Raw genomic sequence first — 72,089 nt, forward strand, 5'->3', positions numbered from 1 at the left:
AATGTTCCATGATTCCTCCAAACTGTTGCTGTTCTAAACTTTAGGGTTTGCTCCTTCTCCCTCAAGTGACATGCATCAAATTCTGTGAAGTCATAAGAGAACGGCATACCTGCTTTTCTGTTGGTCTTCCTCTTGTTCTAAATAATTGACTCATGTGACCCTTCAAAACTGGACTTTTGATTTCAGTCACTGTATCTGAATATTAATTTTATATTATTTTGGGGCCACTTTGGCTAAAGCTGATTTTAAATGGGGTTCTAAAGTTGTCTAATTTTAAGAACCAACACGTTTCACTGTTTCCTAAAAGTGTCTGTATTCTAACTTTTTGAAAAATTGGTAAATTTGCTCTGAGTGTATGCAGAACTTTCCGACATCTTAAGAACTGACGATGCCCGTCAGGCCGTTTTATAAAACTTTCAGAGTCCAAATGAAAGAAGTGTAGGAGATGAGTCTAGGGATAGGGAATGAGTGATGGAAAAAAGAAAAAAAGGAAAAAAAAAACAAGGTGAGCACAGAGGGGATAAAGCGAAGTGAAGTCAGGAACTTTTTTCACACCAGGTTTCTAATCTTTATTCTACAGAATGCGTGGAAGTGTGAGAAATTTATTGTCTTCTGACACTTGGCTTATTTTTGGCCTCAAGGTTCACTGTGGTTTTGAGAAGGAAGAATGCACTGTCCAATGATCATTTTATTGACCTAGTCAGCATGTGTAGGAGTAGTTTTCCTCCCAGAGGTGATGGATTTGCTGTGATCCGGCCATAACTTGTTAGTCGGTCCCAGTACTGGCAAGTTTCACCAATTTAAAAATAAGATGAGTCAACTAGGAATCCAGCCTGCAGTTAAGTGGAACAAGAGTCAGAAGGCTTCATTTGGCTTCAGATGTACGTCTGTCTTGCTTATTCTCTAGATACCCTGGATGAGTGCACACAAATGCAAATGTAAGAGATGAGCTATTTTAAATAATGTCACTGAGCCCATCAATATCCATCACGGCACAAAACATACATGCTGGCTGAAGTACGATTCAAATCAGCCTGGAAAAATGGCCCAAGGGAATCAAGCAGTTTATGACCTCACCTGTCACTAGATATTTAATTCTTTCAGAGCATCCTTTGTAACTGGAATGATAGGAGATTTTACAGTGATTCCAGAGATCTTGATAGATGCACCCAGAGCAAAGGAGGGACAGCTTTTCAGCCTCACTTCATTCTTGTCTGGCTTTCGTCAGAGAGCCAGAGCAATTGGAGAGTGATCCATTGAGTCTGTGGAGAAGAACCAGTCAGGGAAGCTTCAGAGGTTACCCTGGCCTGACGCTGGCATTTCATCGTATCGTTTCTGTGCTATGTGTACAATGTAATTGCCGACGTCACCTGTAACTAGGATTTCTACACTCATTCTTTTGGACACGGTGGAACTATGAAAATAAAAACACACTGAAACAAATATATTCTACCCTTAATATCCATCAAAGGACAACACTGGTTAAAAACAAAAGGAAAAGCAAAACATACTTGGTCTAATAAGTTACTCTGTGTGAAAAGGGAAGATTATCCAAGACATATAAATCATGGTAACTTCTTTCTGCAGTAAGCACTTTTTTCCCCTCAGAATTATCATTTTGTAATCGGAAAAGCCCTAGAGTTTCAAGTATGCCTCGTACAAATGTCACTTCCAAGCTTCAGTGCTAATCCAGAGGAAATATTATCCTAGTGGTCTCCAAGGCCCAATGTCTAGGTGTTGGATACATGATAAACTTACGTGGAGCTTTCTTAGTGAGATATAGTCCTCCAGAGGATTGAATTTTTCAAGGCTTAGTACAACCCAACCCTTTAAATAAGATTTAAACTTCCCTTGTCAGGTTCTTTTAAGAGCTTTTTAAATTTTTTTTATTTGCTGCTTTGACCAGGTTCTAATCCCTGGTCCCCAGTGACAACTTTTGGCCATCTCAGCCACTTCATGTCTGGTTTCCCAGGGCCTGGTGTAGTTTGCACAATTGAAGATTTTTTTTTTCTTCTCCCACAGAAGAGCTTCGTTGAAATAATTTGAGATGGAAAATGGCAACAATAAGACTTTCTTGCTACTTTACTGAGAATAGGACAGATTTCTTCTCTTCTTCTTTTTTTTTTTTTTTTACCATTTCCCCTCATTTTATAAGCAGCTCTCTTGAATAATGATTAAATAATGACAGAATAGTAGTTATTGGGCATAAAGAATGGTTCTACCCATTTGTACCTTAATCTTGGACTTCCAGCCCCTAGAACTGTGAGAAATAAATGTCTAGGTTTAAGCTACCTAGTCAATGGTATTTTGTTATAGCAGCCTGAGCTAAGACAACAATTAAAAATTTCAAATACTTTCTTGTGTTTAAAAATGACGTGGAAATTTCTAGGCACTGGAAACAAAAAGGGAACTCAAAGCCAGAATGAAAAGTTGGCGCTGATACCATGGCATCCCGTGGGATTAGCTGATTAACATATAGATCCTAATATCAGAGGGATGGACTTTTAATGCCCTGATGCCTGCAGGCAATGACTCCCTAGGCCTGTGTGGTATGGTGCAAGGGCTGAGAGAATGCGCTTGAGCTCGGCTACCTGGGTTCAAACTCTCAGCTCTACACCTCATCTGCTCTGTGATCTTGGGCAAGTTATACAATCCCTCTATGCTTCAATTTCCTTATCTATAGAATGGAAATTTTTAAAAAAGATGCTTCTCAAAGAGGTACATAGAACAGTGCCTGAAATAATTTAAGTGCCATATAAATGTTTACTTAGTATTGTCAGTGAAATGCCCATAAAAACAGATCAGCAAAACTTAAGAAGTACCATAAGTTTTACAAAGAATATGGAGGAATTATAAGTCTCACACTGTAGGCAGATAAATTTGTGCATCCACATTGGAAAGCAACTTTGCAGTGTGTAGGAAAGTTAAAGAAGTATCTGGTCTACAACCCACCCCTTCTGGGTATACTCTTTAGAGCAACTCTCACACATGTGCACCAGGAGACTTTTAGAAGGATGTTGGTAAAGTAAAAGATTGGAAGCAACCTAAATATTTATCAACAGGGGAAGATAAAAAGTGGTACAGTTATGTAATGGAATACTATATTGTAGTTAAAATGAACGAAGGTGTGTGTGTGTGGGGGGACTCACCCTCTCCCCATTATGCACTGAGTATGTAGCATCATGGATAAAATATCAAGAACTTATAGTTGACTGAGTAAAGTGAATTGAAGAGTACCAACCTGTATATATTTAGAAATTAACAAGACAATTTATAGATAAGTACTTATATACTGAAAATAAAAATGCCTTGATAGGAAGGATACATACCTCAAACTGGCATGTGTTTTCTGAGAAAAACAGTAGAGCAATGAGGGCAAGGAGGCGTTCCCAACTATATTTGTGTAACTGTTTAATTCTTCAAAAGACAAACAAATCTGAAGCTTATACAGCATAATATAACATCTGTTAACATTGGATGCTAACACAAATGCTTGTTTTGTAGCTCTCTATGTGTCTGAATTATTTCATAATTTTCAAAACCTAGTTAGAAAATAAAAAACATAACTGTGGTAGAGAAGAAAGCCTCTTTTTTCCAGCTTTTAGTTGGAACAAATAAACACCCCAGAAGTTTTTGATGCTCATTGTGTGAGGTTCACACTTTGAAGAACACTGTTCTCAATGCTGTGTTATCCCAAGGACATTGAGAGTCCCTGTTTCTAGCCTTGGGGTGGGTGGGGGTGGCGGGGGGTTGGGAGGATAGAGAGAGAGGGGAAGGGAGAAGAGGGAATTTTATTTTGTATTACATATTGTGGATTGAACAGCATATTCTTTTCAGTACTTTGGGCTTTTAAACTTTATATCTGCTACTAATACATGTTCAGTTTCAGCTGAAATCAGGGGTTAGTTTAAAAAGAATACTTACCCAAAAGTAGTTTGCTAGGTACACAATGGGATAATTATGGAGGCTAGTATACTTACTTATATATTTAAAAAATTTTGTTTAGGGGGAGGTAATTAGGTTTATTTATTTATCTTTTTAATGAAGGTACTGGGGATTGAACTCAGGAACTCATGCAGGCTAAGTGTACACTCTGCCACTGAGCTATTCCCTCTCAGGGCTCGTATACTTATGAAAACATTGCTGAGTAAAAAGCCAAGGGCAAGTTGAATAAGAGCCAGGGCACCAGGTAAAGAAGTACGATAAAGGGAAGGGACAGGAGCAGAACGTGGTTTTCAAGTGAAAGTCTCTGCAGAATTCTTGTATATAAAAATTAAAACCTGTTCCTCTGGCCCATGTGAGGGTGGGAAGGCCAGAGCCCACCTGCTTCTCTGCCTCATCATGCGCGCCTCTCTACACAGACCTAGTAGGACTGACAAGGCATATTCTCCTTACATTGCAGCTCACATATGTACTTCTTCCCTCAACTTGCCTTCCTACTAAAATGGAAAATAAGGGTTGATCCACTGAAGGAAAAGCTGAAATATTAGGACATCAACCTGAGACTTCGTGGTTTTTAATCCTTGAAGGAAGATGAAGAAACAAAAGCCTAATTTGATTTTCTTTTATTAGTAATTTGTCTAATATATTTTGGTTAGGGGGAAATGGGCAAAGGTTAATTGGCCTAGATAGGGCTCTATGCAACTTTACCTATCCAAAATCATACTGAAAAATTAAATTTTGGAGATTATATTAAACCAAGCATTATTATATTTTAAAGGAGAATTTAAAGTGAAGTTGAATGTTTTATAATTTCTTGGATTAACAACAATAAGGGAAATGAGGAAAGTACACACACACCCCAAACAGGTGTTTTAGGCAGGGACACACTCCCCTTATTAGAGATGTGAATGTATTTTTTTTTTTTTTTAATCTAAATGCTTGGGGAATAAAACCCCTAATTACAACTAAGTAGCCAGTTGAATTCTCTCCTCCTCAGTAAGACAGCAAGGAGCTCTTTAAGGGCCACTCCAGCCTTTCTGTCTGTTAAATTGAATGACTTAACCTGAAAATTATGGGTTTAAATATTTCTTCAGCTGCAAAGGGTCATTTACCTCAAGCCCCATTCTCATTTAATAAGGACTGTTAAGCTGAAACCTGATGGCTGACCTTGACTCTAATTGGTTCATACACCCAATGGACAGCCTTCCTGCAGTATGTGAAACCCTGCAGTGGATGAAAATAGTCATCCAAACTTCCTCTTGTACCATATATTCCAAACACATATAGGGTAATAAGCTTCGTTAATGACTTCCAAGTTATAATTAGGGGTAATCTTGGTTGGGTGCCTGTTTCTTAAACAAAACAGGATAAAGGAAGAGGCAAACACTGCACATGAGGTTATACCGGAATAGGGTGAAATGAGGCCTGGCGGTCTGTTTTTAAGATTTGCTCGTCAAAACCTATTTGCACTATTTTTTGTACTGCTGTCTCATTCTAAGCTTAAAGTCTACTTAAATGCCCATCTTAGTACAAAGACACACTGAGTTTATCAAGCAATAATTACTTATCCATTAATTTTCACTAAAATCCTGTATATAATAAAACACATTGATTGTATCCTAAATTTAATTTAGCTGATTTGGGCTATTTTAACCTTCTAGATCTACCTCCCTAGATTGGAATTGGGGATCTTCAGAATCTTGATTCAGGTACTTTAATTTCAGTCTTATTTAGCCACTAATTCTATATACTTTTTAAAAAATTGAAATATGGTTGATTTGCAATATTAGTTTCAGGTATATAGCAAAGTGATTCAGAAATATATATATTAATATTCTTTTCTATTATGGGTTATTGTAAGATATTGAATATAGTTCCCTGTGCTATATAGTAAGTCCTTGTTGTTTATCTATTTTATGTCTAGTAGTTTGTATCTGTTAATTTCATACTCCTAATTTATCCCTCCCCACCCCCTTTCCCCTTTGGTAACTATAAATTTGTTTTCTATGTCTCTATATACTTTTTATTCTCCAATTTTCTATAGGATTGTTTGTATTGTTATTTATTTGTAGGAACTATTTCTATATTCAGTACACAAAGTTTTTATTGATTATCGGTGCTCCAAATATTTATCTTTTCTCAATTGAGTTTTGACTTTCTTTATCATTTCTTTTGATGGCCAGAATTTCATTATTCAAATATTAATTCAGTCAAATTAATTGACTTTTTCTTTACAGTTTTTGTTTTTGGCATCTTAAAAAATATCCTTTTTCAATCTGGTATCATAAGTATGTTTTCCTATAACTTGTTCAAAGAGTTTAAGAATTGTGCTTCCCACATTTAAGTCTTCAATCTACCTGGAGTTGGTTAGTGTAGGATGTGAGGTAGGGATCTTATTGGAAGTATCCTTTTTCTACTGTAGTGTTATCTCTGTCTTATATCAACTTAATATATGTGAACAGATTTGTTTGGGGGCTCTGTATTCTGTTTTAGTAATCTTTTAACCTATTTTTGTGCTAATAGCACCCTATCTTAATTTCCTTCTTCCTGAAGTAGATTTCTTTAGTTATCCTTCCAGTGAGCATCTATGAATGATCAGTTCTATCTTTGTCTGAAAATATCTTTATCTTCTCTGTTGAATTTTTAGTTTAAAGTATTACAGAATTTCAATTTGATAGGCATTTTATATTGAGTGGATTTGTCTCAAATATTTAGTTTATCATACTACCAAATGAGTATGCTTCCTATGTTTTCCTTTTCTTTCTTTATCTTTCTTACTTTTCAGTCTCTCTCCAAGCTAATTTATTGTTTAACAGTGGTCTCCTTTTCACCAAGGGATCCACTGTGAGAAGGCAAACCAACCTAGATAAATTCAGAGTTTCCACAGTCTCTTGCTATAGTCGTATTTCTTTCCTCTACATTTATTGTTTTCCTTTCCTGCCTGGAAACTGGATGCCTGTGGTGGACTAGAGAGCTATATCATAACTTCACTCACTCAGTATGAATGTGGTCAAGAGTGGTATGAGGTAATAGCAAATAGAGCATTTCAGCTGTGAGAGAAAAATTATTTGCATAAGGAAATAAATGCAATGAACCAGAAACTGGTGCAAGCTATACCAGTGTGAGAAATAGTCACAAAATCTAATGTGACTCACAGAGATAAACAAAAGCTGACAAAGGCATTTTGTATAAGCTAATCTGTCTTTCATTCCCACACAGGAATTATAGGTCTGATATATAGAGATCTTAGAACACTTAATAATCCTTCTCTAAACATAATTAACATCCATTTTACAATAAAGGAAAATCAAGTTTTTTAAAAACTGAGAAACTTGCTAATATCAATTGCTGAGTAAAGAAGACTGAATAGCTGGAGTTAGTGATTGCCAGTCTCTCTCCTAGGACTATACACCCTAACCTTTTCAGCGTACGAAAGGTTATCAAAACGTTACTGAGATGTCAGGGTTAAGAACCTGCCTCCTGTTAGATGTATTGACAAATCAAGTAACAAAAGAAGATCCCTTAGTTTTCTTCTTTGGTGGCTTAGTTTTCCCTTCAGCAAGAGAAAATTCTGAAAGATAGACACATGAGCTCCAGTAGCATATTTCACTTGGGTTTCATTTCTTTTCAAATCTTAAATGCATAGAGTGCAAATAATCTCCTGGATAGATGGTGAAATTTCATGGTAAGAGACAATGTCACATTGACTATAACCCCCAAAGGGGCAGATAGACAGAAAATACTTTTAGAGCCTATAACTTATAAAATTTCTACCAAAGACTATAATTATAATAACATCTATCATGGTTAGATTCCAAATCTTTTAAAAATTCCACTGACGAAGTGTGAATTAGCTGCATTGTAACAAATTATTCCCAAATTTAGCTGCTTCAAAAAAAGAAACATTTCTGTAGGTCAGCTTAGCTGGTTCAGGGTCTTTTATCAGGTTGGCAGGGGAAAGATCTTCCAAGCTCACTTATGGTTGTTTGCTTTTTCTGGGCTGTTGCATGGAGGTGGTTTCTTGCCATGTGAACCTCCCCTTAGGGCAGGTCACCGCAGGCAGCTGGCTCCCCTCAGAGCAAGCAAGGACAAGAGCAAAGGAAAAGGTCCAAGACAGTCTTTTTATAACCTCACCTTGGGAGTGACATCCTATCACTTCTGCCATATTTTGTTCTTCAGAAGTGAGTCACTAAGTCTAGCCCATTCTCAGAAAAGAGCATTAAACAGAGGTGTGGCACTATCAGGCAGGAGATGGGGATCTAGAGGGGTCATTTTAGAAGCTGCCTACAGTGTGTGCATTTGTGTGGATGTGTATTGTGGTGGGCAGTGAGTGATCAGTGGTTGCACTTGGTATGGGGCCAATAGAGTATTGAGTTCTTATGGATTTTCTTGTTAAGAATATTAGAGGGTTAAAAATGGTAGTTGTGGTCCCTACAGGAAACAGATAGCATTCACAAATTGAGAATTTGAGCCAGTTTAATAAAAGGACTATTTACAAAGTTGTGATAAGTGTAGATAAATTGCAAGAAATAGTGCATTCCTCCAGGGTTTGTGACAGCCTGATGCATCATGACACTGAGGCCTGAAGCAGCAAGAGGAGGGAGCAGTTTCCAGAACTAGGAGAGAATATTTGTACAAGAAGACCTCCAGACAGGAGCTATGACTCTACACCAAAGGAAGCACTTGGCCTATGGCATCTCCACAGGGAAGGTGCCAGGGGAGGTTGACTCACCTTCCTCCAGCCTCCTGCTGGCTCTACCCATTGGCAGAACTCAACCAGAAGCCAGAAGGCAAGGAAGTCCACTGATGTTGTCAATACAGTCCAGCCTCCAGTCGCACATAGTCATGTAGGAGGAGTGGAGAGTGGACCTGGAGGGACAGGCAGAAGATACCCAGTACAGAAACCAAATGAGTACTTACAAGGAAAATCACATCCCCAATAGGCAGAGAGGAAGAAACGGGCCTACACAACTAGGTATTGTTTGGTTGCTAGATGGAAGAATTTGCTGACAGAGAAGGGCATTTCACATCAAGACAGGCTTTCATATAATTGTGTTTCTTGAAGATCCTTGAAAATGGGAAACACACATTCATCTCTATGAAATCATTTGGACAAAACTGTACTGATGAAAGAAGTGTGGGTGGCTAAGATGACTTTGAAGGGTCCTTGAAACTTGAGGATTCAGGGTTCCAGGAGGAGTGATGGAAATCAGGGAACAAGATCTCCTGCAAAATATTCACAACTCTTTGAAATGGAAATTAGGCTATTCCAATTTCGGAATCAAATTAAAGCAAATATTCAGAGTGTTAGCCGGTTGTGCTCCTGCCTGTTTGAAGCGGCAGCTAAAGGAGGGAGGCCTGCTTTTTCCTGGATGAAGCGGGATCTCACTCAGCCTGTTTTCATCTTTACTTAGCACCTGCTGTCTTGGAGTGGTGTCGTCCAAGCAATCAGACGGTAGTAGTGCCAAGAGTCTGACCTCCCGTGTCTGCCCACCCCTCCCCCCACACCCCATGACACCTCTCCTGATATAGATGGACAGGGGCTGGTTTAAAATGACAGTCTCAAGTTCGTGGAGGAAGAGAAGCCTAATTCAAAGAAACAGCCAGGCAGGCTTCCTTTCTCTGCAGGAATAATTATTATCCCCTTTCACCATGGCCCACCTGGGAGCCCACTTTGCCTTCAGATCCCGCTGGCAGAAGACCGACGATGAACTCTGTCGACATAGCATGTCCTTTATTCTTCACAAGGCCATTTGCAATGACTTCTTTCAGAGTTACCTCTACTTGCTGGAGAATATTCCCCTGGGTAAGTGAGTCAGTGCTAGAAGGTAAGGGACAAGAAAGGACCGGAGGGACTGTGTGAGCTTGGGGGGCTTTTGCAAGAGGAGTTAGAACAAGGACACTTTTCAGATAAAAAGAAGCCACAACCGATGTCAGAGGGCTTAAATGTTTCAATGGCATTCTTTCATGGAGAGTGCAGAGATCAAATGCTCCCTGGCAGGTCGAGCATCTATTTTGGGACTTCATACACCCTCAGACACGGGGAACTTGCTTCCCTGGGTGTTGGCTGCCTGAGTATCAGGCTTATAGAAATTAATTTCCTAAGTTTGGAAGGGTATTTTTTTTGTAATATTTGCAAAAATTTAGAGGTGGGCAAATTAGGCAACTCAAAGATGAGAGTATTAATATAATCCAGTAGTATATCAACTAAGAATTAAAAAGAGACTAAACAATAATCGATCAAGGTTGTTGGTGTGTGTGAGTGTGTGTGTGTGTGTGTGTGTGCATGAGAACACACTCCACATAACCCTTTCTGGCCTTCCTGAGTCACAGTAATAGTCTGAGAGCTTAAAAGGAGCAGATTTTTGTTTGGTCTTTGAATATTAAGAAAAACTGGGGCAGTAGTCTGTCTCCATTTTAGTTATTTCTTCTAGTTTTCAGGGAATTGGACAATAGGGCAATAAAAAGCTTATCTGGTTTCTCTACACCCCTCTTCTCCATCTCTGTGAAATGGTTACTTCAGGGCACACTTACCAGCCTGAAGAGGAAGTAAAGAGTGAAGTATCCCCCTTTGATTTGTATTTTCCCCCAATGAAAGCAGGAAGAGCATGTATCAGCCCCAGTCTGTTTTCTCAAGGTTGCTGAAAAGACCCACTGTGCATTTGATGTGGCCAGGCTTTCCAGACGTGGAAGGAGCTATATAATTCTTTGCACTGCATTCAAAACGATATGTTAGCAGCCTACCAAAGTCAGTCTCTGTAAGTCCATTTCTGAGGGGAATCCTTAATTCTAGACATACAAATACTTTCGTGTCATATTTACATATATTTCTTAAAAAAAATTCTCATTTATGACTTTATTTGGTCCTCCCAGCCACACTATGAGATAGATAGGGTAAATGTCATTATTTTTTTCCACCCACCTTCTCAATCTTGCTCCCTAGCTTATTTTTTCAAGTGAAGGGAAGAAAATTCAGAGATACTAAATTCATTTAGATCCCAAAGCAAGAACCTAAAAGCGGAACTCTTCCTGGTAGATCACACTACTTATAGGTAATTCTTTCAGGAAATATTATACCTCTCATTTGTATCCAAATGAAAAAATTGCAACAGTCTATTTGGCAGATGATAGGTTCTGGCCGCTCCATGCATTGTCAGAGTGTAGCTTTTCTGCAGACACTCTTTGGGCCACATCTCAGTAAGGTAGCTTGTTGGCCCAAGCTGCATTAGTCTGGAGAAAGGTATCAATTACAGTAACTTACAAGAGACTCACTAAGTGGGGGTGGGTATGGCTCAGTGGTACAGCTCATGCTTAGCATGCATGAGGTCCTGGGTTCAACCCCAGTACCTTCATTTAAAAAATAGAGAAATAAATTTTAAAATATATAAATATACAAGCCCAACTGAAAACAACAAAACAAAGAGAGACTCACTAAGGGGCAGAAGACTGCCAAATTAAAAAAAAAAAAAATCATTAGAGAGAAAAGAAAATCATCTTGGAAAGTAGCTAAAGATGAATTAAAAAGAACTCAATAAATATCTATTAGACAAATTAAATGGCCCCTTACTTATAATTAATTGCAAGTTACCAACATCCAGAGTTCCAATTCTGGCACTGCTCCTGATAGAGAAATGACGTCTGCAAGTTTCTAAAGTCTCTGAGCATCATTTCCCTCAAAGCTGTGGGGCTGTTGGAAGGATTAAACGCAATTATATATGTGAAAGCAGTCAATGCTCAGTAAGCATTAGTTTTTTATTTTCCTTCCTTAGAGCCAGGCCTCTTTGGAAGTCACCACGTAGCCTTCCTTAGAACAGGCATTACCAGCGACGAAATCTTAATTCAGTATATGGGAGTTTTCAGGCTGCAGGGGATGTTAACCTTTTCAGTGTGGAAATAAAACTCAGCCAGTGGAAGTGTTCCTTCGCCATCCCACTGAGGTGTTTTAGAGTTGGCTTCCCCTCCTCTTGATGATTTCAAGACTTCATAGAAATGAAAATAAAGCCTTTCTTTTAAAAGGTTGGGGAACCCTACTGCAGAGTGTGCACAGAGAGTTTGTTGTTTGGGGGTAATTATGGCAAGAACAGTGGCTAGCCAGACTCTTTGATTCCTTCTTTCCTTCCTCCCTCCCTTCAACTGCCAGCATTAGGCAGCCAGCCTCACACTGACACACCGGGCAGTGACATTCAGTCATGGGGACATTTGCTGAAATATCCCCGACTAGCTTCAGTGATTCATGGTGAAGCAAGTACACGCCTACTAAAAATCCCCAGTGGAAAACTTAGCTATGCCGTTGAATACAACAGATCTCCACAAAGAAATGGGAACAATATATAAAACAGATGAACGACAAGGTCCTACTATACAGCACAGGGAACTATATTCAGTACCTTGTAATAGCCTATAATGAAAAAGAATATAAGAAGGAATAAATATATATGTATAAATGAATTACTATGCTCTATATCAGAAATTAACATAATGTTATAAATCGACTATACTTCAATTTAAAAAAAAAAGAAATGGGAACAAGCCTATTACTTTTCTCAGTATATATTTGCTCATATTTTTTATCTCATTTAATTCTCACAGCATCCCTATGAGGTGGTGGTATTATTTCCCCTACCTTATATCCTAGGAACTGTTGCATAGAGGAGGGAAGTAACTTGCCAAAAATCACGTGGTGGTGAGTGGTGGCAGGATGACAAGCCAGGTAGTCTATCTCCAGAGTGTGTCTTTTTATTTTATTTTATTTTTAATTTTTTAATAGACTTTATTCTTTTAGAGCAGTTTCAGGTTCACAACAGAATTGAACAGAAAATACAGAATTCCCACACAGCCCTCCCTACCCACACATATATTCTCCGCTACCCTCAACATCCCTCATCAGTGTGGCATATTTGGTACAATCAATGAACCAACGTGGGCACATTATTATCAACCAAAGGCTATAGTTTACATTAGGGTTCACTCTTAATATGGTACATTCTATGGGTTTTGACAAATGCATAATGACATGTAGCCACTATAGTATCATATAGAATAATTTCATTGCCCTAAAAATCCCTTGTGCTCCATCTGTTCATTCCTCCCTCCCTCCATCTCCCCAAACCCCTGGAAACGACGATCTTTTTATTGTTTCTGTAGCTGTGCCTTTTCCAGAACGTCATTTGGTTGGAATCATACAGTTTGTAGCCTTTTCAGACTGGCTTCTTTCATTTCGTAATGTGTCTTTTAAGTTTCTTCTATGTCTTTCATGGCTTGATAGATCATTTTTTTTAATAGCACATATATTTTTTTAATTTACATATATGTACTGTTCATTGTTTCTGAGAACGTTTAGAGCTTTAGCTTTTTAAACTTACATAGTTATCAAAGGAATAAAGCCAACCACAAAATAGCAGTGTCTGTCTTTTTAAACTGCAAAATCATGCTGCCTACCAATGTCAATGGCAACTTGACTAATGCAGGGAGCAATATAAATTGGGCCAAAAATTTTTAATTGACAGGAATATAAAACATTGTCTATGAGGAGCACTAGCTTTCTATTGAGATATTTAACATGAGGGATGGGCCAGTGAATAGGTTCAAGTTCATTTGGAGGCTTGGAGTGAATGAATTTTCCAAAGGTGGCTGTTTGTGAGCAATAGGAAGTAAAATAAGAAAGCAATTTATATAAATCTCCAATTTGTGTATCTGTGCTCACAAGGGCCCAGATACGGCCCAACTGGAGATGTTCACATAAATTAAGTCCGGTAATTTTCTAGCACTATCCATAGCATACTTCCGAGTACGGAGAAGTCCATGAATATTCATTAATTACATATTATGCAAGAATCTATTACTCCTGGACATCATTAAAGGCTTAGACTCATGTCATGTTTCGAACAACAGTGCCATGTGGTTTAGCAGAGGGAACAAAGGCTTTTGCATTTAAATAGGTCTGGGTTAGGTCCCAGCTGTGACACTTCATTGCTGTGCAATATTGAGTAAGTTACTAAATCTTTCTGATTCTCTCATTACTTACCTGTAAAATGATGATGATCATGCCAGTTTTGCTGTGTCATGTGAGGATTAAAAGAGCTAATGTGAAGAGATGATATGAAAGTGCCTAGCATGATGCCTGGCACATAGGAGGTCCCCACTAATGGTTAGTAACCCCTTTGACTTACCCCTTTTTAGAAGAATTAGGCTCTGAGGAGGAAATTGAGAACAATGGCCGGGGCTTTGCCATCACAATTAAAAAACTAGAGTTAATAAAATCCATTTCCTATAATACACTTGGAACTCCCAAATGAAACTGAGCATACAACTATTGGCACTTTTCAAATCAATTTCATCCCAATGGCAGGCATTGCTTTACAAATTATTGTACAGTGACACCTTTTTCAAATGTGTCTTCTTACCTTTGCAATGCAAATGCTGCAAGATCATTTTTATATGAGCAGATTTTGAGATACACAGTGTTAGAGGGATGACATATGGGTTTCTGGTTGAAACAGACCTAGGTTTAAATCCCAGGTGTGTCACTCTCTAGTGGGCAATTTAGTTAACCTCTTGACATCTTGTTTTCTTCTGTAGATAATCACCTCTATCTTACATATCCAGTTAGCATTTGGAGAACATATATACATGTTTGATCAATGACAGTTATTCTTTTTTAATTATTTGGGCATGCCTAATTAGGAGAAGAAATATATCCTCCTATAGTTTTTCACAAACTACAGAAAGTGTTGCTTATGTGTGATTATGTCAGCTTTTCCCTATAGACATTCACCACTTTGTTGAACCGGTAAGTATTCAAAGAACAAAAAGCTAGACAACGTTCATTTATTCTGTGAGCATTCAGAGGAGGCCTACTGTGTGTTAAGCATAATGTTAAGTCCTGGGGTTACAAGGAAGATAAGGTAGAGCTTTATCCTGAAGGGTTTAGTGTAGGAGAGAGACACCCATGGATTATTTTTGTGGACTGTGGGGACAGGGATAGAGACTACCACGGGATGCTGCAGAGATACAGAGGAGGCATGGTGACTGCTGAATCAGCTTCGAACTCTTCTGGTGCAAAATCTCACCATGAAAAATCTGTCCCCGGTATCTTTGCCTGAATTCTGACCTTTTCAAATTTGACAGTGGGTCAGGTAGAAGACCCAAGTAAGAATAGAGAGTTAGGAAATGCTCAGCCCTGTGGGCAGGAGATGTGCCGTGTGGTCTGAGCGTGGCTACATCCTTGCAGAGGTGGGGAAAGGGTATTTTCCCTCCCTTCACATCTTTGGTTACCTTATTTGTGTTGAAGGCTCAGAAGAATTTAGGAAACATTGAAATAGCCCACAGCTGAAAAGGAAAAAGCCTACTAAAACTTTCAGAGCAGGCTGTCTACTATTTTAGAGGCAAGAAACACCAGACAACTAAAGCATGCAGGGAACAAATAAAACCTGGAGGGCCTCTCTGTGTAATTCTAAGACTTGTTAATGACAACTTTCTAGCATTCTGGCACACCCAGACTTTTGGATTCTACCAGAAACATTGATAAAATCCCACTTCCCACCCTTTCCTGTTAGTGAAAAAAATAGATACGACTTTGATTTTTTTTAAGATTCTGCATATAAGTGAGATCATATAGTATTTATCTTTCTTTGATTTATCTTACTTAGTATAATGTCCTCAAGGTTCACTCATTTTTCAAATGGCAGGATTTTCTTCCTTGGCTGAGCAATATTCCACTGTGCCTAGATACTTCTTCCTTCCCACCTCCCTTCCGTCTTTCTTTCCTTTCTTTCTTCCATTTTTACCATTATGTCTTTAATGGCTAAACTGAGAAGTGATCATCTACAAATCTCTTTTATGGAAGATCTTATACTTCATAAGGGCATCTCCTAGTGGGTTTTCTTTTCTTTATAAATAAAAGACTAACTTGATCCAATATACTGTCTCAATCATTTCAAACTTACTATTTAAATCTAGCCTACAGTCCTCTGAAGACTCTCAGGTCAATTTTCAGTTGACAAACAGTTCTAACATCTAGAATGGAGTCTGAAACAATTCTATCCAACTATTTAAAAGACAAAAAGAAAGAAAAAAGATACTCAGCAAACATAAACACTTAGCTCTCAACAAATTTTTCTTAGAGAGTTCACAAGATCTTTGTTCTTCTTCAGGGCAAATTAACTTGTACTCTGTTTTTCTTTTTGTAACAAGTAAGCCATTGGAAGTTCTTTGGGGGTTGAGCTCATAATGTAGGTCAAGAAATAAGTACCATATTATATCAAGAACTAATAGAGTGTCTAGCCTTTGTCTTAGACTACCCCACGTTTCACAACCCTACAACAATAAGCCACTAGAAGTATTTCTGCAATAAAAAAGCACAGGCTGATTGATGACTGATTGCCTTATCTGAATCAACTGGCACCATTGTGGGAGCTATCAGGAGGGGAGAACCTGGGGCTGGCCATTACACCTCATATATCTTTTTAGTGAAATGTTCCTGTCAATTAGGTGAAAATGAGAACTCAAGCTCATAACCATAAAAACGTACCTATTGAGTCTGACCCCTGCTGAGCTTGGCATTCGCTTGTGGTCTAAATGTTGCTGGCATAATGGGCCATTCCCATTTCCAGATTAAGGGTTTTAATAAACTCCACCAACTAGTTGACTTAAGCAGGTGATGATGAGTGTGGCTGCTTTGCTGCTTTGGTTGGATCAAGGAGGGCTCTGGGCTGTGGCTTTTGCCTGTGATCCCAAGAAGCATTCAACTGTGGGAGGACTCTGTGAGCTGTGATTTCCTAGACTGGTTTTCTGAGACATACAGAAGAATTTGGAACAGTCATGTTTTTGGCATGGTCATGCTTGATTTTTGTCATCCCTGTTGAATTTATAAGCATTTACTGAGTTACCTGTTTACACAACACTTTACCAAGTGCTAAAGAAGGAGACTGGTGTAGGTCAGTGGTTCCCAATGTTTTTGAACATGAGGACTCTCCTTTTAATGTTGTATTTTCTCAATCAGTAGCTAAGTTGTGTATAAAATGTCAAAAAAGCATCTATATATTTATTAATATTTTAAAAGGTTTGTATTGTTAAAATAACAATCTATGTACTAGTCAATATATATGGTAGACATAGTATATAATATTGTTAGTTTCTAGAAAAAAAAGTCCATGGGAACTGAGTCCTGTATTCCTTTAGCAAATTCATGATTATTCAAGGGTCCAAATATTGGCTCCAGTGTCTTCAAGTTAGGAAATACTGATGTAACTCCACAGGTGAAACATACTACAATGCATAGTAATGGTGTTTATTGGATTTTTGACTTTTAGAAACAAAATTTGGGACTATGTAACTATTGTTCAATTCAGAGCCAAGTAGTACACTAGTCTAATGTCACAATCTTGGTGTTACTGGAAGAAAAATGTTCCTGGTTAAAAGTTAAATAGCTTCTCTTTTCTTATATGCCTTTCACATAAAATTATGTCATATTTTGGTTTGCTTCATATCTTGATCATAACATTTTTATACTGTTGTATATTTTGCTTAGGCCTTTCATGTCTTTTATTATTGTTGATTGAGGTTAAAAATATGTCTTTTTTAGAAAATCACTAATGTCTCCTTGCTTTCTACCTACTTCTGTCTATTGCCCAGAATCTAGTTCATTCTTCTTCCTGAAGATAATTTTTTTTTGAAGTCTGTGTTTTCTGTTGTAATGTAAACTGATTTCTTCCTGGGTCTGATAATATCTGTCATTTGGGGATTTCTTTTCATTGAATTCCTGGCTTAATTTCATTGTCTTTCATCACAATGTCTTTCTTTTGATTTTAACTCTCATTAGGCTGGAATATAGCTTCAAGAAACTTCTGAAGAATGAAAACATATGGGGGTAAATATTCTTTCACAGCTTGAATAGGTAACAAATTTTAGCCTCAAAATTATTTTGCCTCAAGATATTGATGGCACTACTTCATTGTTTTCCAGTGTTTCTGATGAGGTCTGTGTTATAAGGGTTGCCGGATAAAATACAAGGTGCCAGAAAAAATTAAATTTAAGATAATCAACAGTTTTTTAGTGTATGTCCCATGCAATGTGATATTTCAAGCATATTTATACTAATAAATTATCCATTGATTATCTGAAATTCAAAACTAATTGCATACCCTATATTTTTATTTGTTAAATCTGTCAACCCTACTTGAAGGTCAACAAAATTTTTTCCACTAAATAACTTAATGATATTCTCATTACTCTTTGTGTTTTGAAATTTCCTAAAGATATGTATAAAAGTGACTTCAACTATTGGTATTTTTGAATCCATGTTGTTCAGTACTTTTGGACTTTATAATCTCTTTCAGCTCTGGGAAATTTTCTTCTATTATTTCTCTAACTATTTTCTTCCTTCCATTTTCTGTTTTTATATGAATCCTAATTAGCTTGATGTTTGGCCTTCTGAATCATAGCTCTAATCTTTTTACTTCTATTTTCCATATCTATCTTTTCCTTTATGTCCTGAAAAGTTTACTCAATGTTATATTCCAAAGTTCTCAATAATCAAAGTTTTCATTTCTAAGAATTCTTTATTATTCTTTAAATTATTATTTTCTTGGCATCTTACCTTTGATTTGTGGATGCACCAGTTCTCACATCTCTTCAAGGATATGGGCTTTTTATTTAGGTTTGGATTAAATTCTCATTCATTTCCTGGATTACTTTTATTTCCTTTGGGGTCAGTTCTGATTATCTCTAACTTTGTCTTTCAGACTGCCATTTTACCCCATTGTGTTTGGAAATTATTATTTATCCATAGTTAGGAATGAAGGACAGGGCAACGGAGATTTCCTTGGTCATATACTTCTCCACTGAATAGAAAGGATGACAAGAAGCACTACATGTGCAGATAGATCTTACCAGACTCTGATGAGTGTGAGCAGATGAGGCACTTGGAATCCTCTATATGCCAGAATGAGTAGAGTTATAGATCCCAATACTAACTGATACAGTTCTCCTAAAGCAATTAATTATTTTGTTTAAGAGAAGAGACATACTTACCTCCCTAGGATTATAGCTGTGCTTCTTGTTTCTTTTGGGAGGGTGCATTGGTCACCTCATCAGTTGACCTGTACACAAATTTTTTTTTTTTTATTAACTCTTACTTCCTTTTGCAACAGTCCTGAGCTGCAAATTCTTTAGCTTTGTTCCATCTGCTTTTTGTCTTGCAGAAATATGTCAAAATCATGAATCCATTGGCGGCTCCTTCTCATTTTTTTCACTGTTATGGGTTGAGTTTATTAAATCAATTATTGGGGAGTATTGGGGAGGAGGGAGGACAAATGCATGTATTCAGCTTGCAGTCTTGAACTGGAAGTTTCTCCCTTTCGTCTCACTTTCTATCAATTCCTCCTAAATGTCCTCTAATGAAAATATTTTGTATCTTCAAGGGTGCCTTTTGGTTTACAAAACACAGTTAAATGCATACTCACCCCTCAGAAGTGAGAACACATGTTTTTCTAAAAATAAATGCCTTAAAATAATACCTCACATCTTTTATGAAATAATGAAATGACATAGTATATATGAATGTCCCTGGTACACTACCTGCATCAGAATAGTTGCTCAATAAGTATTATATCTCTTTTTATTATTTTATTTTCAGAAGATAGGGCTCAAGCACATTTTCTGTAATGTTGGTACAAAGAGATATACGGATAGGCATTGCTTTAAAAAGGGAATCCATAACCTAAAATAATCATCCCTAACTTAACCTGTGATTAGAAATAAAGATTAATGATTAAATTCTCATAAAATATTTGGAGCTCAAAGAAAAAATTTACTATGAAACTTGTGACATTCTTTATTCTACTGAAGCAAGCACTGTTCGAATTTTTAAAAATACAGTGTCAAGCTATTCTTTAATTAAACTCTAGGGTTATTAACTCATGAAAATGCCACATGATTGTGATTTATACATGAGATATTTGAAGATCATAGAGGTTAGGATGTTAACCCAAGGTTACATAACAAGTAGGTCACTAAGCCAGAACTCAAACCCAGATATTCTGACTTCAAACTAGTACCTTTCCCTCCACAGCACAAATTTTCAGGCTTCTAAGAGAAAATTAAATGCATGATAAGATCGTATTTATTCTGTCATTTAAATGTTACTAATTATTAATAATATTTCATTTGCAGTGAAATTGTATGCTTTAACAAGTCAAGTCATCAATGGTGAGATGCAGTTCTATGCCAGAGCCAAACTTTTCTACCAAGAAGTACCAGCCACAGAAGAGGGCATGATGGGAAATTTCATTGAACTCTCCAACCCAGATATCCAGGCCTCTCGGGAATTTCTTAGGAGATTTGTTGGGGTGAGTTATCTAACTGCAATTTGAGGAGGAGGCTAAGTCTTTGCAAATATTGAGCTCACATGCTTCTCTGTTGTCACTTAAGTCATATTAAAGCCATATGGCTCAGCCAAGAGTTTAGCGTGAAAGCCTGTTTTAAGATGTTCTGAAAGGATGGGTCACATCAAATGACTGGTTTCTCCCACTTGGCATTTCATCCTCCTAGCACCGGCTAATTTCTCATGCTTCAGGAAAGGTGAGCTAGCAGTGTTAATGTTACAATTTGGGGATTAAGAAGACATTTCTTTCAGAGCCTCAAAGACAGTTGACACCCAGATGATTGATGAGATCATGCCATTTGGGATCTTGGGGTGATTTATTGATTCCTTGTATTAAAAATTCAGTGTAGTAAAAATGTAGGCTTATGTTTGGTTTAAAAATGGTAAATGTAGTAGAATCTCTTTATATTATTTTATATATAGTTCAGACATTGCCTTGAGAGTATGATCTCTTTGTAGACTTCTTGTTTGGGTCCACCTCCTTACTTCCAGATCATATGGAGATAGTATAGTGTAGGGGCTAAAATTTTGAGCTCAGGGTTCATATGGTTCTTCTACTTACTGTATAAGCAACCTTGGGCTTATTTCTTAAATGCTTTAAGCCTCACTTTTCTTACCTGTGACTAAGGCATAGCCCCAGAACCTACCTCATAGGATAATGTGAAGCTCAAATGAGATAATATGTGTCATTGCTTACATTAGTGCACATAATTATTACCCAATAAATCTAACTTATTGCTATTTCTAGTAATAACAGGCTTTCATAAAGTGCATTCGTTGTACGTTAAGGTACTTCATTTAATTGTTAGAATAGACAACCCACATAATAAAGCTGCTGTTGGTGCTACTGAAGACAAAGTCCTGACTAGCAAACAGGTTTTGTTCCAATTCATTATGAAGTTGTCTTTTTTTTTTTTTGAAATTTGGAGCCCATTTATTCTAATAAAGGAAACATTATAAATATTATAAATATTTGGGGTCAAGACATCAACCTACTTAGAAGTATATTAAGAATACCCCTAGTGTTTGAGGTAAGGCTCACTTCACATCCAGTCTCCCTGGAGCACCCAGTGCTGGAGTACAGAAAATAGGATCAGAGGGGAGCATGCCTTGGGGCCAAAGTGTCTGGATATCAGCTGCAGTCATACGGGACTGTGGAGCTGGGGATAATGACTGGGGCTGTTTATGGGTCAGGTTAACCCGGAATATTTTTAAATCAGTATTGCTGACTGATTTCACTGAACACTTTTTCTGAGCTAGTCAGTCACTCTCATAAGCACTTTAGAAGCACCGTCTCGTTTACGCTTCATAATAATTCTGGGAGGTAAGTACTATTACTATCCTTGTTTTCACAGTTGTGGAAACTGAGGCTTGGAGAGGTTAAGTAAGTTGTCAGGGTTACACAGCTGGTACGAGACAAAGCCGGGACTTAAGCCCAGCCAGGTCTGTCTGACACTAAACTCCCTGCTCTTAACCACGACATGTTTTTTCCATTTGCCTCATGAAACAGAAAAAAAAATCCCTCTTCTTTTTTTTTTCTGTGGACCACAGACATCAACTCTCCTCCAATCTGGCCGAGAGCAACCCCTCCTGCTTGCCTGGTGGTGAGGCTGACTTTGATCCCAATGCATTTCAGAAGCTTAGTTAGTAATCCAGCTGTCTTGTCACTCCGTGTGGAATGCCAAGCTGACCACAGGGATGCTGGTCAGACGGAGCCCATACACACGCCCACGGACCTGGGAAACAGCCTTGTGCTTGCATATTTATGTTGGAAAAGAGCAGCCTGCTCTTTTCAAACAAATATAACGAGTCCTTCTTAGTAGACAAGGCTCATTGTGAAGCTGTGACCTCTAACTAAGTCCAAACATGGTCTTTTTAAAGAAATGATATTTTGGTACTCTGACCTTAATAATATCCCAAATTGGTATCCAGGTCAAGAGACGAGGAGTTAGGGAATACGAGTATCTGACGTGATTTATCCTTATGTCAACTGGCAAAAAGGCAGACTGTTTAATTTAAAGTTTTGTTTTCCTTTCAACACTTAGGGACATGGGACAGTGGGAAAAAGTATTTAAACTTGTTGCAAATGGGTTTACTTTAGCAAATAAACAAATGATACCACAATGATGTCAATGGCCTAGCTGATAACTCATTCAGTTTTAGCTTCCTATTGGGGAAAGTAACCATTTATAAAAAGTAATCAGTATCTGATGGCATTGATCTTTCGACATTGTTCAGAGGTTGGATGACTGAAATATGTAGGTCTCATTTGTTGTAGTCCATGTTTTTTATAAAATGGCATTTAGCACTTTCATTTTAGTTTTAAACTCCACTGGAATAAACCAAAGATAATGTTCTTCAAAACAAAATATACAGACAGGCTCAAAACTAAAATGAAATTCCTAAGAGAATTGTTTAATATGAACTCATAAATATGAAGATAACACAATAAATGAACATGAAAATAACAAAACATCTTGTTTTGAAATCACACATTGCATGGAGTCCTGGTCGCATTCATGGAAGGGCATTAAATTTCAATCCAATCACAGTTATGGGCAGCCGTGGTGTCCAAGAGGCTAGAGATGTTGTCCCTGAGATCAGTCTTTAAATAACCCTTCTCAGAGGAGCTGCATGTGAATGAGAGAACGTGGAAGAAACTTGGTGCCAGGATATGAAGTCAACGCCAACTCTGTGGAGTAATATGGAATAAAGAGAGCTGGGCAGTGGTAGTGAGAGGCCAAGGTACACAGGGTTTGAGTGAAAGGCATCTTTTGTATTTGTAAATAACTGTTGTTTCAAAAAATATCTGCAGTCAAATATCACACATCTAAATGGGTGAAAAATACACTCACCTCGCTGGGCCTCAGTTTTTTTGAAAAAGTAGGGGAATTAGATATGAATGGTTTAAAAATGGTGGGCGAAATCCTTTAAAGGCTTTTTGGGAGAATGACAGGAAGGCTGAGCAGGTGAAGCCCTGCCTCCCTTTAACTGGAGCAACTTCATATTTATTTGCTCATTGGAAAAAGAAGTGCTTGGCTGTTATAACCTTGAAATCCTCTAGCATAGATCGCTGAGGTCTCAGATTAATTATTCCATGATTCAGCGTCTAAAACCACATCCTACAATGATGTGAGCAACATGATCAATAGAGGCTTTGGGGCCAAATAATAAGAAAAAATTGTGACGAGAATCTTTTGTTGGCACACAGATTTCTACTAAAGTCATTTTCAGTAGCTTAAAATAATTTCCCTATTCTTTCCCTATCTTGTTCATATTATGAATTTACTTACAAGATGCTTCTTTTATGGCCTTCACAACAGAAACCTTTAGCCTAGGCTTTTTTATGAATTAGTTTAGTTTAAATTATAATATCTGAATGACGGAAGGCGCATAGTATAAGTAGGAATGGCAAACACATGGCACACATACTACCACCTCCCCTTCCTATACTCAAGACAGACATCACTAATCAATCATAGGCCTCTTCCTGATACGTCTGAATGAAGCCTTAGAATTCTTCACAACATAGCTTTAGGCAGACATTACCAAGGGAATCAGAGCTGGCACTCAAGGTGACAGCCCTATAATAGAACTGGTTTTGGAGTCACATAGTTCCCTGTTCAAATTCTACTTCTGCCACTAGCTGTGTACTGTTAAGAATCTAAGTGTCCTCATCTCCTAATTGGAGGAGAATCCTCATCTTGTGGACTTTTTTGATTATTATAGTTATTATAGTTGCAAAGAGCTTGGTACATATAAGCACACAATAAATCAGGGTTATTATTATTTCCTTTGAAAAGAAGTTACAGTTGCTTCACTTTTTGTTCATTGTACCTTTCTGGCTGTAAAGAAGCCCTTATGAGTGGACTGGAGAGCAGCATTTCTGATGTTTCCTTCTGGTCAAACTTCACCGTTTTGATCCTTAGCCAAGGTTTTCTATTTTACTTTTTTAATCCTTCGTTCCTGAGAAATCAAGAGCAGGCTTTCGCCTTAAGACCTTGACTGACAACTTCAAGTATCTTGTTACTGTAATTTCTAGCATAAAACCTATTCAACAGCAATTCCAATCCTGACCAAATAATTTAGACCAGCTGAATCTTTATACACACATCTATGTACACACATACATGTCATAGCTATATACTGGTCATGTATGCATGCATGTGCATACATGTATATATTACTTTATAGAAGCAAGTTCGAGAAAGTTTTCATTGGCTGATTTCCTCCCACCTCTACCAGCTACATATCTTTCACCTCCAGTTAATTTAATGCACAGACCTACTTAAAAAATTGCTCAGGGCTTTTGAGCCCAGTAAATCATGTCGTTTCTGGTACAAAAGCGGGAAACAATTTTTAGCATAAAAAGATGAGGAGACTTTGCTGTAACAACCTTTATCCCCGTGAATGTGTTGTATGCCATCAGGGCTGAATTTGAAGGAAAATCCTGGCCTGGGACTGGAACAGTTATCATGCTCTCAGCTCAGGTCCTAAACATTACCTTCCACACAAGAAGCATAGATAATTCAGAGCCCCAGAATCAGTTTTGAAAAAAACAAAAAGAAAATTTCAGTGATCCCAATATGAATTGAAATGTTCTCACTGCTTGCATTTGACAAGTAATTTTAAAACCCAGAAAGGCCCTCACTGCTCTGCTCTTGCTCTGTTTTTTAAACAAGGCAGTAAGCTACGGTGCAGGTCCGTTTCGCTTCTGGGTTCGTTTACAGTTAACAAAGTTCAATTTTCATAGGGCTTTCAATGGCCCACTTTTTAGAGAAAATTACCAAGTTTTGAAACCTTAGATACTATTTTTTAAAATCTTATTTTGAAATTCTTTTAAAGACCTATAGTTGGATAAAAGAAAGAAGGCAAAAGCTAGATATGTCTGGATATTTTTTGAAAAAAAAAATTGGATACTTTATAACTTGACGTGGTAGTGGGTAGGTGACTGTATACATTTGTCCAAACTCATTGAATGGTACACTTAAAATAGTGCATTTAATTATGAAGCTGACCCAAATAAAGTTGACATAAAGAGGTAATGGAGTGTCTCAGACTCAGAGTGAGTGTCTGTCCTTGGAGTTTGCCACAAGTTACCTTTCCACAGGGGCCCGGGAGAGCTGGGACGGACTGTGCCTTGGATTGCGGCTCTGGGATAGGAAGGGTCAGCAAGCACGTCTTGTTGCCGGTTTTCAACACCGTGGAACTGGTGGACATGATGGAATCGTTCCTCCTGGAAGCCCAGAACTACCTGCAGGTCAAAGGGGACAAGGTCGAAAGCTACCACTGCTACAGTCTGCAGGAGTTCACACCCCCACTGGGGAGATACGACGTCATCTGGATTCAATGGGTAACTGGTTAGTCCTGCATGGAGTTGCATCTGCCCTTCTGCCCTTCCCAGCTAGAGAAGACAATACCTGGGGCTAATTTCAGGGTCTGTGGAGATGCAGCAAAGACACAAAGGGAGATCTGGCTACAGTTGTGCTTAGAACAATTCGTTAGCCTTAGGTCTGATGGGAACGCTCCCAAAGCTCTGGTCCTCCAGATTTCTCCCCTAATATCCTCGGAACAATTCCCATCCTGAGGGGTGGAGTGCCTTTGGACCAACCGAAATCCTAGAGGAAACTTAAATATTTGAAAAACTTTAAAAAGTGGGGCCAAAAAAAGTTCATCCCCATTTATTGGCAAGACTAGACTTTCTTAGTTTTAAATCTCCAGGAAATGAGACAGCAGTGAATTAAATTTTGGTCTGAATGTGTGTGTGTGTGTGGGTGTGTGTATGTGTGCGTGTGTGTGCATGCGTGTGTAGGAGACATGGAGGAGTGACAATACAGCTGGGTTGTCCAGGGGACATGGAGGGAACCCAAGGGATGGGCAATAGTTTGTCTCGTGCCTGGGAGGTAGATAGACTAGATAGAAGAGAATCTATTTTATAGAGAGTGCACTGATTTCCCTCAGAGAGGGTACCTGTCCTCTTACCTAAATTCTCAAGGCCTCCTGCAATAAAACAATTCAGGCTGTTAAATAATCCGTGAAAGAGTGAACAAGCAGGCTCCTGATTTTTTTACCTTGTGATCATTCCATCTTTCCTACTCACCTCCTTACCCACCTGCCATTTCATCCTGTTCTCCCATCTACTTGGCCTCGCCCGTAGGATACCTGACTGACAAAGACCTTCTTGCATTTCTCTCCCGGTGCCGAGACGGCCTGAAGGAAAATGGCATCATTATTCTGAAGGACAACGTGGCTCGGGAGGGCTGCGTATTCGATCTCTCTGACAGCAGTGTGACTCGGGACATGGACATCCTCGGCAGCCTCATTAGGAAGAGTGGGCTGGTGGTGCTGGGCCAGGAAAAGCAGGATGGCTTCCCAGAGCAATGCATCCCCGTATGGATGTTTGCCCTGCACGGCGATGGACATGCCTGACCAGCAGTGGGAGGAAACGGCCACACTACACAGAGGTGCTTTGGGAAGAGGTGCTCTGCTCTGAGGTGCCCCCTTGTAACTGATGGAGGAATGAAGGGGAGGGAGGCAATGCATGTCTGGAAATGATTGATGTAATTTGTACCAGTTTCCACTAATTATATAAGTACACGCACACGGTCTGTGGATTTTCCAAAAGATACATGGAGTGTGACATCAGGAAAAATGCTTTAAGAAACTGCTTGTATACACTGAAACTGTACAAGGGCACACACACACACACACACAAACCAGAAAAGGGAGCAATGTTCACAAAATCTAAACTGCTTTGGTCTCTGAAGATTTGCATTATAGATTAGTTAAGAGTGGCTGAGGTAAAATCTAGACCACCTTTCTTGCCCTCATGCTAGATACATTATATTTCCTTCCTCTTTGGGAATACTACTGTCTTAGACAAAAATCTCCCCCCAATTAAGAAGGCACCAGTCAAAATAATCTTATAAAAACAAGTCCATTACTTAATTTTGTCTTTCGCTTTAGCAGAAAAAGCGTATGGTTTCACTTTCTACTTGGGGTCAGTTTCACCGCCCAATGAGGTAATATGGATGTAATTTGATAACAGAAGTCTGCATTTCAGTGATGAGGAAATGTCTCCTTCCAGGGGAAACTGTTTTACCCTTGAAATTTCAGCTGTGAACATGTAAGTTAATGTCATTGATAATCTAATTTTAGCTATTGGCTTCCAACACAACTTGCTTCATTGCAGCTGCTCCTGTTTCCTTGATTGATATGAATGTACCTTGGAAAGAGGGAAATGATAAACCTGAAAACTGAACTAACTGGATTAATTGAAGGTTTAATGAAAAGTAATCTAAAATCTTCCCCAAACAAAAGTGCAACTTAATTTCTATTAGCAGAATGTTTAAACATAACTGCTACTGTATTTAAAACATTCTAATACCTTTGTTGTGCTGAAGAACCTGCTTGTGTTTTGATATATATTGAGTCTTCTATGAAATGCCATCAGTGTAAGAATGTCTGTTGAATGGATATGCTGTCACCATAAATACCATATTTGCAAGTCATCACTCTAACTTGGGAGGAAAATAATTATTATACAACATTTACTGCCTTGATGTAACATTGCCTGGGTAGCTTCATTTATGTCCTGGAAAATTATGTCACTTACTTTGCCATGGGCACCTTCCAGCCGCAGAATGCCACTCACAATGCTCTAGGGGCACGTAACAGAATGTGAATTAGAACCACTGGTGAAGAAGCCAGAGACAAGAATTAAATAAAATGGTGACTCGCTTACCAAACAGACCGAGTATGGCTAAACAAGGCTACTCATGTTTGCATCCTCTCTATCTTGGAGCAAATCAACTGAATCCTCTTAGGCCTGTCCCAGGCATTTTGTTTCTTTTACACTAGCACCCGTATTCGCTTACTTCTTGACCTTCTGCTCTGCCAATATTCACATGCTGACTGACATAACTGTCCATCTTCTCTGCTCCAGGGTTTCTGAACTTAAGGAGGAAATAACATAATTGTCCTAGGAATATGGATATACGATCTTTGACTCAGTTGAGCCTTTGAGGTTGATCAGCAGTCCCTTTTCTTAAGCCAAGTCATTTTCCATTCTTCTTAGACATTTTCCAGATCTTTATTGCTCTACAAAGTCTCCCGACTCTATACCTCTCCTTAATTTAATTGAGAAAGTAGAGATTGGGGGGTAAATTATATTGATATCCTCCCTGTATACAAGTTAATAATTAGTACAAGGTAAAGGGAAGAGTAGCTTGAGAGGTGAGGCCCTTGGAGCCAGATCATGCCGCCTAATAGGTTATGTTAAGGTTTGGACGTGTTACTCAAAGCACGAGGGAAAGATCTTCAGGTTGCAAGTAAGGGACTGATTTTTCCGGTCCTCTCAGTAGAGTCACAGATGCTCGTAGAAGGAAGACATGTAGGGTGAGACCTACTCCAGCCATCTTCAGTCTGATGCAGTAAGTCAAACACCTTGCTGATGTTTGTCAACACATCTGTGTTGTGTCGCTTAGGTGACAGTCTGCATTATTTCCTAAATTCTGTCCCTTGTCCAACTGCCCCAGAATCATTTGGAGGGATTTTATAAAATAGAGGATTCCCTGGCTCTGTCCACATGAAAGTCTGATTTTGTGAAACGGGATCAAATAATTTATACTTTTAATAAGGTCTCAAGTGGCTTCTGATCATTAGTCTTGCTTGAGGGCACTGATGGGGAAAGGGGTGGAGCTGGGCTTTGTAGAGTCAGAGGAAGATAGAGCGGGTAAGAATGTGGGCGAGTAATTAGAAGGTGAAATCCATTCTCCACGCTGATGCCAGTTTTTCTAAAATGTAAATCTGACCATGTTGTGTATAAACTTTCAATGACTCCCCATGACTGATGGAATGAATTCCCATCACCTTAGAAGGACAGACAAAGCCTCTTGTGACCTAGCCCTGGCTCCCCTCTCCAGCCTCAGTTTTCCCACATCCCCTGCAGCTAGAGTTTACTTATCATCCTCTAGGGGAGCTATGATTTATGGCTCCTGGCTTTTACTGACATTACGTCCTTAGCATAAGACCTCTCTTGTTCTTTTTTGTCTGGCCCAGACTGCGTAGACGTTGCTGGCTCTATGAAAGCTTCCCTCCCCTCCCAGGTGCTGGGTTAGGTGCCCCTACTATGTGCTACCCTCACACCCTCTGCCTAATGTATCACAGCACTTACCACGTGGCGTTGTAACTGTTTGCTCACTTGCCATTTCCACTATTAAATTCTGAGCTCCTTATTGGAACATTCATGGTAGAGTCTCAGTCTTTAGCACAGGCCCTAATATACTGCAGGAACTCGAACTCTATTTGACAGTATGAAAGGTGGTGTTACAAGTAGAGAGACTCACAGGGCAGTGTAAATTTCTGGAAGCATCAAGCAGGAGTCAGAGCAAAGCAGCAGGAAAAACCGAGGGCTCCTGAAGTTCCATGAGCCCTGGAATGTGCAAGTCTGGTCAAAACAGTGACCAAAAAATGCAAGCTGACAAGAGACAGGAAGTGCACAGAAATAAGAAGGCAGTGAGCTCTGGGATCAGAGAAGCACCTTGGCGGAGAGAGTAGCAAGAAAATTAGGTCCTGGGATAAGATCCTGCCTACTTAAGACATCTCTTCTTTCAATAGGAGCCAACTCAAGGATGTGGTCAGTCCAAAGCCCATAGTTTCATCAGGTGGGAGGGTGGACCTCACAAGATAGAGATGTTAAAATTGTGAGTAAGTCTTAACAAAGCAACTCCTAATCCTCACCTGTTTTCCTGCTAAGCCACAAATCCAAAGAACCAACCGGGTTTAGATGAAGTTAATCCTTTTGTGAAGGGTGAATAGAAGTAGAAGGTGTTCACCTATACTTCATAGATGAATGCATGGCGGTCATGTCTGCAATTCCAGATGAACTTTGGAGGACCCTTTGGTTTATACAGTGACTCAATGTGTGTCGTCTTCATCTGCCTCCTCTTCTGAGAACCTGAGCCACCACTCCTCAGCATCCCAAGTCTTAAGGAGTCAGCAGTTTTACAGATTCGGGACCATCATAAAAATATAAAACAAAATGCATAAGGTCATCCACGTGAAAGATGATCTGCTTTACATTATGGACACGTTCTGGCCCCATCCGGGCTTTTTTTCCCCTCCACCATTTCCTGTAACTGGCCTGTTTTGAGTGATATATGGGGGAGAAGACCTGTGTCAGATATATTCAGCTGCCTGTCATGAGTAATTAAATCCAGTTGTGTTATTGCTTTCCTTAGTTCTAGCTGACTCTTTGATGCTTTGGTGTCCATGCCAGAAAACTACCTCTTATAATCATCAGGGGCCAGTGTTTTTGCAGAGGTCACTGCAAGCTAATTAAGCAAATATGTGAAAAATAGTTTTAAATTATCTCAATTAGTAGAGTGTGTGTATACATCTATCTAGAATAGGGGTTGAGGAGAGACTTTTAAAATAATAACTGACTTGCAGAGTTAGTGACTTGGTGTCAGAGAACTACACAGATACAGCAGCTTTGTACGTTTATTAAGTTGGCATGATTTGACCTTTTGCCACATGACAGGCTATATTAGTTACTACAAGTAAATATGTAGAAAATGAACATGATGTGGAAAAATAGAGTAGAGTAAGGGGGATCGAGAGGCATAGAGGAAGGTCATAATTTCAAAGAGTGGCCCGTATTGGTTTTGTTGAATAGATGACATTTGAGCAAAGAGGTTTAGAGGGTGAGGGCATTAGCCATATGGATACCTGGGGGAAGAGAGGACAGCCAGTGCACATGCCCCAAGTCTTGAGTGTGCCTGGCCTATCTGAGAAACAGCAAGGAGGTCAGTGCAGCTGCAGCAGAGTGGATAAGGGAGAGAGTGTAGTAAGATATGAGGTTTAGGGATATGATTGGGGCCAGATCACATAGGGTCTTGTAGGTTATAGGAAGGACTTTTACTTTTATTCTGATTGAGAAAGGAGACCATTGCAGAGTTTTGAGCAGAGAAGTGGCATGATATGACCTGGGTTTTAAAAGAATTCCTTTGGGATGTGCTGAGAAATGATAACAATGGAGGCAGAGGGGCAGGGGGTAGGATGGAAGCAAGGAAACCAGACAGATGAGGAGTTGATAAACTATGGCTCATGGTCCAAATTCAGCTTGTTGCATTTTTGTAAATAAACTTTTTGTTGGAACACAGCTATGCCCATTTGCACTATAACAGCAGAAGTGAGTAGTTGTCACAATGACCGTATGACTTGAAAAGCAGAAAATATTTACTCTATGGCCCTTTTACATAAAAACCTTTCCTGATCCCTAAGTTATTATGTTGCAGTAAATCAGGGGAGAAGTAATGGTGTCTTGGACCAGGGTGGCAGCACTGATGGTGGTGAGAAGTGTTTGGGTTCTGGATGTGTTTAAAATGAGAATCAACTGAATTTGCTAAATGACTGTGTGTGGGAGTATAATAAAGAGAGAAGTCAAAGATGAATCTAAAGTTTTTTGACCTGAACCAGAACACAGTTACTATCATTTAAGACAGGGAAAGTTGGTGGTAGAACAGTTTTCATGGTAGGAGATCAGGAAACAGAACAGCTTAAAGTCAACGTTTGTGAGTTTTTAAATAACACCCAGTGAAGATGTCGAGGAGCCAATTGAATAGGCAGGTCTCAAGTTCAGGAGAGGAGTCTGGGCTGGAGATGGAAAATGATTATAGAGATGGTATATTCAGGGTCATGGTTCTGGATGAGATTGCCAAAAGAATGAGAGAAAATGGAGAGGAAGACAATGAATGAGCCCTGGAGCAGTTAAACTTTAAAGAGTTTGGGAAGAAGAGGGAAAAACAGCAAAGGAGACCAAGGAGGGAACAATACAGCAAGGCTAGTGTGGGATGTTCTGGAAGCCAAGTGAAGAAAGTGTATCAAGGAGGACAGAGGGATTGACTATATCAGTTCTTTCTAGTAAGCCAAGCAAGAGGAGAACTGAGAATTGACCAAAGCAGTTTTGGTAAGTGGGTAGGAGCAAAAGCTGGATTGGAGCAGGTGTAAGTGAGCATGGGAGGAAAAGACTTGTAGAGGACTAATATCAACAACTTGCTCAGGGAGTTTTGTTAGAAAGGGGAACACACTTGCAAACAAATAAGGCAGAATCAGGCAAGGGAAGTAGGGTTTAGAGAAAGGTTTTTTGTCTTTGTTTTTAAGACGGGAGAAATAATTTGATTCGGTAGAGAGGGAGAAACCTGTGATTCAGGAGAGGAAATGGGAAAATTGCTAGAGCAGTGTCATTGAGTAAGTAAGACAAGATGGGATCTAGTTTGCAAGTGGAGAGATTGACATTAGATGCGAGAACGGTGTGATATAATATGATCATCAAGCAGCATATGGGTTTACTTGAGGTCCATGATCGAGAGCCTTTGTCTTCAGGGCACTCTTTTGCATGAATGAAGGCACAGATTAGGTAAAAAAAGGACGAATTTAACCAGTGTTGTGGTTTTGTTAAGTGAATACAGCAAGGAATTGAGGGTATATACAAAGAAGTGAATGTATTGATGGATCATGGAATTTAAGATGGGTAAGGAGAAGAGAGAGAATATTAAGAAGGTTGGAAACAGTGAAAAGATAGAAAGATGAATGGATTGGAGAACCTGGTGAAGTTGGAACTGGGGCACTAGAGGGGTAGATGGAGGTTATGGTTAGAGAATAGAATGAATTAAGTTGAGATTATGGAGGGATTATTGGTAATAAGAAGGTGGAGGGTTATGAATGTATAAATGAATTGCTTAAGTGGTGTGAATGGCCGGATCACCAGAAGAGAGGAATTCAAGAGACTAGAGGTTAGAGTGTTGGACTGAGTCATCTCCTGTGTATAACTGCAATCTTCAAAGAATTAAGACATTAGCAATACTGGAGAGAGTGGAAGTGAACCAAGAACTAAAATCAGTGGGAAATAAAGGGGTATTACCTAGGGGTTGCTTAGTGATATCAACAATGAGGAATAATGGTTAATATAATTTAATTATATGAGATTCAACCCCAAGGGTGTCTAAGGAGGAGGAAGAATGAGAATGGCTTGGAAATAGCAATAAGAAGCTTGGAGGGTACCAACTTCATATGTGATTTAAATGTTTAGCTGAGGCTCCAAGGGTAAGTGATTGTTCTTGTAGAGAGGCTGGGGAAAGAATATGTCAGGCAGAGTGAAATGCTTGGGGACTTAAGAGCATGTACCTAGAAATGGTGAGGATGTGGATCTGGCTGGGGCACCAGGTCGGGGCATGGTGCTGTGGATGGAGAGAAAGCATGATGGAAGACGCGACAGGTCTTGTACATTCTGATTTTCCTATAAGCAAAAGGTTCTAGGGCTATCTAAGGTTTTTAGTCAGGGCACTTGACCTCATCAGGTTTATTTCACAAAGGTAAATCTTGCTACAAAGTGAAAAACGGCTGGAGGCAAAGACAACTAGAAACCTACAGCAGTAATTTAAACTACAGATAAAAGGGCCTGAGCTTAGGCAGTGCCCATAGGGAAAGAGGAAACACTGGGAAGGTAAGATCAACAGGAGTTGTTGCCTTGGATGGGATTGATGAGAGAAAGAAAGGAATCAAGAAAGACTTGAAGTAGGGGATGGCTGTAACTCGGTGGTAGAGTGTGCATGCACAAGTTTCCAGGGTTCAATTCCCAGTACCTGTTAAAAAAAAAAGACTTGAAGATTTTCAACTATAGTCACTAGGTAGAATACACTACCTTTTACCAGTTTAAAGAATCAAGGAGCACAACCAAGATACTCTGCTAGATGATATGTCTTTTAATAGGCAATCACATGGCAGAGTCTTAACGAGCACACCTTATTCTGTAGTTAGATATTTATTTCCTTCATGGAACTCAAGGTTCCTTAAAGTATCTTTGAGACTGCAAGACTTTGGTGAGGTTTCTGAGGGACTGGTCATATTCTTTCCTCTGAATGGTTTATCCAATTTAGGAATAAACTCAGGAATCAAGGATCAAATATTAGTTTGCTAGATATAAAGCAAGGTTGGAGAATATATCTTGGATCTGTAGCCCAGATAAGGTTTCCCCACATGCCTTGTTACACACTCCCAGCTTCCTGTCCCACCCCACCGCTCCACAATTGAGAGCTTGGGACTTGATTGCCCTCACCTGCCCACTGCACTCCACCCCCCCCCACCACACCAGGACAGAGTCAGGTCAGAAGAGTTGATATTTGCCAAGACAGATACAGGAGATCTGCAATCTCCCATGACCCAGGAAGGATGAAGGACTGCTGGGAAAGGATTGTCACATTCTTTCCACAGTGAAACAAGAACAAGCAAGAAGATAATTCCTACTCTGTGAGTCCAGTCACTTCTCCCAGTCTCACTGAGAGAAGTCACTGCTCTTTCTGTGGGAAAGAGTGAGCTAGAGATGAACAAAGGACAGAAGTGCTCCCTCCTCCCCCTCCTGATCACTCTTGGAAGTGGAATGAAAATCCATGCCTCTCCATGGAAATTGAGACATGGAGTAATAAACATTTCCTGAGCAATGACAGGGCCTATGTTAGACACAGGCGAACCGGAGATGGAAATGCAGATAAAGTGGCCTAGTCATAGGTGGGCCCTAAGTGGGAGAATGTGCCTGCCCCTGTGTGCAAAACGCAGGGCCAGGGCACTGAGGGAAATGGAAGACAGAGGACTCAGAAAATACCCTGGGCCACTCTCTAGCTGAGTTAAAAAGGAGAAGGTTTAGATGCAAAGGTACCTTATAAAACTCAAGGGCAAGAGCACAGTGGAGTCTCAGGAGGGGACCAGAGACAAGAAATCCACTGGGAACCAGGAACCAGACCCTCCCCATCGCAAGCCTTTGCTTCTCTCTGTGCATTGGCTTCAGTTTTCTCTCTCCCTGTGAGTGGCGTTCTCTGCACCCTGGTTCGCGTAACAGAAAGCATGGGCAACGTCAGCTTCCTGGTTTGCAGGGTCTGGGTTTAGCGGAGGGAGTGGCTGACTCCTTCTCAGTAGCCCTCCACCTTGCTGTCAATTCTCATTTCACTGGAAAGGGTCACCAATGGGCCTGGCCCAGGTCAGGGTCTCACTTCTGATCCCGTCCACTGTGGGAAAGGCTGTGGGTATCCCATCTTCTCCAGCCCCAGCTGTGGGTTGTAGTTGAGGGACATGGAGGAGGAGAGCTGGGAAGGTACTTCGAAACTGTCTTCCGTGTCTGAGTGTCCCCAGTGACTGAGATCAGGAAATACTAAGAAAATTTAAAATCATGTAACGTCTTCATGTTATGCACTAGAGATGAAGTGAAGCAGTCTCTTGATAGGAACTCTTAAAAAGAGCGTTTTGGGAAGGCAGCCAACAACCTGCAGTTGGGACTTTAGCCAGATGAAGAAGGCTGCAGTTTTCCTGCGCCCGCTGCATTAAATATGTGTACAGAAAGGTGGGGTTATTATGAGAGCAAAAGGATGTCATGGAAGAATGTCTGGTTCTCACCCCCTCTAGGAATATTTGTCAAGAAAGAAAAAGGAATGTGGCAGACGGGCCCTCTGTGTCTACCAGATGTTCTCTGATAATATGTATTACCAAAACTGAAATTTAAATTATGAGAGCCAGCCCACCGAGCAATGAAATATCCAGTGGCACTTTGAGTCCCACTCATTAATCCTTTGCGGGTGTTGCTCTGGGTCAAGCTACCACTTCTTGACATGAAACATTGGTCTGTCTCTGGAATCTTAGCCCTTTGGCCCTTTCCCTGGCTCAGAAGGTACATGAGAAGCACTTTTCTCTGCCTGTTCCTCGTTTCAGCCCTTTGGAATTTCCTTTAAAATGGTGGGATGATAATAGTAGTAAACACTCAGTGAATGCTGAGTTCTTTACATCTATGACTTTATTTAATTCTTTCAACAGCCCTGTGAGATAGGAGGCTGAGCCTTAGAGAGTTGAAGACAATAGCCCAAGATCATGTGGTTGGTTCAAGAACTGAACACAATTGGGAACCCAGTGTTGCTTGATATTAAAGTCTGTACAGTTGAAATAATCAAAAGGGATAATGATGGTGTTTGGGGAAATATGAAAATATTATGTTTACAGTAGTAATACATTTATATGACATCCCCAGCCATAGATGGTTTCGGATATTTCATTCTGTACAAGGACAACTTGGAAGTTAGCAAGTAGAGCTTCATGAACTTGAGGTAGTAATTTTCCCAAGTGTGTCTAGGGGAGAGTAATGACTTTCCCTTTCTGCCCCTCAAAGTCCTTGTCCCACTCACATATAGTGTCAGAAGATTCTTTGGATTATTTTTAAGAGGATGACCACTGTGAAGAGGACTGGGCCTGGAGCTGGCTCCTGAGATGATCCCACTGCAGTCAGATCCCTGGTTTGAAGAACTAGACCTCCACTGAAAAGGCTAATCCAGAAGAAATCTAGAAGAGACTTCAGGCAAACCCTCACTGTACAAGACGATTGTCCCCTCAAACCTGCTGACCCTCTGCCGGTCAGATCCTGGACTTCGCCTTGTTCTTTGGTTCTTGCTACTTGTCCTCATGAAATGTATCCTCTCTTCTTTATGGTTATGGTATATTATTAGATGACTTCTCCAAATCTGCATTAAGGAGCCATTTAATAAGCCTTTATAATTTTTAAGGTATTTACAATCCATTTAAATAATTTTAATGTACTTAAAAATTTTTTTGTTTATAGAAAAAAAAATGTGGTAATTAACCACACAAGTAACTTGCAGTTCAGGTTGTCTGTTGGTCCATACACTGTCCCAGGAAACCCTACAGAAGAATTGGCTTTCCTTTTGTTTGAGTTGAAAAATTGAATAAAAATTATGAGCCCTTTTTCTGTGTGTGCGTGTGTGTGCACACACACACAGAATTTTACAGATCAATTCAAGAGAAGCACTATAGTACAAATTATTATGGTGGCAAAACTATCACTATTTAGATTGACTTACTCTTCCAAGCTTAGGATTCTTTTCAATAGATTCCCTGATTTTTCAAACGACACATATATCAGAAGGGACCCTTATAATCTCGAATCTTACAGGTGGAACTGACTTTAGAAAGGTTCTAGTCCAACATCCAACTCAGACTTTTGATGCTAAATAATGATAGCAGATATTTATTGTTACGTACTTAGCACTGTGGTAAATGTTTTTGATGTATTAATACAGTTAGTCCTCATAATTTTCCTAGGAGGTCAGTACCATCTTTATTCCCATTTTACAGAACAGTAAACTAAGGCATAAAGGATGTAAGTAACTTACCTGAGGTTACACAACTAGAGTTGAAGCTGGCAAGTGCGGCTCTGAGTTCTTCAGCACCATGCAATCATGCAGAAGATATGGAAGAACTGTACCAAAGGTGATCTAGAAGAGGTTACCTCTGCTCTGACCAGTCTTCAAGGCCTGATGTTACCTCTGGATCCTTTCTGATATTCCCATATTTTGCTCTGGACAACGCTTTTTGCCTCTATCCTCAAATCGTACAGTATTCTAAAAATAAATGAGCACAAAATATAAAATAAGCCAAATTATTACAGAATAGATCCTTTCTAGATCCTGCTTTTTTATTTTCATTCTGGGAAAAAGAGCCTCAGTTCTGCTCTATAGTACCCAAGTACATTCTCTGATCTCTGTTGGTACCAAATACGGGCAGAGAAGTCAAATGATGAAGGAAGAACCCCTCTGTACACCTTTTGGCGTGATGGATGACTTCGTAGTGAGAGCATGCTAACGGCTTCTCAGAGTCAGCACATGACACCTAGGAGAGGTGAGAAGTCAGGGACACCTGGTCTTAGAGAAGAAATAGTCTACTGGCTAAACTTCCTATGGGCCAGGCCCTTCATTTCTCATCACAGGGATTACGGCGGCTGCTAATCTGAAGACAGGATCCAGACAGAGATTAATGAGAAAGTCTAATGCTCTCTGGAATGTGAGCAGATCCTGGGACCACAAGACTGGCTCCAGTAGAGGTGGTTTAAGGAGCCAGGAGCCCAGATTGTCTAAAGTAGAATGTTAGCCCCTTGGTAAGGAAAGATGAGAACTCTCAGCAGAGGCTCCGGTCTGGGTTTGGTGTGTGATGCTCAAGTCACTCTTTCCCCTGCAGGTCAAGCCCTGATGATCAGGAAGAAGGGTGAGGCCGGGTGAGGCACTAAGTCCCTGCCAGTAAAACCTTTCATTTCAGCCTTAGAAGCATTGGTTGAGATCTTCCCTTCCTCCGGTGGCTGAGACCTCCCCCTCTCCCTTCAGAAGTCTTCAGCACTGCTTTCAAATTTGGGAGTTTGAGATTTGCAAATGTTAGCCACTATATATAAAAACAGCTTTTTAAAAGTTTCTTCTGTATAGCACAGGGAACTATATCCAATGTCTTGTAATAACCTTTAATGAAAAAGAATATGAAAAAAAAAATCTTTCCAGAGAGGCCAATGATTCAAGTTAGGGCAGGATGAGGGGGAGGGAGAAGAGAGAACATTGAATAAAATACCTTTTCCCTTTTCCGCCCTTTGTAGCAAACTCTTGGATGTAGAAAGTTTATTTCAGTCTAACTTTGATAACCCCATTGATAATATCAAGTTTCATACTAAAGTCATACTAAAGTAAATTGTGCAGGATCTGAAATGGCTACCGCCTTGGGCTAAGGCATCACAAAACTTGCCCAGACTTCAGTCAGCATGTGGTTGACCCATAGCTTTACTGGGCAATGTTCCCTTCTCTCTTCTCTCACCCTTTGAATCTCCACTAACCATATACCGCCCTCTGTGATGACTTGCCCAGGGACATGAAAAGTAGATTAATTATTGTTTCTTTACCTCAGTTTCTACTTTCAGTTAAACAACAGTAACTCAAGTTCTAACCCCTTCCAGTTCCATCCCTTATCTTTAACTTTAGGAAGGTTTGAATAAAGCTGCAGTCTCATAAGGACTATGTTCTAGGTTCTTATGTCTTTGCTGTTCCTGGAAGAACCAAGCACAGTCTTGCCTCTGGGCCTTTGCATTTCCTGTTTCCTCTGCTTGATACACACATGGCTTACTTTTTCATTTCCTTCAGGTCTCTGCTATAAAGTTACTTTACTAAAGAAGACTTCCCTAATTCTCCTCTTTCCTCCCTTTCCTCCTTACTTTCTGTATTTTCCTTCAAAGCATTATCAGTATTTGACATTATGTAGGCAACACACTGGATAAATCTGTTTGTCTTTCCAGAATAGCATGTAGGCTCTGGAAAGCATTGCCTTTGCTTATTTTTTACTGTCATATCTCTAGCATTCAGTAGAGTGCTGTCCCAAAATAGATGCTCAATGAATATTTTCTGAATGAGTAAATGAAATGGAACCATCAGGGTGTTTTAAAAAAAGCGAATCCCCCCCCCCCAAAATACAAAGCAAAATAAAAACTCAAAACCTTACATGTAATAACAAAGGCACTGCGATTGAACACATTTCCTATTTGTTTTCTCATAATTTATTTCCCAATTATCAGGCTTCCTTTTTTTTCTCACAGTTCTAAAGCTCAGTCAGCTTCCCTGCGTTTCCACATATACTCCCAAGCCGTGAAATTCCCTGTTTTTACAATGCCAGGAACAAGTGACATAAGAATACATCTGGTGACCCACTTACAATGGGCCACACTTAAAGCTATCCTGTGTTAAAGGGTGCTGTTTTAAATGGACCACCCTGTATGTTAACAGGAGATTGTGCCTTTCTGCCAATTAGCTCAGAAGTGTTTTATAAATAAAAAGATGATGCTGGAGAAAAGAATTCTCTTTTTCGTATTTTTTTTTCTTTTAATTCACATGGAAAATTTTATTGTACAAATCTTCTGCTCAGCTGTACAATGACAGAGCAATTCAGCCCAGAAAGATGATTCTTCAGGCTCAGAATATCTGCCTGTTACGATTTATGGATGCGAAAGAGCAGGCTTCAGTTTTGAGAGGGGGCGGGGTGAAACTACAGAAGACTAGATTCCATAGAAACAATCCTTCTAGGTAAGAGGATAGATCCTCTAAACTTCACTTCCTCTTTCCTAAACGGATACTGCTGGGTCTTGGAAAAGAACGTCAAGTTCAAGAGAGAAAAGGAAAGGCAGACTAATTTACAGCTGTTTCAAGAATGCAGTTGCTGGATATCTCCTGATAGGGGGTTCTGTTGTCCTTTGGAGAATAATATGAAAATTCAAGCTCCGATTGAGCTTCTGTAATATAGAAATTAAAACTCCACTCCAAACCTTCACCCGCATCTAAAGCCAAGTCCTTTTAGATGTGTGGTAGGGATCTGTTTACTTTGTATGGAAAATCATTTTCTTTTTATTAGCAAGCTCCAGGGTTTCCTGATGATCTGAAAGGCTGTTACCTCTCAGAGGGCAGTCATGGGGCATTCTTGGCACGGAGGTCAGAAAGACTGGAATCTTATTTTGCAACGTTTTCTGCCTGGCTTTTAAAGTCAAAGTGGACAAATGGTTCTGATAAGTTCAGCAATACCTTTAAATCTGAATTGCCTTATTGTCCTGAGCTGACCTGGGGAGGTTAAAAACCAAACCAAACCAAAATAAACAAAAAATAAAAACAAAAATGGAAACCAACATAACATGAACAACTTTTTTCCTTCCTCAGCAAGCACGTTTGAGCCAGGAGAATGTAGCTGTTCTCTTTCCAATACATCAAGAAATCAAGCACAAGGTTTCTTCATTGCTTATTTATTGGACTCATGGTGGGGTGGGGTAGGGGTGGCGGCAAGGGGTTTGGTAGTCTTTAGACACATTTTTAGTTCCATTTTTTCCTTGCTCTCTTGCTATTGTTCCATTGTTCACCTTTAGCAAGCAGGCTACCCCGTTTTCTTCTTATCTCATCAAGTTCTACAAAGGGATCTCCTCTAGCAGATATACCTTAAACATTCCAATTCACAGCGATCTCCCCACCTCGACCAATAGCAAAGATTTTCCAGGAACCCAAGTACTTACTGTTGGAATTAGGCATCTTTCCCTCCATCTCTCTACCTGTACAATTAAGTCAAATAAACTCTTCCCAGCAACCTTCTGACTTCTGACTGCAAGATCACTCCTGAATCTCCTACCCAGGAGCCCAAACCCTTGAATTTCAGTAGCCTGTAGTCTCCTTGGTTCAACCGAAACCCTTCCAGAGGCTCCTCTGCCAGTTCCCACTGCCTTTCAAATGCCTTCTAGTCCACACATCCTTTTTCTCTTTACTTTGCCATCTATTCACCAACATCAGATCCACTCTTTGTTCATGTTTCCGAGCCTCCAGCCCTCCCAGGGACAATGTGGTCCACTTGTTGAGTGATGCTGTCAGTCAACTCTGGCTCGTCACAAAATGAGTATCCCCTAACCCCACACTTCCATATGGCCTCACGATATTATTGTAATTGCATTCTCTGTCTACAGTAGGCAAAATGAATCATGCAGTGAGAATGGGTATGTTTTAAGCTGGTTCCAAGGCAGACTTTAATAGAAAATGAGCAAGGTCTTCCTTAGGACCTTTTCTACCTATTGGCCCCTTCCTGGAATGGGATTTCCTGATAGTTAATATTTCTCAATCAGATAACATAAAATACCTGCTTCTAGATCTTGTTTTTGTGCCTTTAGACCACATAGGTGATCATATTAAGTGGGGACTGTAATAAAACCTCAGCAGTATACATGATAATCCCAAGTGCACTATGAAGCTTGAGGGAAATTGAGACTAAGCATAGGGGAATGAGTGTAGACGGCTTTAATGTAATCATTAAAGCTATCATTTATTGAGGAACTACTTTGGGCCAGGCACTGACTGGTTACTTTATGTATGTTCTCTTAATTAAATGTGGCTAGAGACTTTCAGTTCAGAGTTATCACTGAAATCTACCTTCCTGACTTAATTTCCTGGGCTGCTCTTTTTCTGTATGTGATTTTAGGGCATGAACTTAAGAAGCTGAGACATCCAGTTCTTCCTCTTTCATGTGGGTAAGAATCTTAATGTCTTAAAATAGGATCATCAATTTCTCATCTGTAAAATATTAGAATGATAACACCTACTTAGTAAGATTTATGTGACAAGTAAATTATATATTATGATCAAGATGGGAATTATAGTGGCTGTTCTATGTTAGGTGTTCAATAAATGAGAGCAGTGGGTATTTCTACCTAGATATACGTGTCTGGCAAGGGAGGAGGCACCCAGAGTCACACTTGTTGGTACTAAAATTCTTTATTTGGGAGGTGACATCACCCAGATGATGCAATAGGTTGTTTCTAACTTTGCTCTCCTTCCAAAAGGAATGACTAGCATCTCTTCAAGGACAAGACACCACTATGGAAAAGAGTTTGGAGGATCCTTAAAAAATTAAAAATTGAGCTACCATAGGATTAAGTAATTCCACTTCTGGAGTGTATCCAAAAGAAATGAAAACACTAACATGAAAAGATGTCTGCACCACCATGTTCATAGCAGCAGCATCTACAATAGCCAAGACATGGAAGCACCCTAAGTGTCCATCAATGGATAGATGGATAAAGAATTTGTATATATACATGCAATGGAATATTATTCAGCCTAAAAAATTCGGGAAATCCTACCATTTGCAACAACATGGTTGGAACTTGAAGGCATGATGCTAAGTACAATAAGTCAGACAGAAAAAAAAAAAAACAAATACTGTTCGATCTCACTTATGTGTAAAGTCTTAAAAAAAAAAAAGCCAACCAACCAATCAAACAAACAAAAAACAAAACAAAGCAAAACCAAACCAAACTCATAGAAAAAGAGATCAGACTTATGGTTATAAGAGGCAGAGGGTGGAGGGAAGCGGAACTGAAGGAAAGTGGTTAAAATATACAAACTTCCAGTTGTAAGATACATAAGTACTAGGGATGTAATTACAACAGGAGACTGTAGCTAACACTCCTGCAGGATATATAGGAAAGTGGTCAAGAGGGTAAATCTTGAGTCCTCATCCACAAGGAGAAATTTTTTTCCTTTTTTCTTTTTAGTTAATCTATATGAGAAGATGGACGTTAGCTGAACCTACTGTGGTAATCATTTCACAATATATGTAAATCAAACCATCATGCTGTGTGCCTTAAACTTACACAGTGATGTACATAAACTCTCTCTCAGTAAAACTGGAAAAAGTTCTTTATTTAAGGTTTTATGAATGGAAAGTTATACCATGATTCATAAAGGTTCTGAACATCTTAAGGTTGGACCTATGGGTGTTCACAGAGTTAGTGAGGAAAAGTGGAAGGGAAAGTCAGTACCCCCCCGCCCCCACATACCCACATACCTCAGCTTCTCAAACAGGGTAACAGTAAACCAAGGTTCACTTATAGAGCTCCCATAACAAATGAGCATATGATGAGCATTTGAGAAAGAAATACACATCCATCAAGGAAGTGCTTAAGTTCTTGGGAATCTGGGATGAGAAGGAGGAAAAAAAATGTGTTACAAATGAAAAGAAATGAGAAAATTACGGAAACTCTCTGTGGTGTATTCTTTGTTAAAAATTGCAACTAGGAGTTTATGTCTGCATTTAGACCTTTGAGCTGAGATGCATTCCTCCACACCATGACCTAGAGAAAATGGATCTGTGTGCCCTTTAATCCATGACCACTGTAGATCAAGTTACCTCTTTGAAAGGACTTTTCTTTCCCTGGCCAACTAAATGAACTGAAATTGATGTACTTAATTGTTTTCTAAATTGCAATTTTTCTCCCCCAGATGTTTTTTATCAATGTTGAACCCAATGGGCTCTGTCAGTCACATGGGGAGATGAAGTCATGTGGTAGGTAATAAAAGGGAAAGGGGTAGGGGAGGGAGGGAAATGCCATACAGTATATCGTCTAATTGAAAAATGTGCCACATAAATACTGGACTTGAAACTTCTCCTTCCCCAAGGGCTACTCACAATAAACAATGCACCTATCTTCTGCCCTGGAAAGACTTGACTTCTCCCCTTCCTTCATTATTAATTCAGGTCAACGCAAGAGTTTCCTTCCTTTGCCTTTCTTGGGTGAAGTCACTCTACTGGAATTGTGATGTGAGGCAACAAAATTCCAAAGTGAAAGCTTAAGTGCAGAAGGTAAGGGCATCAGGGCTAGAGGTTGGGGGTTAGGATGACGGTGATGAAGGATAGCATTAGACTAAGCTCTAATCTTGTACAGGGGAGAATGAGAACTAGCAACAACATCCAAGGATGTGTCTGAGAAGATAATACAACCTGTAACGGAGGAGGATTCTGGGGGGAATATGGCACTTGGGAAAGTCAGAAAAATACCAGGTTCAAATACATACCAATGAAAGCTAGAAATGTAAAGTAGTGTGGAGTGGGAAGGACAGACAAAAGGGGACGGGTGGATGTGTTTCTCACAGCAGGAAGGAGAGGGCTGCAGGTGTAGGACCCATGTCAGCACTTGAGACAAGAAGACAAGGAGAGAGCTGATGCTCATGAACAAACCTAAAGACATGAAGGAAAGACCCCTCCCCCAATTCCTCATGGTGGAAAATAGGTAGGAACTGGCTGCGGTACAAAAGGGTGGGTCTGAGAGATTTTTCTAGTCTTCCACCTATCTTTATGAGCCCTGTACTTTTACCCTGATTGTGTAAAATCAGTCCAGTTTTTCAGACTCTTTGGGAATAGGAATGTGCCAATGAGACGGTAACTAAAGGGTTTTTATTAGCTCTATCAAGAAGACCTCCGTCTTGTATCAGGAAAAAAGCTTCTTTCCTCTTGTCCTGTTGTCACTGAAGATGGAGGACACCTGGCCATTATAGAAGAAATCCAACAAAGCACTCATTTCATTTTTCACTCGTTTAGTTTAGCTGTACCTCACATTTGACAAAAACAAACTCCAGGGACTTCTTCAGGTTCTTTGATTGCACTGGAATCTGGATGAACCACCCACTTTGAAGTATGAGATCGATTGCCTAAGGTTTATAATGCTGTGTAATTTGCTTTGTGGTGATATTGGAGTAACTAGATTCGAACTGCTTGAGAGTAAACCATACAAAATACCAAAGCTTTAGGGGGAAAAAAATCACAGTATTTTACAATGTCAATGATAGGGATTTTGTCTAGGCTCTAAAGTTTACCTTAACCTCTCAGTTCTTCTCTGGATTAAAATCATCATCATCATCATCATCATCATCATCATCATCATCACTTTTTGTCTCATCTTCTTATTCCTCTTTGTCTTTTTCTCCTATTTTCCCCTCTTTTCCTTCCTTTTATCCCCCCTCCTTCTTTTCCTTATTCTTTTTCTTGCCTCTTTTCCTGCTTTCTCTTTTCAAAAGCTCGTTTGCCTTAGACTTGTACCTCATTTTGCTAAGATGACTGCCACAGCTCCCAGCATCACATTCTCACTTCGTTACATTTATGCACAGAGGAAAAATGTTTTCCCTGTGAGATTTTGTCTTTTTTGTTAAAAAAAAAAAGAAAGAAAATAGTTTTCAGAAGCTTCTCCCACCTCCCACCGTAAGACTTTCTCTCATGTGTCATTAGCCAGAGCTGGGTCACATGCCAGCCTTTGATCACTGGCAAAGGGAAAGGAATGGCAAGTGGGGCTGGAGAAGGGGCTAACCTTCTTCAAAAGTATGGAATCTGTTTGTTACCTAAATCTGTTTGGAGTTTAATTAGCAGGTAAGAGGGGGAGATGGATGCTAGGTAGGTGCTGAGGTACTGAAGTATCTACTACCCTACCTTATCCGTTTCACAGGGAGCTATGTCCTCCTTAATCTCCCCCGACTGACAGCAGACCCATACGGAATATTTTGCCTGACAGAAACAACGATGGTGAGGAAACCAGAATCCCATGAAAGATTATAGTGGGTTTGACTCCTCCTTTCAAACTTTCAGATATTCTGTTAGCATTCCAATCTAAATAGTAGGAGAACTTTGAGCAGGAAAATGGAGTAGAATGATTCAAAATTAAAGAGCCAGACAAGCTTTATTTTTTTGAGAGGCTATGGACAAGTGAGGGACAGGTATGTAAGTAAGTAAACATGTGTCACTAAAGATGGATGAAGCTTTACATTTGCCACGGCACATGAGGAAACAGAGCTAATGACAGTCATGACAACGGAGTGAAGCAGTCAGAGGCTTTGGAAAGGCCTGAAAGATTCAGAAATAGCATTCAGACTTTATTTATTTATTTATTTTTTTGGTGAACCCAACGCAATGTGCCAAGGACCTTAAGGATAATCTAATACCCAAGACAGCTAATAATAAAAATAATGTTACTATATAGTGCTATGTGTCAATCACTGTTCTTAGCACTTCACCTACATGAAGTCATTTAACAGTTGACCCTGCACTATGAGGTAAGGTCAGTCATCATCCAGCTTTTCTGATGAGGAAACCGTGGCTCAGCCAGGTGAAGTGCTTCCCCAAGCTTACACAGCTAGTAAAAGGCAGGCTTGTGGTGTTTGCTGTCATTGTTATTAGTTTCTTACGTTCTTCCAATACATTATTTGTGTGCATCTGTTTTGTGTTCAATGATTGCTTCTTTCAAATAATCACATCAAGAAGCCTTATAACATCTATTTCCTTAACAGCAGACTCAGGAAAATTTGGATATTTACGCATTTCACTCTTCAACATAAGCACTCTTTGGAAATGATTACTGATTCCATCAAGGGGCTGTCTCAACCACAATGACACTGTTCAAAGTAAACATCGACTGGGCTAAGGCAATAGAGGCAGGCTGAAATAAACTAAACAGTTCCGAACAATTAATCCACATCCTTCATTTGTGTTAGAGCAATAATTTGAATGGCAAGATATTGTGCACTATCCCATAATCTTTAAGACAGTGTAACAGGCTTTTTGACATTTAAGGTAATTACACTGAGACTGGGAAAGCAATCGACTTGATTCAGTAGAGGTTTATCCACTGGCTCATTTCTTTTCTATCTCACCATTCTAGAGATCACTTTTCAGTTTAGAGTTTACAGGGACATTGTGATTGCGTCTTCAGTTAGCATGGAGCAGTGCAGCTTGGGAGGAAGGGACAGTTCCTTGGCAGTGTCTGTGCTTTCAATAGTCATGGCTTCCTCAGCTGTCTTCCTTTGTCCCATTTCACGGCTAATGAGCTTGGATCAATTTTAGAACCACAGCCCAATATTTTAAACCTGGCAGCCATAAGTTTTACCTTTTCATTCACTTGAATCTATCATTTCGTTATATTACTACCATCTGGAGCATTCACCAATCTAGTTCAAACATTTTGGGGTGTCTTGTCAAGGAGCTGTTTATTGTGAGAATTCTCCTAATGACTAACAACCTTCCTGTGATTGATGGAGCAGGGCCCATTCCAACAGCTCTTACTCCTGAGCGGCAGGTCCAAAGCTGCTGGCCACTAACAGTCCATCTAGCTGCTGCAATACTATAAAGGCCAGAGACAGAATTTGAACCAGGTATTCTAGCTCCAGAGTTCATGTTCTTAACCCCTACCCATACTATCTAGAGTCTGAATTTTTCACCACTATATCGGAGTACTGAAGTCTGAGTTTTTCACCACTATTGTGGAGTACTGAAGGGTTATAAATTCAAAAGCACAGCCAAATGGGAAGGACACATCAAGACTGTGTTATAGGGTTGAAAAGAATAGGACACACATAGCAACGATGAATTGGACCATGTGGGGAAAGAAATGAGGGACAGTTATGTTTCGAATGGAAACATGTTGGAGGAGGAGAAATTTGTAGAGAAATAATCAGATATGTTTCAGGTTGGCTGCTAACCAACCAAGTTCTTACATTTCCCACCTGAGAGGAGAGTAGAGTGAGTTGATGGGGGAGCTGCTGTTCTGGTGGTTCTTTTATTCTTTCTTTCTCACCATCTCTCTGGCCTTTCTGATTCACATGAGCCGTGACATCACTATGAGGCTTCTCTACCAGAGTACCTTGTCCTGAAAAAGGAGAAAGTACTCTCTGATATCCCAGATACTTACAGTGGGATGGAGGATGGGAAGAGAGGCCTTCGTTTTGGAAGCATTTCTTGTTTAACCAGGGATGTAGCCCTCAGTGACAACCTCTACCTATCAGATGATGGATGTGGCAGTGGGCCTTCCACCCAAGGTCTTAGGACAATACCAGGATACCTTTGAGGCTTAGCTCACAATGTAGTAATTTCTTCTGTTTGTCATGTGGCATGGCAGAATGTACTTACAGAACCCTGTTTTCATGGTCTGGTGGTGCACAGCATTTGGGGACAACAGCATTTTGGGGACAACAGAATTGGAATCCTTCATTCACAAAGAAGCAAGTCAGAAAGTATGTTCATATATGCATCTGCCAGAAGGTCAGATAGAACCATGGAAATCCACGACAGACTTGCAGGACATCCCAACTTCCATCTGCATGCAGCCTGATAAAACTGTACTTTCATAGAATTAGAGACTTATGGCATTTAAGACATTTCAAGGTGATGTAGCTCATTCAAATCTTTCTCTTTATAGATGAGAAAACTGAAGCCAGGAGAGAATAAACAATTTATCAAATTAAACTAGAGATAGCTAGTACTTACTGTAACACATGCTACTTGACCCAGGATCCAGGGCTCTTTCCCACATACCCACCTCCTTGGATCAATGATGTTCTCTGGCAACGCGAAGAATGATTATTATTGGGACAAGCACTGTACAGAAGGGACTTCAGAAACTGACTAGGGTGAGGAGAGAGAGCTAACCAGTCTGACTCAGCACTTTGCTTGAATCTGAGGCTAACTGGATGCTAAATTGTAGGAAGCTGCATCCCCTTGACTGAAATCCTTTTTTTGCGGAGAAATCTTCTCACCCACATGAAAGTAAGGAATTCTTCCATATGCACTTAAGTACTACCATTGAGGGAATTCAAAGAGGTCATTTACCAAATAGCTCCTTTACCCTTCCCACCAAAAATTCATTGCTTAAGTTTATGGGAGTGGTTTTTTGAAAACCGGCTGGCCCAACATTAAATTGCATTCTAAACTTGAATCACTTGCCTTTCTTCTTACTTCTCCTTTCTCTTTACCACTCTCCAGGATTTTACTTTACTTTTTAAATGAAAAATTGTTCTGTAAAGGTAATATCAGTTCTTGGTTTTTAAAAAAAGAAAAAAAAGTGAGAAGAAAATCTCCATCTGAATTTTGACCCTTAGGCTTCTAGTTCTGTTTTCTAAAGACAAATCCTAAAACAAACGTCTTCTGTTTCCTTAGACAATGTCTTTTTAAGTATATGTTAATATATAACAGCTTCTTTTTATACACATGGTAGTATATTATTCTCAGAGTATTGTACCCTGCCTTTTTTCACCTAGTGTTTCTTTAAAATTATTCTCTATTATGCAGAGATTTACCTCTTTTATTTTAATTATACTTAAACTTTAAAAGATTGATAAAACAGATTCTATTTCATTCTGTTACTGTTCCCTTCTTTCTGGTGCCTGTTGGGAGGCCAAATTCTAGGAGATGAGTTGAACAGAGATTATATGAACTGGTCCAGGAAGGCCTACGGCATCTAAGGCCCCCAAATTCAGGAGCCCCTCTCCACGTAAGCTTCCTGGGTGACTGTTTTGTAACGAAATTAGCTCTGATTCTCAGATGACCTTCCCTATCTGGCTCAGAGAGGGTTAGTAGGGTCCTGGGAAGCCAATTTGCCTCGCCTTTGTCTTCTTGGCTGTTCTGTCGTTGAAGGAGCATTGCAATGCTACTCTGCTATTTCTCGAGGAGACATTGGGTTTTGCTGGCAGGCAGAGCCCCAGGCTACTCCGTGGAATGTCTTTGGTTCTGTAGCTTCAGGAGGAGCCAGGAGGCTGCGCTTGCAGGCCAAGGGAAACACGGCTTCAGACTCAAGACCACGACTTGGCGGACACTCTGGGGCCTGCAGAATTTTGGAGAGGGCTCTCTCCTACCCCTTACTTACCCGAACCACTCTTTCCCGCTAAAGGTTGGAGGAGGATGGAGTGACTGGAGAAATCTGGTTTAGTCACTAGCACAGAACAACTGCCCAGGTGGAACGGATTCCTGTCTGTCTTTGGTCCAACAGGAAAGGCGAGTGCCTCCTTCCTTAGCTGGGAAGGAAGGAGAAAGAAGCCAGAGTCCAAATCAGACATCTCAAGTGTCAGTCGTGGACTGTGCTTAGACAAATAATCTCGAGGAGACCCAAATCCCCTGTTCACTGGGAAAACAGACAGTGCCAGAGCGAAACAGAATTAAATTGTTTCTCTTTCACGGCAGCTGAAGTGTAAAAACCATTCTATTCCGACCTTGTGGTCAGAATATCCTGACACCTCATAAATTATCTTAAGGGCTCAGGGCTGAGAGGCTGGGGAAGGCGGGAAGCCCAGCTCCAGTCCCGCCAGCCCTGCGGCCGCAGCGACAGCCCCTGCCTCCCTCCTGGCCTTCCTGATCGGCAGGCACCGACGTGGGGATGTGGAGGAATGCAGTTTCCTCAAAGCCCTCAGTCTTTCTGCGTTGGGACAAGGACGCTCCCCTCCTTTTCTGGTTTTAGAGTTTGCATGGCCACAGGGCCTACTTTCCTGAGTGTCGTATTTAGAGGCAGGAGAAGCACAGTGATAGCTTCCCCAGGCTGACAGAGGCTCTGAGCGGTGCTGTCTCGGCAGAAAAAAAGAGAAAGGGGAAGAGGGGAGAGGAGAGTGAGAGAGACACAAAGGAGGGAGAGACGAAGTAAGAAAATGAATAAAGGAAAAGGAAGGAGGAAAGAGGAAATGTAGGTGAGAGAAAGAAAGTCAGTGATGGCCTCCCCTCCCCCCACCTTTCTCCCCCTCTCCCACCCCTCCCCCACACCCATCTGGTTACCAGGAAACAAAGACCAGCCTGGACCTCTTGCATCTCTCCGCCTCCGCCTCCCGGTGCGCTTCCTTTAGCTCCTACATCCATCTGTGCTCCACACACAGTAGGTGCTCTGTAAATGTTTGCTGAGTGGAAGGAGCCATGGATGGGTCCCCCGAGAGAGGGGAAACAGATCTATTTTGGGAAACCAAAGTCATTTGGAACAAACAATATTCCTGTAGCTCAAATCACCATCAGGTTTAAAGACTCTGGGTCGTTGTGGGTGTGTCGGGATGTGTTGTGTGTGGGAGCATGAGTGGGTGGTCTGGACGGGTGGGTAATAAGTGACAGGAGGGCCCTTGAAAATATAAAGGCTTCCATAACTACTGTAAAAATAAAACTGGGAACAGCATGCCCAGACCTCCAGCCATGCGGTGACCAAGCCTGACCTTGGCAGGGATGAATAATATTGTGGAGATGGATTCAAGAATTATTAGTCAATGTTTTCAGTCCCAATGGGCTATTTTTTTTTTTTAAAGAACTGCTGGGTGGGTTTTTGGCAAGGCAAATGACTGCAACAGCCTGTCGGATTCCAGAGCACTTCTCTAAGCTTTTTCTAGACTCCACTATATCAATTTTTTTTTTAAATTTCTGGTTCTTTTTCTTTTTTTTTTTTCCCCCTCTAATGGGACGTCTTTTCTGCTTCCCTCTTTGGACAAAGAAATGATTTTGGTGCAAGTACACTCCTTCATTGACTCAGCTACATCCATCTGTGTCTAAAAAGAAGGAAACAAACCCAAGATACCTTACACCCAAAGCATAGATTTTCTGTTCTTTCTTTAGTAGGAAATTTTTTGTATGCTTTTTTTTTCAAATTGACAGACTTTATTGTTAAATCACAGAAATTTTCGTGCAAAACCCATATACAAAAATCGTTCCGTTTATTTAAAAGCAACGGCACGTCTTGCTGTTTCCTGGCAACCGGAAGTGGAGCAGAAAGATGCAGCCAAACGGGAAAAGAGACAGAAGAGGCAGGGCTGCAGCCGAGGTACACCCTCCACCCCACCGCCGCCCTCCAACCCTCGGTCGAGTACAGCACACCCTGCAGACTCTCCACCTGGAAGCCAGAGGCTTAGTAGCTTGTCGTTCATGTTTATTTGCAGGTCAAAAAGAACATCAGAAACGGAAGATCCCAGGGAGTAGACAGTTAAAAGCCTGTTTAGATCAGGCTTCAGAGCAGGTCACAGTACACTGCTTTCTGCAGCTGTCCTCGTACCCAGATATATGCTAGTTGGAATGTACGTTGTGTGATGGTGAAGGGAGACAGGGCCAAAGGAAGCATTTTTGACCCCTTGGCTGGAGATAACCCACCCAGACAGCGCCCCGTAATGTGGGTACCTGACAGGTTCACGTTGTTGATCTACATCTTCATGCCTCTATCTGCTATCACACAGTAGCAAGCTCTCAGATTTAATTTAGATGTTTTTATTAGAGAAATAGCAACGTGTGAGGGTTGGGAACGGATTTTTAAACCCTGCAGTTATTTAGGGTACCAAGCAGGAAGTCTTAAAAAAAAGATTTCTCAGATGCTGGAGGTTTGTATGCTACAGGTTTAGACAACAAGGAGTACCAGGAAACTACATTTTTTTTTTTTTTCTGTACAAGTGCATTGATAGCTACCTTGAAAACTGTATCCTGATTTTCTTTATATATCTTTTTTGGGCTTACCTAATCATCCCCCCCAACTAATCAGCCTAATTTCTTGATTCCATATGACCATCTCACTCTGGTAATTGTTGTGCACATCTGTATGTATTTATGTTAATTTTATATATTTTATTTCCCTCCCATTAGACCTTAATCTCTTTGAGAATAAGAATCAGTGTAATCTTTATTCTGTATCCCCAAGTGCCTGGGATTGTTTTGTGCATCCTACGTGTGTAATAATGCAGGACACATGCCACACTCTGGGGAGCATTCCAATGCTAGGTTGGCTTGTTTTACTAACTTCTTTTCCATCTCTTTACTAGTCAGTGCATGCTCAAGAAATGCTCTATCAATTCTAGAATTATATAATACACTTCAAAAACAAGAGTAAATTAACTATATATTTTCCATGGCTTTGTAGTCAGCAAGATGACATTTAAATTGTAGGTATCCGTTTCTGACCATAAGTAATTATCCAACCTTTAGTAAAGTACACACTTTCTATCCAGTTGCTAAATATTTTCACATATGGTTCTCTTGAGCTGTTCTCTTTGGTTCTCCTTGGAATATTCTCCTGGGCCCTTCACTATTAGCACTTCCTGAAATTTGAGTCGGGTCCCATAGTCAAGGGAACCACACACGGACAGTCAACTAAACAAATTTACCCCGTTTCGGAACGAGGTTCTATGTCCTCCTGTTGCCGTTGGTGACTAGGTTCTTTTCCTGTTGCAGAAAGAATTCAAAGACGGGACTTGGAGGTTAGGAAAGTAAAGTGGGGATGTATTAAGGGATGGACAGTACACTCTCAAGGGGAGAGCGGGCGGGCTCTGGTGGGCAGCTGCCCTGAGTTTCTTTGACAAGTTGGTTACATACAGTGTAACAATGAATGGGCAGAATATTCTTTAGGGAAGGAAGGGTTTGGGGTTATATTCCCAGATTTTTATCCCAACTCCACTTTCCTGAAGGGAGGAGGGATTTTTGTCCTTATTTAGTCTGGCTTTTTGTGAAAACATTTGCTGACCCCTGGTGTACAATAATATGCTTTTATTGAGCATCTTGTCCAATCCCCTCTTTTAGACAGATGAGGTCACTGAGATCCTGAGAGGTTAAGTGACATGTCCAAGATCACATAAAAAGTAAGGGGAGGGGGTCAAGATAACAAACCACAGAATTTTAAACATGGTGAAAGGCTAGTGGGGAAATCTTTATAGAGTTGGGTTCCTTTGAAAAGCTTTGTCTTAAATAATACCCCTCCAATGATTATTACATGATTATTACAAACTAAACTCACTAATAAACCCTAGAGGAAAATAAAAATAATCAATGAAATTTTTTTTTAGCCTGTGAAATCACCAGGGTGTTGTAACGATGGAAGGACTCTCAGTTCAGTCAGTGCGCCCCTGACCACACCTGAGACCTGCATTTTGCAACATTCATCTGTTCTCATTGTATATTAGGTAAGTGAGTCTCAAAGGAGAGTCCAGTGTGTCAGGTTGCACAGTTTAAGGATTTGCAAGATAATCTTATACATTGGTTACTGGGATCCCAAATGAAATTCCAACTGGGAGGATGTCTCTAAACCCTGATCTGTTCTAAGGGACTGTCAGAGAAACAAGGGCTACATAACCTCATGCTGCTTCCTCGTCGCTTGGAGAAACTGGGTCACTGAGGAACAGGGCATAGAATGATTGCCAGGTTGCTGCCTCTGTCTCCTTCCTCAGAAGAGTCCTCTCCACCTCCTCTCTCATTTCATCTCCTGATCTCATTCATATTCACTTTTCATCTCCTGCTTTTAGGAGCTGGCCTCGCCACTCTATTGAAATAGGAAGGGCTTTTCAGCGCTTACCTCACTTGACCTCTCTGAGACATCTGACATCACCGTCCACACCCTTTTTAATGATGCTTTCTCCTCCCTTGGCTCATGCCCTGCTCATGTAATTCTCCTGACATGTTGCTTCTCCTCAGGCTCATCCTTCATCTGTCCCCACCCTCAGATGTTGACCTCAGGGTCCTAATCTCTATTCTTCTTCTTCTTCTTCTTTTTTTTTTTTTTTCCTTATTCTTGTATATATTCACCTGGGAAATCTCCTGTATGGTCATGGCTTCAACTGCTAGTTAACTGGAGTCATCTCCCAAGTCTATTTCCAGCCCACATCTCCCTTCTAAATGAGAATTCATATCTATTTGTCCACAGAACATTTCCTCTGGATTTCCCTCAGTTTGACTTTCTCAAACTCAGAGACTCCAAAGCTGAAACCACAATCTTTCCCCTGGAGCTGATAGCTTCCCTGATATTTTTAAATGTATCACCTGTCTTCTCAAAACCCTTCAGTGGCTCCCTGGAGCGACACGGAATCAAGTTCCTAAATTCCGTAAAGCCGTCCATGACCCGGCTCCTGCCAGCTCCCCTCTTACTTGACCTCTGCTCTCCCCGCTCCTGATGTTCCCTGTTCCTCCATCCTGTGTTATTTTTCTGTTCCTTTGCTCTAGTTGGAATCACTTCCTCTTTGTCAATTCAGTGAGTATCTACACAGCTTCCAAGATTCAGTTCAAGCACTGCTCTCTCTACCATCATCCAACAAGACACTGGACTCTAGAAAAAAGAAGTTCTTACTTTCTTACCTCTGCACCTCTGCGGGTCCTAGAATTCATCACCCTGATGGAATAACTTTGTGGTAGCAACTTGCTTCTAGCTGGGCAAGACTTTAGCTAGCTGCAGTTTGTTGCAGAATTTTCCAGTTCCCCCACCCATCTGGGACTATCTTGCTGGCCTTACTTTAGTAGCCATGGGGCCAAGTGAGTGGTAATTCTTGGAGTAATTTAGTCAGAGTACTGTCAGTGAAAATTCTTCTAGAGAAAACAAAGCAATATTGAAAGTTAGGATAACCTTGCTAAGGGCAGGGTGTTGCACTTTATCCAGCATTTAGTACATTAGAAAGATGCAGCCCAATGGGATTAAAGAACATGGATTCTGAAGTCAGAGGACCTGAGTCTGAAGTCTGGCTCAGCTATTGCCTAACTTTGTAACGCTGGCAAGTTTCTTAGCCTCTCAGTGCCTCAGTTTCTTCACTTGTAAAATGGGGATGGTAATCATAGTATCCTCCAGATAGGATGGTGGTGAGGGATATATTTATATATGTGAATGTACAGAGGTCTGTGTGTGTGTGTTATTTACACACACACACACATGTGCTACCTAGAATGGTGCTTGGTGTTTAAAGTACTACCTTTTACTGTTTTTTGCTTGTTAGACGACTAAGGGGAAAAGCAAGGTTCAGTAGCCACGAGAAAGGTCACTTTTAACTAGGGAGCTGAGCAGCCTTCCTCTTTTACACCAGTAAAAACAACCACCAAAACTCTTAAATCTCCAATTAAAACGCCCACTGAATAACAAGTTTATATATCTTGTGTTTTCCAGCCTATTATACTAAACAAACAACTTTCACTTACTCTTATATTAGGTAGCAGTAAAAACAAGAATGATCAGGCTTTTGAACATGCAATTCTTGATTTTATGTGCAAGCACTTTAATGCATATCTCCGTAAACAGAGTAAGCAATTATAGAAACTTCGAACACCAGGGAACCCCATTAATATGAACCTCTGTGCACCTCAGTGTATGTGATCTCCACGGCATTTGGTTCTCACAACAATCGAATCCCAAGAGGTGCAGGTATGAGTGTCCTCATTTTATGCACAAGAAAACAATCAGAAAGTAACACAGGAATCCTGTGTTTTCTGATTCCCTATCAGAATGCACATGCTAGTGTTCTTTGTTTCTTGTTTTTAAAGCATTTTATATGCTTGGTATTAAAAAAAAATATTAGGCTGTGTTGAACCCTAGAGACCCTGCATGCATAGAGGACCTGAAAGCCCTTTGGATAACTTTTCCCACGGCTGAGGAATTCCTTAAGATAATTCTTATGTCTTCATTCTTACTGATGCTGATCAAGGAACCTAGTGGTGCAAAAGAAACTCAGGAGAGCCAGGGAGATAACAAGAAGTAGAAAATAGTTTAATGAAGAAAATAGACACTATGTATTTGCGCATCCTTCTGTAGTCAATGCTTTATCCTATGCTATCATTGCACCCATCTATTTTTCTCTATTTCTAGCACCACCAGCTACTCTGGTCCATGCTACCATGATTTTTTGCCTGGATTGCTCTAATATCCTCCTAACTGATTTCCCTACAACCACTCGATACTTCCCACATCTGTTATCCAATTTGTAGCCAGAGTCATCTTTTCAAAATACAAATCTGGCCACATCACTCATTTCTGCTTAAATCCCTTTACTGGATTTCCACTGGTCTTGAGATAAAACCAAACGTCTTTGACAAGGCTTCTAAGACCCTGTGTCCCCTGGCTCCCCCTGCTCTTGGTAGACATCACAAGTTGTTAATAATGCCCACTTCTCTTCTCCTGTGACACAGATGGTTTACATTTCCCAGACTCCCTGACTGAGGGGTGACCACATGACTGAGCTTGGCTAATGGAATGAGACTGAAAAGGGTACTCTGCTGCTTGCAGGCCTGGCCCCATAAAAAAGCCTCCCATGTATGCTATTCATGATCCTACCAGGTGACTGGGGTGGCGATACTCATGACGACTTTGAAAGCCACATGTTGAAGATGACAGAGTAGTATCAATGTAGAATGAATCTCTGACAGTGGCTTCTCCAGGATCCCTCATCACCACTCCTGTCCTGGAATTGCAGGGAGGAAGGGAGCATGGCGAGTACTGGAAGATCTATTCAGCTGATGTGCAGAGGGCGGCGTGGGCAGTATGGGGGTAGGTGAGGCAGAAGATGTAAGGTATCAGTTACAGTAGACTAGTCTGCAGCAACAATCAGACCCAAACATGTAATGACTCAAAACCGTAAACGTTTATTTCTCTCTCATAAACATTTGAAGGCAATTCCTGAGTAATGTGCATGGGTACCTATCATGAAAACTTCCTGTTCATCCTTCACATCTTAGCTCAGGTCATACTAGTTCATGAAAGTCCTTTCTGTACTCAAGTCCCCCTGTTACAGGTGTAGCCCTCCATGTACTGCTCCTTCATAGATGTTGTGATGACTACAACTTTATATTTGTTTTTCTGTGCTTATTTAGTTACTTTATGTCCCTTTGCTAGAGTCTAGACTCCGTGAGGGTGGGGCCAGTGTCTGTTTTTGTTCCTTCAGCATCCACACAGTGCCTTGACATACAGCCAATCAATAATTGTTGATGAATGAATGAATCAGTTTGTTAGTTCGTATCATTAAGAAAAAAAATGAAACATTTAAAAGGACAATTGATAGCTGCAAGTTATGGTGCAAACTTTTTTCCCTCAACATTAAATGTTATTTTGCTACTTTGCTTTTAAGTGTTTTTAATAATGGCTGACATACTTGAAGATCATAATCCCAAGGGGACACAGGGCTTGGTGTACAGATCTTGCTGTGCCAGCCCTCCAGGCAGCTGCCCTGGTTTAGCTTATTTGCCTTAAACATTTTTGCTTTCCCTGATGGTTGGTAACTACATACAGCTACTGGATTTTTTTTTTTAACCAAAGAACCTTCTGGTTGGGGGAAAAAAAAACAGTGGAGAATTAAATAGATAAAGAGTGAGTTATATTCTGAATATAACTTTGTATGGTGAAAAAAAAAAAAGAGCATGGACTTGAAGTGGATCTGAGCACTTGATTTCTAATTTAGGGTTGCCAGATATATAAGTACATCCCACGTGATATTTAGGACATGACTTATTCTACGACAGCTATTTCTTGTTTATCTGAAATTCAAGTTTAGTTGGGGTATCCTAATTTTATTTGTTAAATCTAGTATCCTATTTCTAGTTCTACCACTTACCAGATTCTTCACGGTAGACAGGAATTTTACCTTGAGAGGATTAAAGGAAATTTACCATTTGAAATGCGTGGTACAGTGTCAGGCACTATGTGCTGACATTTAGCACTCAAAAGGATTTATTCTCATTATTAGTACATGTAAGAATAAAAGGTACTATTTATTGCAATAGGATTCCATTACTTGCGATAATAAGTACTACTATTTCTTGTGTGTCCTACTATATACAAGGTATTGTTCAAAGCCCTTCAGTGTATTATTCCAGTCACTTCTTCCAATGGTCCTTGAAAAGGTATTGCATTATCTCCACTTTACAAATGAGACGCAGACAGTTGGGATCACTGCCCCGTGGTGGTGACTGCAGTCAGTAGTGGTGGAGACTGCATCAGATCCAGCTGGTTCCAGGACCAGCTTTCCCCATCACCACACCCTGATTCCTGCATGTTACAGATGAGGCTGGGCCCATTTATGGATGAGCATTCTTTCATATTTAACGGGACTGCATTCCCTTAGCTCCTCTGTACCCCAGGGAACTGATTCTGCTGCCCACCTGGTAAATCAACCATCCATTTTGCACCAAGAGCTGATTTTACAGAAATCTAAATACACTTTACTAGATTTACATGTTAACACTAAAAGAAAAAAAAAGCCCCCTGTTTGCCTTTTTGTTGGGGCAACCCTTTGGTTTTATAGGCTTGTTGAGTAAGTCATTATTCTGGTAATGCCAAGGCCTCCTTTATTGAGCCGTAAATGCTTCGCGGACAACTCGGAATAACAAACAGCCTTTTCCTTTGAGCCTAGCAGGCAAACGCCGTTTAGCTAGATGTGAGTTGGCTTGTCTGCCCCTGCAGGTTTCTCTTTCTCTGGAAACCTCCTATGGAACCATGTGAAGGGGGGAAAGAGGATCAGATAATTGGGATCTTTAAGATGGTTATTATGAAAAATGTTCTGGAACCAATTCAAATACCAATCAGAAACCACATTGTTCAGCTAAATCGCTTTCAGATGCCACCTAAGATACAAAATACAATTATTTCCAGTTTAAAAATATAATGTTCCTTTAAAAAAACACAGTATTTTATTTTATTATTAAAAAAAAAAAAAACAAACCTGCCTTGGCTGGAATTCAGGCCCGTCACACATGATGTACAGACAGGCTTTGTGCAGGTCCCTTTGGATCCGGGGCCCGTAGACCTCACGGTAACGTATTTAAAAGTTTCTTAAAATGGATGTGACGGCTGTTTTCTTTGTGTATTACAGAAATATACAGAGTTCAGAGGCTCCATGGCTGCACTTTGGGCATGTGTGTCATTAGAGGAATGAAAAAAAGATGATGGCCCAATGTGGTATTAAAATCCCATTAGAAACGCTGGGAAGAATTTACAGCCCCAATCTCTTTTATCTGACAGGCATCAGTTTGGTGAAACAGTTTTCCTTTTTGCCACTTTCTTCTTTTCTTTCTTTCTTCCCTTCCTTTCTCTTTCCCTTCCCTTCCTTTTGTTATTTCTTCGAGTTCTCTACTTGGCCACAGAACGTCTGGCTGTTGTCTTGCCCACTAGAAAGGCAACATTATCAGGTTTCTGTCAATATTTGTCCTCCTTTACTGTCTCTCCCATCAGGCAGCCGTGGGGGGGAAGATCATTCATCCTTTTCCCAGATAGACTTTTCTCTTTAGCTGAGGATTCATTAAATCCATGAATGTTTATCTGAGCCGTCATCACTGTGATGAGAAGCAAGGGGGTTAACACACCGTGTGACCTCAGGAATGATTTCTGTTATAGCAGCTCCCATATGATCCATCAGACTGAGCACGAATTTTAATGGACTCAGAACCGCTTCTCCAGCCTGGGGGGGGGCCAGAGGTCACTGGCTTTCAGAGCAAATCTTCCATAAACTGTCAAGAGAGGTGTGGATTTTTGTCCCTCTTCAGATCTGTAGGGCATGCCGTCACTCTCTGTGGAGCAGAAGGGAAATGCCAGACCATTACTCCTTTGAGTATAGAGTTACTTAGAGAGTAACACGGAAAACTCAGCCCACAAAGAGCTGCTACGGGGTCTAACAAGAGGAGCAGTAAGAGCCAGGAGGTGTGGTTCTGGTCCCGCGTTGCCACTTACAGGCTGTGTGGACATCAGCAAGTTCTTATCTCTCTAGGTCCAGTTCACTGATCTCAAAACAAAGGGCTGGCTCTGAAATTTTCTAGTTCTGTGAAATCAACCCACCTGGGGTTGGAGGGGGAGATAAATCTTGCGTTGAGATATTTTAACCAATGATACACAGTAGCCACAGTAGTACCCACCCTCCCACCCCGAGAACCTCCCACCGCCAAAGAGTTTAGTAGTGAGGGAGAGGTAAGTAATTCCATACTTCGGGAACTCAAAGTCACTGATCACACATTAGTTCACTTACCTAACATCGCGTTCATCTCTGTTTACCAGCCTAAAAGCCACGTGAGGACCAGAATGGTGCCTGTATCCTCACCTCTGTGCCTGTTGAGTGTGGGAATAAAAGTGCAAAAAGTTGGTAGTACTTGTGGTGAAGAAAGAGAAGGAGGAGGAAAAATGCAAAAGATAGGCAGAAAACTGAGAGTACACCAGCACAGAAAGTACACTCAGGGAGCATCTGAGGAAGGGCAAGTAGCGACCAGTGTTGAATGTCACAGGTGGGCAAAAGCAGACGCTGAATAGAACGCCCTTCAACTCGGGGGATATCCACTGTCATTCTATGGAGAGGGAAAGAATTGCTCTGTTGTCACTTCACCTTGCAACTTTTTTTCTTGAGTGCTGATTTTTATTAAGGGCTTACAGTGACCCAAGCATTACTGAATATATGTGGCATATTTACTCATTAAATTATCACACAAATCCTACCAGGTAGATCTGTTGTAAGTCTGTTTCATAGATGGTGGATCTGAGGCACCCAGCACTGTGGTTATATGTCCAAGTCAATGTATTAGGAAAGAGTCAAATAAAAGCATTGGGTAGAGATGGTGAATGAATAGTGCCATTTATAAGTGATCCCTTTGACTTAGGAGACTAAATATTGTGACTTGCTAGTTCTGTGAGCAGGACACCTTGCAACTTTTATCTAAGGAAGTTAAAGTTCTTTATTTGCTTACAATCTCTAGAAAACAGGAAGACAGCACTGTCATTTAAGGTTGAATAAACTGAGTAAATTTTGAAGAAGTTAATCTTTCACTAAATGCCACACAGCAACAAAAGATGTGTCAAGACTATATGCCCAAGTTTTTGGATCCCACACTCTCCAGACTATATTGTATTCTTTACTTCTTAATATTATAGGATAGATTAGTTAGTGGAAAGAGGCAGAGTGGTCTAGAAGCTGGCAGAAGTGTACTTTGAGGCCAAGAAGACTGTTACACATGTCACCACAGGCTGGCTTCTCACTACATCCTTGAATCAAATGAAAGGAAGAATTTGAACTACTTGGTAGTAAGAATTACTGGCAAAAATAGCTGAAGGTAAAAATGAGCAATAGGTGAAAAATGGGAAATGTGAATATTTGATTATTACATTCAAATGACTCAGCAGAGCGCTCTGTATCTATAAGAAGGACTATGATGATTAAGATTTAATATTACAAACTCGATAAAAAAGGTTTAAAAAAAAGATTTAATATTACAAATTACAGACCCAGCTCCAAACAAGAGAAAGAAAATGGTCTTAAGCCATTTAGATAATTTAATGTCAGTTTTAAAGAATAATAGAACTCATTCTGTGAAAGAAAATTGGAAATACCAAAGAGTAAGAAAATCATGAGCCAGAAAGAATATGCATTTTTGCAGGAAAATTATGCCAAGGAGATTATATTACTTTTTTGAGAATAAATTCATATTATTAGTGGAGAAAAGGAAAAGTGGAATTTGTTAGAATTTTTATAGACTATTTGGTTCAGAAATTGCAAAATTACATTTTTAGTCTATTTTGAAAGTTAGTTTCCATTGGCATATATTATATTTCAAAGGGTGCTGCTTGAAGAAACAAGAAGGGAAAAAATCAAGGTGTTGGAGTTTGGAAAGCAATATGGTTTACATCTCTTTCTTATAAACATTTTTACTGCTTCTCTGAAACAAACAAAAAATAGAACATTAATGAAATTGGCACTTAAATCTTTAGTTTGAGAGTGTTAGTGAACTCTAAAAAGTGACATAATTGAGACAAAATCATTTCTCTCCTTTCTTTGGGTTCTGTGAAAAGTCAGAGGAAACAAATTTACTCATTCATTTATTTAGTTATTTTATAATTAAAGTATTTCTATTTTATGAAATATTGATATTTGATTATACCAACTGATACTTATTAGGACCCTGATATAAATGCTACTGTATAAGTAAATAAATTATTAGAGTAATGTCTACCTAGGAGAAGAATTTGACGTAGTACAGCCAGTTAAGAGTCAGTTGTGAGCCTTGTTTGAAGATCTCTCATTACAAGGCATAAGACTGGAAGCCAGCATTTGTATGACCATTTGTAGAGCAAAGCCAATTGCTGTGTTCCTTTTCAGCTACCCAGTGATTAAGCTCCATCTTCAAATGCCCATTAGCTCTTGAGGATATTTAGCAGGAACAAAATATCTGTGACATGCTAAGAAGAAAAATAAAACAGGGTAAGGGGACAAAGAGTTAGGGGGTAGGGGCCCTCAGATAAGGTGATATTTGAACAGAGATCTTTAACTGGAGTGAAGGAGTGAGCCTTGTGAAAACTTAAGGCAGAGTGTCCTGGGCAGAGGGAGCAACATGGTCAAAGGCTTTGAGACTGGAGTGGGCTTGGTGTGTTTCAGAAACAGAGTGGAAGCCAGCATGGCTGGAGCTGGTTGAGCCAGAAACAGGTAAAAGATAAGAGAAAGAATCCTAGTTTCCTTTCCTATCCAATTAAGATATTTTTACTTTCTCTACTCAGTTGTTGTGAGCACTTAAAATTTGAGCACAGTGTTTGTAAAGTGATTACTAGACTGTTTCTCACATACTAAGTACTGATGGTAGCACTGTGGGGTGGGGGTCACAAACTCCATGTTTGCTCCAAACTCCTCCTCCATCCTTCCAATAGCTCCAGCAAAAAATTCATATTATACAAAAAGACAAAATAAATATTTTATTTTAAAATTACAGCCTAGTTTCTAATCAAGTGAATTTTCTTGACTCTGTTAGCGATGATTTTCTTCAGCCCCAAATTAGTTTCTAGACTATCTGGTTTATTCCATTTTGATTTGTGTGGTCAGGCATCATCGTCCCCCTAACCTCCCATTATTTCTCTGGATCCGTGTTCTGACTCTGGCCGACCTAATCACTCTAACATAAAGAACTCTCGCAGATTTTTAAGGAAGTTTTTCACGTATAGAAAGTAATAAAAAGTATTAATTTCCTTTTCAGATTATTTAAATGGATCATAAAATAGCCTAATTTACTGAGCTTACGTTTCCTTGTGTCCCAAACCATCAAGAGACGGTGTATGGTCTGGGGGTACTGACGCATTTATGCACACTGGTGGTCTGCAGGTTTAATGTCTCTTCCTGGAGTAATTAATTTAAAGCAGGGCAAGACTGAAACAACATTATTATTTCATTTCAAGTGCATCTGGAAATTCAGAGTGAGCCCTTGTTTAGCTCTGTTGAAGAAGAAGAAATACATGTTCATAAGGTTGACCTATTATTAGAGCATTTCTACAGTTGCCCCCCCCTACTCAGGAGGCAAAGCTCATGGTGTCACTTTGAACAGGGGACAGGAGGGAGCATTGTCATTTGTGTTTTGTTGGTGAGGTGTGGACTCAGAGAGCAGAGCAAATGGGGTTTAGAGAAGCATGAAGCGTCTACAAGTTGAGAAATTAAACAAAAGCTGAGGATTTACTTAAAAATAGGAAAGAAATTCCTTCACATAACTTTTAAAGATAGACCATATTACAAACATCACAAAATCAAGAAAAAGAGCATACTCTTTTTAAATAATTGACTGCCTGCCACACCACTATATTTTCTTCACATTTTTTTGATGGCATACTCTTTGATTGCCTTTTCATATTAAAATGATTTTATAACATTTTCTACAGAAAGAATAGAAAAATATCTGTCTCTCTTTTTAGCTTAGTTGACTGAAACTTTTTTTTTTTGTTATTCCTGGTTTGCATGAATACAATGGTGGCTTGATCCACAGACATACTCACTGTTTTCCATATTGCTTCCAGCTTGTGCTCTACAATCACGGGAATTTTAACAATTCTAGTATTCTATTTCTCACAATTTCCATTAAATTGGAGAAGATAATGTATGATGTGTCTCTAACCATATCTGCTGTGTTATATTCCTGTCAGGAGAGAAGCTTAAAAGTTTATACCATGGTGATCAGAACTGGTTTCTTCAGACTAACTTCTGGCTTCTTACATTTCACACTCCCTTTCTCTTCCATTCTTCATGTTGTCCCAACATTGGAACCACAGGACGTGTTCACACAGCAGTAGGATCTCCAGCCCTGTGCCTTTGTGTAGTAACACTGGGAAGAAGGCCTAAGTGTCAGTAAGGGCAGCCTGGATACTGTTTCCACACCAGCATGGCTAGAAATAACTTTGTACATATGGAAGTGACTGCAAACCCCATCATTTTAGCCCCCTAAACCCAAACCAAATCTATTTCTAACTCAATTTCCCCTTGGCGGAACCCCCCAAATGCTCATGCTCCTGCTAACGCCACTCCACTGGAGGGGAAGCGTATGGGAGGAAAATCCGGAATGGAAAGAGACAGTGGCATTAACAGATTGTGGTTAAAATATCTTAACTTTTGCAAATTTCACAAAGGCATATGTGGCCTCCCAGGGCCCTTGGATGAAGCCCATGCAGCTGAGCCGGCGCCTAGAAGTTTCTGTCATTAACTTCAGTGTAACTCTTTCTCCAGAGATGAAATATAAATACAGGGTTTTACTCTCTCACCTTACATTTACAAGGGCACTAGGAAGAGCCAAGTCTACGCAAAACTAGTTCTTCGCTGGAATTTAGTGGGTAATACTTCTAATTAGCTAATGAAATCAGACATTATCCATAACTTTGTTCCAATAGTTTATTCATAAAATGCAATAGGGACTTTTAGGGAGAATTGAATGACTGAGCTAAAATAACCATGGGAAGAGTAAAATTAATTTGCGTTCTATCTATCTAACTAATGATAGAATTCCTTTCCATGGACATCATATAATACACCGTCATGGTTTTAATTTTCATTTCCCCCACTTTCCCCCATGTTTCATCTTTTTTTCTTTGCATTTTTTTCACTTTTTTTTCTTTCATCTTTACTGTTTCCTGTTCCCTTCTAAGGTATTAGGGTTTCTTAGCAATGGTGTTGGTTTGAAAATACATTCTGAGAGAATTAGTTCTTGGTTTTATGTTTCTGACAGATGAGGTAAAACCTGGGGAAGGGAAGAGCAAATCGGGTAGACTAGGGTACTGAGATTTGGGTCACGCTCCTCTGCAGAGATTAAGGTAATGTTTCAGTCAGTCCTGGCTGCTGTAACAGAATACCGTAGACTGGGTGGCTTAAACAAACATTTATTTCTCCCATTCTGGAGGCTGGAAAGTCCAAGCTCAGGGTGCCAGCATGGTCAGCTTCTGGTGAGGACTCTCATCCTGGTTTGCAAATGGTTGTCCTTTTGCTGTATTCTCTCATGACAGAGAGTGAGAGAGAGGGAGAGAAGGACGGAAGGAAGGAAGGAAAGAAAGAAAGGAAAGAAAGGAAGAAAAAGAAAGAAAAAGAGAGACACACACTCAGATCATTTGTCCCTCTTTTAAAGGCACTAATACCATCATAAGGGCTCCACCCTCCTGATCTAATTACCTCCCAAAGTCCTCACCTCCAAATATGGTCACATTGAGGATTAGGGGTTTCACATATGAGCAAGGTGAGCACAAACTCTTGGTCCCTAGCACGTAGGTAGGCAATGCAGGGGGAAAGTACACACACACACACACGGATAACACACGCATCCCATCAGCTCCCAGATCTTTGTGCTGTCATACCTGGGTCTGAGTCTCTTCTGTTCATAAATACTCTTTCGACCACTTTCTGTATTTCTTTTTTCTTACTCAGATCTGCCTGTGATGTATATTTTAACCAGATTTCATTTAGATAGGATGTTGGTACTCTGCTGCTAGGCATAGTATTTCGTTGGCTACTGGCATTTGGTTGAACATATGGGACGCACAAGGTTAATCCAGTCACTTGGAATTACTGGAAGCTCTTCTGGATGAAGTGTACCCTATGGAATCCATTTATGTTCTCTTGCCATTTTGGAAATTAAGCTCCACTTAGACCAGAAGGAAAAGAGGCTACTTTGATTGATTGATTGATTGATTTTTTGTGAGAACCTTCAGGTGGGAAGTGGAAGGACAAGACGTATTTCCTGTAAGAACAAAAAATACCACATAGCATTTCCCCTACCTGTCTGATTTCTTTCTGTTAGGAACATAAGTTTCACAGGGAAAGCACGTTCTCCTTATCGGGGCTTCTTTGTTTTCCTCATGTCCTTTAAAATAATTTTGATTCCAGTCCCCCCTTGCACATTTTACTGTTCATGCTAAAATGTTTAATCATAAATGCATACAGTTTCAAAGGATATAATTTCAGGCACATTTAAATTGAAATTTTAAAGTGAAACTGTTACCTCACTTTTAAATGTGTCTATTTTCGAGATACATTTTTAAAGGCATATAAATTACTTCTTTAACAGTTAGACATTTTTCACCGTTCTCTTTTCTCCTCGAAATTGTATTTTCATTCTATTTCCTCCACAGAATTTTATACCCATTTAATCTATTTTTCTGTTTAAATATCTTTTACTGGTTACCCTTTCATATGCTTATGCAACAAAAATAACACAATTTCTGTTTTTTTCTTAAATAATCTCCATAGTGAAGAACTTCATGTCTAGGTTTAAATTCCTTCTGTTACAATTTTAACTCAGCCTAGAAGTTTGCAAAAAAGAAGATAAATTTGGGAGTTTGAGATTTACAAATGTTAACCACTATATATAAAAATAGATTTAAAAGAAAAGTTTCTTCAGTATAGCTCAGGGAACTATGTTCAATATCTTGTAATAACTTTTAATGAAAAAGAATATGAAGATGAATATGTGTATGTATATGCATGACTGGGACATTGTGCTGTACACCAGAAATTGACATATTGTAATTGATTATATTTCAATTAAAAAAAAAAGAAGATAAATTTTCGGTAACAGACTTCTAAGAGCTAAAATTTTCTCCTGTATTATCACTACAGTTATTTTGCATATGCAAATGATGAAAACCACCATACATGAATTCAAATTTTTATAATTATTGCATATGAAAAATAAAATTGCATTGGGAATGCATTTCACTGTGTGATAGGTGGTGGAGGTTTATGGTATTTTGATCAAAGGAAGTGACACAAATACTTAAAATTGTTCCTTTGACACCCCAGAGACTGTTACATATTAGAACCATACCTGGCACCAGTAGGGATAGGAGACAGGTTTCTTTTGTCAAGTGGGAGACAGGCTATGGCCAGAGGAAGTGGGAAGGAGAAGGGCTATAAATGTTTCATTGAAGACATCAACTAGGCAAATTACTTTTAGGAAAGGCTAGATACAGAAGCTGAGTATCTGGAAATTGATTTCCTTAAAACTGTGTTTGCATATCTTCCGAAAATCTATGTGTATTCCAAAGAGTAAGTGTATCTATTTGAAAAAGCTATCCTATATACTTCTTAAAATAGTCCACAATCATTTTCCCCAGAGGAATAAGAGATAAGAGTGCAGAAAGAGGGGAAGCGGGGATGATTACAGACACCTTTTTGAGGCCTTTGCAGTGGGAAACAGCACAGTGGGAGAGCCTCTTTTTAGACAAGTTTTAATCTTTAGGAATTCTGATCAAATTTCATTTTGATTACAATCATTTGATTTCTGTTGCCAAATATTCTCTGCTTTTGGAGAAGTAAATGCCTTTTAAATTATTCTATTTAAATTTTGTGTAATAACTGAAGCTACTAATCTCAGCTCCAGTGGCTTCTCCTAATTTATGCTCACACAGGAGACCCTACTGATTATAAAATGTCACGGATTGTCACTTACAAACAAGAGAAGAAAATATGGAGGAAACTTCCAAACAAAATGCAGCAGGTTAACTCATACTGACAAATGTCACCCACTTAAAATTGTTTCTAGAATAAGTTCACGATTTACTTCAAAAGCCTTAAATAGATGAAAAACTTCAATAATCCTATTCACTTTTTAAATATATTTTAATCTGTTTTTTCAATTTATAAATTTATTTTATTTATATTTATTATTAATTTTATATTTAATAAACAAATGTATAATTTAAAATAAATAAGATGTTATTTACTCACTTATTATTTTTCTCTGAAAAAAGGTATATACATGTGGACATCAATAGATAGCTTTTACAAAAGAGGTTAGAATAATGATTTCACATTTATAAAGGCACATAGGAAACATTTTACAGCAGTGGCAAGGGCAATGAGAATGTAAACAATATGCAGCTAGGACTAATGTCTAAATAAGACTTTATAAAACAGAGAAAAGTGCAAAAACTTCACCTCATAATTGCATATGAAACTGGCAAGCAAAACTTATTTACTGATATAAAAAAATAGAATAGCATGCCTAATTTTTTGTAAGGCTTTTAACATTAATTGAGAGGGAGTCTACACTAAATTATAAATTTATAATAAATTTAAGTTTATAATGTACTTTTTTAGTTTATTCCATTTATTTTCAATTTATGTTCATTTCAACTTAGCAGATGAACCCTGCCATTCAAACCAAGGAATCAGACTTTTTACTTCATACTTCAGAAAAGTGTAAGCTAGCGAGGTCTTCCTGGAAAACCAGCTATTTGTTTTCAATGATTTGGCACAAGATCTTACGTAGTTTTAATCCAAAAGCTTCCTGTTGGAGCACCCTGTAGCAAAAGTTTTGACACATTGTGAGAAAAATTGTCCTCGGAGCACTTGGCAACCAGAGCCTCACTCCATGTGTTATGTGATGTCCCACCTGGGTTTTAGTTAAACCTGGAAACATCCTTCATCCTGAGGTCAAGTAGCAGACTTGCCTAAGCGAAGCTGGTGACATCAGAGCCTGATCCCAGGCTTGGAAGTGTGTGGGGGGAAAGGGAAGGTAGAAGGAAGCAAAGGAAAGTGGAGGAGTGGAAAATAAAGAAATATGGGGAATACAAGGGGAAAAAAAGATGTCAAGTGAGAGAAAAAAGAGAGCTGTGTGTGATTGGAGAGGCCAGGGCGGCACCACCCCTCTGTCTCCCTGCTAGTGACTTCGTTACCTAAATCTATTTGGGGAACTTTCCAAAACACAGAGACGCTCTGTGGGTCTGGCTCTCAGAACTCATGCAACCAATTGTTTTGGGAACAGCCTGGAAATTTCACAAGAGAGCTGAATTCTCAAGAGATTGACAGTTTGACCAAAAGATCAAAGGTTTGGTGCAGTGGGGCTAATTTTCAGAAAGCCTTCCAAATTGTGAGGATTTTCCTCCCTGATATGGCAGTTAAGACATGCGAAAATAGTAATTCAAGGCACTTGTAAGCAGCTTTCCTCTTTGTTCACAGTGTTCCATGAACGTCAGTTCTCTCCAAACCCATGAAAACAAAGTAGGAGGTCGGGATGATTACACCCAAATCACTGATAAAAGGAGAGAGAAGCACAGAACTATGCAGTAATTTGTTTGGCTTGCCAAAAAGAGAAAGTTGCATGCCTGGATTACAAATATTGCCTTCAGATCGACAAAGTACGTAAGCAGCATTGCTGTGCGTGGGTGGGGAGGAAAGAGGAATTGCGTGATTAAGAGTGAGATGAGCTATAGTCATACTGGGTGGGAAATAAAATCTTAACAGTTATTTGAGATTCTGAGTGCTGAAGATACAAGAAGCAGATCTAAAAGCCATGCAATGAGAACCCCCCCTAGATGAGGAAAGTCTGTGATAAAAAGAGGCTAATGCAGCGTGTTGCTATTGAAAACACACAGGATAACTAATAGCTCTCTCTTGTTTTTGTTTATTTAATTAACAAGATGTGATATAGCTAATCCCAATTAGCAACCCCTAATAACCAGGTGGTGCTTAATATTTATTTGGAAGTTAGAGTCTGGAAGTAAAAAACCATTTCCCCCAACATTTTATAAATCACTGTTTCGGCCACTGAGACTAACTCAGAATGTGGGACCATAGCAACTCTGCAGTTGCACCAGGCTTTCCCGCTCATTGTTCCTGCAGTTTGGATCTGGCTTCACAACCATACCTGGGACTTATTAGGCCAGGAAGTCAAAAAGTTGGCATGTGTTTTTATTACAACTAAACTTATCTGGATTTAAAAGGCATTAAATATCTTCTGATTTCTTTCCTTTCCTTCAATTGTACAAGAATGTTTTAATTGGGTATTGTAACCGAAAACGTTCACTCTGCATTGATCACCTGGAGATCTGTTTTCAACCCTCTGAAGATTCCCAAATGCAGGCTTTCCCCTTAAAATTCCTGAAGGCAGGGTTTTTAAGCCTGTAAAGATCCATGAGCCCAAGATTTCCTGCTTGGAGTGCTTTTGGCCTCGGTCATCCAGTTTAGTTCTCTCCATTGTTCAATTACCCAGATAATAACCAGACCCTGGTTTCCTCTCATGCCTTGTGCATAAAGTCATCTTTACCCTCATTAATGAAAATGGGAATTCAAATTATTTACCCAGGATTCAGTCTGCTGCTACATATCTCCTTCCCATCATAATTTAAGCATCTTAAACGTGATACACGGAGCTCATCCTGAGGCTGACTGGCTAGGCAGTGGTGAAGGGCTTAAATGACAAAAGAGCAGTTACAGGACAGGCTCAATTTCATCATCATCTCAATTTCACACTGAGCAGCACCAGCACGATTATCAGCTCCCAATGCAATGAAATTAAGATAGTTTTTCCAGAAGGAGTTAGCATGCAGCCATAGTAAATTTACAATGGAAGCTTCCAAAAGTGACATGTGTTTTTCCTCACTTACTCCACTCATAATTCCAATTAGGAACATGCTGATTAACCCCAGAACACAATTTCTGGGAGAATCTTACTTCTATTATCCTGACTGATTTCATAAACTCAGACAAAGAGGGAGAAACTTATAATTTATTATGGCAAATTATGCAAAGTGAAACCTCTGACAGGCTGTCTCTATAAAAAGATATGACCGACCATTATTATTTTTTTTTTCCTGGAAGGATGGAGGAGCTCTGAATTCAGATGCTGAATGAACTGGCTGCTTCCGAACTGCCTTGTAGATACAGTCCATTCAAGTGGGAGAAAATGCTAAATATCTGGATGAATTTTGTCAATGTGTTGAGACATTTTTTTTTATATATATAAAAGCATTTCAGAAGAAAGTAGTGGACACAATTCAGTGGAGCACGTACCTCTGAGTGTGATAAACACAGAGGCTTGCAAAGCCAAGATAAAATGG

The 72,089-nt window shown here is 39.8% G+C and overlaps 1 protein-coding gene and 1 long non-coding RNA gene across 2 annotated transcripts; one reads left to right on the plus strand and one right to left on the minus strand.

Annotated features, from left to right (window-relative positions):
- Positions 1 to 9,480: 9,480 nt before the first annotated feature.
- On the plus strand, positions 9,481 to 28,080 carry NTMT2 (N-terminal Xaa-Pro-Lys N-methyltransferase 2). Its single transcript, XM_010953850.3, has 4 exons — positions 9,481 to 9,748; positions 20,113 to 20,288; positions 25,434 to 25,683; positions 26,481 to 28,080. Exons 1-4 carry the CDS (start codon positions 9,595 to 9,597, stop codon positions 26,750 to 26,752), a joined length of 852 nt encoding a protein of 283 aa, XP_010952152.1. The 5' UTR covers positions 9,481 to 9,594; the 3' UTR covers positions 26,753 to 28,080.
- LOC141574384 (uncharacterized) lies at positions 22,718 to 25,561 on the minus strand. Its single transcript, XR_012501379.1, has 2 exons — positions 25,424 to 25,561; positions 22,718 to 23,015 (listed from the first exon to the last, which is right to left on the minus strand). It is a non-coding gene; the product is annotated as an uncharacterized LOC141574384 (long non-coding RNA).
- Positions 28,081 to 72,089: the final 44,009 nt, after the last annotated feature.

The sequence above is a fragment of the Camelus bactrianus genome, chromosome 21 (assembly GCF_048773025.1).
Source record: "Camelus bactrianus isolate YW-2024 breed Bactrian camel chromosome 21, ASM4877302v1, whole genome shotgun sequence".
NCBI lineage: Eukaryota > Metazoa > Chordata > Mammalia > Artiodactyla > Camelidae > Camelus > Camelus bactrianus.

What these genes read in the sequence shown, in the direction of transcription:
- NTMT2 (XM_010953850.3), top strand. Translation starts at nt 9,595, where the DNA reads ATGGCCCACCTGGGAGCCCACTTTGCCTTCAGATCCCGCTGGCAGAAG. An exon ending in TTCTTAGGAGATTTGTTGGG is followed by an intron (nt 20,289 to 25,433) that starts GTGAGTTATCTA and finishes ACCTTTCCACAG; the next exon opens with GGGCCCGGGAGAGCTGGGAC. An exon ending in CTGGATTCAATGGGTAACTG is followed by an intron (nt 25,684 to 26,480) that starts GTTAGTCCTGCA and finishes CCTCGCCCGTAG; the next exon opens with GATACCTGACTGACAAAGAC.